The 72,089-nt window shown below is 40.0% G+C and overlaps 1 protein-coding gene across 1 annotated transcript; it reads right to left on the bottom strand.

Moving 5' to 3' along the window:
- Positions 1-24,956: 24,956 nt before the first annotated feature.
- On the bottom strand, positions 24,957-59,914 carry LOC133442429 (vasorin-like). Its single transcript, XM_061720424.1, has 2 exons — positions 59,680-59,914; positions 24,957-27,811 (listed from the first exon to the last, which is right to left on the bottom strand). Exon 2 carries the CDS (start codon positions 27,788-27,790, stop codon positions 25,673-25,675), a length of 2,118 nt encoding a protein of 705 aa, XP_061576408.1. The 5' UTR covers positions 27,791-27,811; positions 59,680-59,914; the 3' UTR covers positions 24,957-25,672.
- Positions 59,915-72,089: the final 12,175 nt, after the last annotated feature.

Raw genomic sequence — 72,089 nt, 5'->3', positions numbered from 1 at the left:
TGCACCTTAATTCATGTGACCAAAACTGGACAAACAACTAGATGTGGACAAAACCCTCTAATGACCCACAGGATTGATGAAAGGGTGATTTGCATCTGATTTTCACACTTCATAAACTTCTCATCAGTCAACTTGAACTGATAACACCGTCTGGATGGGAATTTAAACATCTTCAAGAACAAAGAAAAGGAAGCCCACTTGCTGTGATTCAGGTGCAGAACCTTCGGTACTCTGCAAAAGGCTTAAACTAAAAAGGGATTTAAGATTACGACACATCATAATCAACCAAAACAAGGCTTCAAAATAAAAGAATAGAAAAAAAGGAAAATCAAAGTCTTGGAAAGGGCTGGTCAGAGCCCAGATCTCAGTCCCATCGACAGCCTCTTGGATGACCTAAAAGGAGCCGAACACAGGAAATCCCCTCACAATTTGAAGGAACTGGGTCTTTTTTGTCATGAAGAGTGGGATAAAATTCCGACGTCTGCATGTGTAAAGTCAATGGAGACTAAGTCACAAAGACTCGGTGTTGTGATGAAGCGAAAGGTGCCTCCACATGGGAGGGGTGTTCAGATTTAGGTTAGATTTAGTAGGTTTTCTTTATTTAGAGTACTCCTAATAAATAAATAAATAAATAAATATCAATTTCTTTCTTCAGTTAATATTTAAGATATAAACCAGTAATAAATACTATATTAAAGTTGTTTTGACAACTCATTCCAGCAAACCAAAGCAGATTGCTACCTCTCCTGGCGGCTTCTTTTATTTATCTCCTCATTGCACCAAATATTTGCTCAAGACCAAATTATAAGGTTTTATTTGATAACCTTAGCCTATCATAACATTGTTACATAAGTGGGCAGTGTTGTGATCTGGTAAATAACATTTAATTAAACATTTAATTAAATTCAACTGAGTAATTACTTGCTCATTCCCTTTTATAGAATCATCACATCACATGACCTGTCAAACACAGATTCCAGTCGTCGGGCTACAAAAGTAGGTCAATTAATTTAAAAAAATGTCTCAGGACATGTCACAGACTCCACAGAACAGAAAAGCTGAAGTATATCCAGCAAGATCACACAAACACAGGTTTTTTTAAGTTGGGTTAGGGTTATGGCATACTGACCCTAAGTTACCCCTTAGCTAACTTGTATACAAAGTTGTGTACAAGTTAGTTCCCTTTTGAAAGGTGGTGGTGGTTCTGAAGTGAGTACCTCTCCCTGTAGGTCATGTCAGAACTGGGACAGAGGTGTTTTAGGGGAGGGTTGGACTTTGTGCCATATAGCCTGCCTGATTAAGGATGTCAGGGTCATGTGATGTCTTGACCTGGCTGTCTGCCTCCACACAGTTTACTGTGACTTGATTCTCTCTCTCAGATTGAAATTGACCCACGCTTCTGCAATCAGTGCCTTGCACACAAGCAATGACTGTCTTTGACACACACACACACACACACACACACACACACACACACACACACACACACACACACACACACACACACACACACACACAGAACGCACATGATTTTGCTCTTTTTTCTTTAGCTGGCCATGCACATTCCTCCTCACCCCTCTGAACTCTGACTGCCCCGAGGCCTCACAAATGCTTGGTGTTCTTTTCTTCTTTTTTTTTGTCTGAAAAATTAAAGATATTTGAGTTGTTCATCTTTACTTCTTAAACACATCTTTGTTAGAGTGGTGGTTTGATTCAAAGATGTGTTTAAAAAGTAAAGTTATAACAAATCAAAGTTGAGGAACTATTATTTACATAGTATATATATAGTATAGTATATTATTTATTTTGTAACTAGGTACTTGTTAAAGGAGCTTGAGGCAGGATTTATGAAAAAAATTCGTATACGTTTTAAGTTTTCTAGTAATAATGTCAGATGAAGCGTTCCAAACCAAAAAGAATGAGCCCTCTAGTGTATCTCTCTGTTGCCTTGAACAGGCTGTGTTCTGCAAAATGTGCTGCAATTCTGGGCCGGAATTTCCATGCGCTGTCCTGCGGATGTGACGTCACATGACGCTGCATGCGCATTCTCCCGTGCCGGCTTCGCTGTTGGCTGCAGTACCCCCGACGGTCGTCATGGCGCTAATGAGTCTCATTTCTTAAAGGATATAAAAGTATTGGAAAATTAACCACTAATTGTGGATACACAAACATTGCACACTTACTTTGTGTAGTCAGTGTATTCTGTGGTTGTCCGAGATGCAACATTTCCATAGCAGTTTTAGAAGCAGCATAAATCTGGAGGTGCGATTTTACAGATGGGATCTACAGTAAGTCAGTTGGTCCTATTGGGAGGAAGTTGAACCTGTTACAGCTCCAGCCTTCTAGGTTTTACCCTGGACCCCTATTGTTTAAATGCAGATTATAACACCAGGTATAGATGACAAACTTAGTTGTCCACTTGTGATCTGGCACGCCTTGAAGAAAGCTGTTCATCTTTATTAAAACGATAAAACTGCAGTCACACAAAATCATGCAAGGAAGCCTTTTTATTCTTGTTCTCAAAAGTCCTTTTATTAAAAGGATTTCCAGGAAATGCTGAAGTCTTGAATATTTTCTGAGGTTAACAGGGAAAAAATTATGGAAGAGTTCCAAGTAGGAAAAAATGCAAACCCAAGGAATGCCTCCTGGACTGATGTATATAAACCTGAAGGAGACAGAAATATGAGCTTTAATAAATGTGGTATAAACATGATCAGAATAGGCTTCAGGCCAAGGAAATGTTTCCTCTATTCCTAGTGAAACCTTTATCCAGATGAACAAATTATGACAAGCAGCCCAGATCAATGGGCATACCTTCAGTAAAAACATCACCTTTAAATTTATAGCAGAAACACGCAGAACATAAGCGGCTCCATCAATAACACTTTATTCTTCGGACGCCCCTGTTCTCCCCTTTTATGATGTCAAAAAAAAGATCTGCTTCCATACAAATTTGAACCCATAAAACTGACCTATACTTTACTAGAAATTAAAGAAAAGATATGAACATCCACTGTCTTGCCTCATAAGAAAATCCTTGTGTTTCTGATTCACATTTGAGAGCGGTAGTGGCATGTAGAAAAAAAGAAAAGTTTTCTGGGGCAAGTTCAGTTCTGGGTGTCCTCATTTCCTTGTACATATTTGAATTAATCCAACAGATTTTGGATCGCACTTTCAATATATTTGTGCCTTTCAGTTTCTAGACAGAGCTGTAGTCCAGTTTATCGCTGTTCTCAGACGAAAGGAAGGATATTTCTTTTTTTTTTTTTTTTCCCTTGTCTGCACACATATTAATGATTGATACCATGACGGTAGAAACCAAAAGCATATATAAGTGCATTATTACTATAATTAATATATATACATATATATACGCATACATATGCGTACACATACTGTACATAAATATGTAATATGTAAAGGAAGGATATTTCAAAGAAATGAAAAAATATGAAGTCAAGGTAATTTAAGTTAAACGTTCACTTATAGCATATAGCACATTGAAAGACAGCTCAGTTGACCACAGTGCTGCTATAAGCTAATGCAAATATGGATATACTAGAAAAACTAAATCAAAATCAGTAATAAATATGCAAACAACAAAAGCCAACAACAAGTAAGCTGAGGAATTAAAGCAGATCATCTGTTTATAAGATAAAAGTTAAGGTATTATGTTCAACTTTGGCTAAAAGCCAGTGAGGAGACCTGGGCTTCCAGCAGATGTTTAAAATCCTCAACGGTCTTGCCGGTTCTCAAGGGATGGACCAGAACCACAACTGAAAAAAGCTGTTTCAGCTGCACCATCGCACAAATCTTGACCTCACACGCAAATTAGTCTAATTATTTTCATCAAAGGAACTCAATATTTCTTGTAAATCCTTTGTGGTTTTAATACATACAAAAAGACTGGGTTCAAACTCATTTAATTTCCGTTTGTGATCAGGTTGCAGTAACTTCGTTTTTTTACTCGCTGTTTTTGCCTTTATCTGGAAGCTGCTACAGTGTTAAGACAATGCACAAAGGAAAAGATGGGATGGAAGCAATTGTGTTGCAGGTACATGTTATCCACCTTGACCACTCGACTACCAGACATTTTACAGGAATTTGTGACAGGCCAATCAAACTGATAATTCCTGCTCTAGTATTGATATTGTTGGTATGTGTCGAGGTGTGTGTTGCTGTTTTTATGTATGCAATCGCATTAATGCATTGTGGTGGTTGTTTTTTTCCATTCTTTTTATCTTAATTGTTTGTGCTTTTGTTTAAATTATTTAAAGCACTTTGTGTTGCACAAATGTTGTAGTGCTGTACACATAACGTTTGATTGATTGATAATTACAAAAATAGGAAAAAAAAACATTGTCAAGGACAAGCTGTGTTGACTTTATTTTAAAACAACTTGATATGAGGAGCAGCCTGACAAGAATGCACTGTGCATTTACCTAGTCCAGCTCTTACTCTTTCCAACTTCCAGTTTTTTTCCTTCTCGCAAAAAAAAACAAAACAAAAAAAACAAAACATTTTTGCTGCAGCATTCTCCCATGAAACCCCATCGTGCATTCATTAAGACTGCAACTACGTCTGACGCCCACAGAGTAAAGGATGATCATCTTAAGCAGAGTGGGAAAGCTGGCCTGATTTGACAAGCTCAGAAGGGAAAAGGGGAAGAAAAAAAATGTAATATAATTTTCAAAAGGGAGTTTATTTTAATCCTGCAAGTATTGGAAAGAACATAGAGAGACAGCCACTAAGGATAAGGCTCTCCTTTGTGCAAACTTTCCGCCTTATGAAATAAAAGACTGCTTCGAGTTCAGTTTCAGCGTAGGGGAGGAAACTGTGCTGTGGAAAAGTCCAGGGCAAGTGCTCGGCATGGTTTTGATTAAATGTTATGAGGTACTGCAAGGAGGGTTGCCAGATTTTTTGCACATTTGTAATTCTGGCTGTCATTCAGCACTCAGTCTGCTCATACCTCTGAGAGGCAAAGACAAAGACACTAAATGAGAAAAGCAGATCTGAGATGGAGAGAAGAAACATTACCCAGACAGTGAATTAATCTCTCTGGTAAATTTAAACAAGCAGCAAAAACTAAAAAAAGAACTAAAAGCTGATGAGGAGCACATGTAGAGCAACACTCCTGAGTTTGAATTTTCTGAGAAATTGTAGCTGTGAAAAGCTTAAAAGCATCCGGTTGGGAGGACTGGTATCTGCAGATCAGAAACGTGCAGCGCCTGAGCAAGAAATACCTGTAAAAGTAGTACAGAGGACACACACAAACGCACGCACTTGGAGCTATGACCTCCAAACAGGGAGAGTAGCTCCAGCAGATAGCAGATCCCAAAAGAGCACAGTCTTAAGGCCGGGACACACCAACCCGACGGCCAACCGTCGGCAGAAAAGCAGTCGGGCTGAAAGTTGGCTCTCGTTTCCCCGAGTTGGTCAAAAAAATACTCCCGAACACACCAACCCGACTCCAACTAAAGCGTACATCCTGCGCGGGTACAAGGCGTAATACGTCCCCATAACTGCAGGAGGCGCTAATCTGTGATGTCACACAGAAAGAAAAGGAAAAAATAACAACCAAAAATGACAGATTGCTCTAGTCTCGAGTTCTGAACTTTCACGTCTGAAAGAAGTCAAGAACTAATAATGAAAGTATAATACAATCAAACACAAGCCAAATTCAAACTGACGCGATGATAGAGTGTTTATCATCTGTAGCATCACTGTTTAGCTAGTAAGTTTACCATCGTCAATTCTGCTTAACTCTGATTCGCTAGTCAAGGGCTAGCACTCCACCAATCAGATTGGTCATAGAGGCCGACGGCTAGTGGCCGATTCTACGTGTCGAATTGGCCAAAAATGAGCACCGATGCTGACGGACGACAACGCGGGACACACCAAACCAATGGCCGATTAACAAGTTAGTGAATCCTGGCGTTTAGGAGCATCCCTGACATCTGGTAGAGGACCCGAGCTGGAAGAGGCAACGGCCCATAGAGAGGGGGCCTGAAACAAAGACTCATGAAAACAGGCACAACATTTTAATATATTAAATAGAGTTTAAAAAAAAAAAACTATATATATATATATATATATATATATATATATATATATATATATATATATATATATATATATATATATATATATATATATACATTTTTCCAGTTATTTGTTCTATCCATTTACACTTTAAAAAGTTATTTTAAAATGTGATGTCTGTTTTCAGTTGCTTTTTCAATTTGTGTTTGGTAGCATTGAAATATGAGAAAAACCACCTGGTGACATTTTAAGCAAACACTGAGGGTCGTGTTAAAACAGGCCTCGGTTAAAAAAGAATTTTCTTGGTTTATTGGATGGCAACTTCACACTGTCTACAAACACAGAAAAAGTGTTGTTGACTAAAACCAGATATTCCACTGAAATACATAACAGTCATGCTGAGTAGAGCAAAATCATAGACAGAAACTATTACTGTTCATCTGCAGCAACACAAAACTGTTTATGATTAATTCAAGTTTAGCACCGAGCATTGCAAAATGTTACCAGATCCATAAGACCGCACACTTTTTTGTTTTTGACTCCAATTCTCAAACTCTGTCTCCTCTTAAAGAGTCAAGCTGCTCTTGTTCCTCAACAAAAGGAATAACTCACACTGCTTCAACATTGTTTCTTTACAAGTTACATGTTCTATTGTTTTGAATAAAAAAAATTCCATAGCAAATAAAAAGAATCAAAATAAGAAATGTCTTACTCTAATGCTGTTGAGCTTAACAGCTTCTGAACATGAAGTGTCCCATAATTTAATAATTAATAACAGTTTTGAGCCATCCTCCTTTGACAAAAGCTATGTTCAGAATAGCAGCAAGAATACGTGATTGTCTGAGCAGCCACCTAAAATAAAACAAAACAAAAAACAGGCATGGAGTCATCAAGACAGCATCAGACAGTTTAACAAGACCAAAAGCAACACATGGTGTCAATAAGTTGTGTGTTCTGTATTTATCAATTTTCAGCTGAGCATTCTTGAGACTGCAGGTTTGATTAATTTACAACACATGTTCATCACCACATGCTCTAATCCACCCATTTATTATTCATTGAGAATTCTGAAAGGCACAAAATATCCTTATATGCTTGAGAAAAAAGACTGCTGTCGGAAAAAAGATTGCACAGCTCAATGTGGCACCCTATTTCAAACTTGAAGTGTGGTTGGCTCAATTGAAGGACATTTTTAGCTTTAAACATAAAAAGGCTTGATCTTGATCCAACCCTCTGTCCAACACTTGTTTATGCAATTTCATGTCATCGTTGCATTTTGACACAGACAGTAAAGGCAAAGCATCTCTAACGGATGACTGCAAGAGTAAGGGATGTGAACCTGAGCGGTGCATATGCCTTCATGCTCAGTGAACAGCTTGTGTTGAAGCTGTTTGGGAAAAGTGAAGGATTTCTGCAGGGCTCTGCCAGTTCCTGTTTTACCAAGTGTGTTGGAAGACGCAGGTTTTTCCTGTTAGACCAATTCAGTTTCTGTCACTGTCTGTTGGAGTTGGGTAAGGAGATTGAAAGGATCAGTGGAAGTTTTTCCTTTCAGATATTAAAATTGTGTTTATACAAGTCTGTAGCTTGAGCTACACGAGAGGAAATCTATATTTAAAAGTAAAGGGATGTTTTATTGGACAATTTCATATGCTTTTTTACTAAATTTATGTTACATGCATATACATTTAAAAAAAAACTATTTTGAAAAGAGAGAAACTATCTCCAGTAAAATCTCTGTCTGCATTCCCCAATGATCCTCTCTTATTCCCCCTTCTCAAACACACATAACCCATCGCTATGCGTCCTGTTTCGACAGTTTAAACATCTGTGGCTGGTTTCCTCCAGACAACCGGTCAAGCAGTTTAACACTCTCAAATCTCCTCTCAGTGTGCTCCACAAAACCTGCTACTGAGTTTTAATTTCCCATCTCCCACCCACCTGCAAGCTTTTCAGTTTTCACACAACTCTCTGGACCCATGATCTCAGTGTCTTCAGTCAAGTTTGAAGGCCATATTTTGGACTGTGATATTACAGGAAAAAGGAGGATCTTGAGCAATCTGCCTGTACACATGCAAGGCGTTTGGGATTAATAAGTTACATTAGGTAAAATTCTGTTGAATTCACTCTGCATCTTTTGAACCTACACTTTCTCCTGAAAATGTTAATTTAACTTCTTGTTTAGTGTGCTTGCTCGATTGTAGAGGTCGGAGTTGTTTGTCCTCCATCTATAAGGTCATTGTAGACCCCCAGCCCCATCACCTGCAGCGTAGGACACTGAACCCCATGCCAATATATGTCCAGTCTTCTCCAAGGACCAAAATGGACCGTGTCTCAAGGACCTATACTAGGATATGAACAATGGATAAACGATGATCTGCTGTGGTGACCCCTGAAGAAAATCACAGAGAACTTGCATAACTTTTAAAGTCTGTACGGTAAATTTTTGTTTCAATTTTAGTTTTCAGTTTTAGTTTTTGTGATCATTTTCATCTGACTGCGAGTTGTACTTTATCAATTTTATAGTGTTGCAACATTGCAGCTGCTAACCCATATTTTAGGAAAAGTTCTAGTGAACAGATATTTTGAAAGTTATGCTGTCCAATTGTTTTCGATCAGCTGAACCTCAGCGGTAAACAAGATTTTATACTCATGGATAAAATAGAATGCCTGCTACAACATGAAACCAGTAAATGGAAACAAATCTGCATTTTCAGTACATTTGCATGCATGTTGCCCGGCAGTTATGTGGGAACTTTCAGCGAGGGACAGAAGGAGCAATCGCAGCTTGAGCATGTTTGAGTTGCTTTGTGCTTATCCAACAATGAGGGCATAGCTGATCTTGTCTGGTTGGTCTCCAAGGTGAAATCATTGTAACCCCGCCAGACTGCACCTGCTGCCTAAGTATCTTCTGCACAGCATTGAACATAATTAAACATTTCATTAAAATTGTTCTTATACAGATGGCTGGAGTGTCTTTTGTTTAGGGTGGAAAAGCTCATATCCGAGAGTGGAGGCTACTCCTTTATTAAGAGGCCCTTGGAGACTCAGAGGAAATTAACTTGTATCTGTCAGTCAGCAAGCTTAAAAGTAGCCAAAGATGACTGAAATGCAGAAAAAATGTTAATGCAAATAATATACTAATAAATTGACTGGAATAACGTGGGTTTTTATGAAACATTAGAGACGTGAGACAGACTCCACCCAAAAGAAACCAGATGTTTCCTGCTTTAACTAAAAGTAAACTTAAAAACAATCTGTGCACAGTAAGGCATACTGAGTTATGATTCATACACATCTTCTGCTACACTGAATTGTGCAAAAATGTCACTCATCTAGTTTTCCACCTCACTTCCACCAGCTATCAGTCATGACAAGCATAAGAGGAGCTCAATCTCTGGTAGGAAATTGTGAATAAATGTACAGAGAGCTCAAGCCAAGAGTTTGGTTACAGAAACCGCACTGAAAAAGGATAATCTGAGTTAAATACAAGTAGCGATTATGGTTAGTGCCCACTGCAAAAGCTGCAGAAAAGTCCAGACTATTTAAAAAAACCCAACTAACCGATCATTAGTACTTCCTGCTCTCCTCTTGAGGCCATTTTATTTAAATGGAATGAGTGTGAAAATCAAAGCACTGCTCTATAAATTGAATATATAGTGCTGTAGTGCGAGCGTGTTTATGTAAATTGTTAAATGAAAAACATATTATAAAGCAATTTGTAGAACTTGGAGAAGGCTGAATGGTGCTGCCTAAGTGCAGACCACGTACCTGTCTCTTCCAGTTTGTACTGTTAAAGGATGTTTGAAGACATGCATAGTCAGACACAATGGGAAATATGCACCCCAAAATATATAAAAAAAATAGTAATAAATAATTAAAAACTGGCATTCAAGTGTGTGAGAAGTCTATAAACGTCCTCTATCTGTCAAACTCTGCAAAAGATTAAATAAGGTTGGGCGAGAACTACTGTATCAAACCACATTAAAAGCCAAATGCAATAACTGACATAATCATTTGACACAGTGCATTGTGTGGGCTAATAATTGTTGATGGGGCAGACTGCAAAACCTTCAAAGAAAATAAAATGGGAAAAGCCTTGTTTAAACTATTTAGGATCTCTGGTAGAGAGGGTGTTTTCATAGTGCATTTGCATAAAAAAAAATAAGGTAAGTACTGTACATATTGTGATATCATTCCTACACTATAATCTCCCCAACAATAGTGTATGCCTTGAAAAGAAAGAAAGAAAGAAAGAAAGAAAGAAAGAAAGAAAGAAAGAAAGAAAGAAAGAAAGAAAGAAAGAAAGAAAGAAAGAAAGAAAGAAAGAAAGAAAGAAAGAAAGAAAGAAAGAAAGAAAGAAAGAAAGAAAGAAAGAAAGAAAGAAATGGCATCAGAAAAGAAAATCAGAATGTCTTAATTTCTCCACATCATTTGTTCCTCCTCCCTATCCTCTCCTTCTCCTCCCTTGTCTTTCTTGCCAGGTCATGTTTAAACATACTTCCCATTTGGCCTGAAAAACAAAAATAAAACAGGTCTTGACATTACTTTGTTTCCCACTGGGAGGAAAAGATTCAATGAGAGAAGGAAAAAGATATTGAATAATGGGAATTTAAGAGAAACATGAAAATAAATGAACTCAGGTGTATTTGAGAGCCTGGAAAAGTAAAGAAAAAAAATTTGAGGAAGAAATATAATATAGTTAAAGCAGCACAACGTAACTTTCAGCTTTTCTGAGTTTGGCGGCATCTTTTGGACAAAAGCGGTAGTGCTTTACCAGAAAGAACACTACATTTCCCATGAGCACCAGCGCGTACTGCCGGAAAACTCCTGTCCCGTCGCGTGCATTTGTTTTGATAGTGAATGAAGACGGGACGGACTTTTCTGTTTCACCAAATGAACAGACGGAACGCAAAAAAAAGGATATTAAACTGCTGGAAAGGAACTGGAATTTACCGGGATACCTTAAACAAGGAAGCCAGGGAGCGGTATATGGAGAAAATAATGATTATTAACGGTCTGGATCCATATGAAATCCCCTATCAAAGAATGGAGCTCCTCGTCGGAGCTGCATTCTTTAGAAAGGATTTACTGCCGCGGTTCTGCAGAATCACCATCTCCGGCTACCTTGTTTAGGAGTGTTTGGCAGCTGCTTTGGTAAATGTTTGACTCGCCATGTGTTTCAATAAATTAGTATAATAGTACAACATACAGTACATGTTTTGTATCCCTCTTACTTCTCTTTTCTTTTTTTTTTGACTGCTATATTATGTTGAAGAGGCTCCGAGGCGTGAGCAATATTTTTGTTTTCCTCGTGAGATTATTTGTTTCCTCTGCAGCTACAAATAAGAGTTAATATTTTTTCCTCAACAAACTAGTTTTATCTGAAGATTGGGGTTAATTGCACTGCAGAGAGCTGGCCAGCAACTACGTTTAGCTGGTGAAGTGGGGAATAAAACCCGCGTTTTGATCCGACCCGGTCTGTGTGAGTGTTTGTGGTACTGTGTGGAAGGTGTTTGGTCGTTACAGCCGCGATCCAAGCGAGCCGACGACTCTTTCACTCTTTTACTCTGTTATATCAGATACTTGGCGTCCGTGGTTCTGCCTCCGAGCAGGAAACCAGTGAAAAGTTAAACCATTAGCGATCTTTTCCCCACGTCTGTTGTGTGGAGCTGCTGCAGTCACAACGCAGCAACGGGTTACCAGCTTCTGCGGAGCTGCGCTCCAAGCCCCGCCCATTTTCGTCTCGACTGCGAATCGGGAAGGAGGGGGAAGTGACGTATGCCGTAAACCAGTGCTTAATTTGTCCATGAAGAGGTCCTGGAACATCGAGGGAGCTAGAATAACAATAATAGGGTGTCTGCTGCCTTAACTTACCTTGGAAACATAGCTCCGGAGCTTCTCTACCCGGCTAAACTAATATTAATAACTAAATAATTAATAACTAATATTCTCCGCTCCTCTGTTTGTGTGTGAGCACAGAGCATGCACAGCCTTCACCGCTGATTGGCTGTTTCCCGTGCCTGTCTCTGTGTGTAACCAGTCAGATGGTGCTGTGGGACATTGCTGCACAGTGCAGTGACGGCAGGCAGAGACGCGACTGCAGGCAGAGATGCGGCTGCATCAACCCCAAAATAATGCCGTTTTAAATTGTACAAACACAATATTGGTATCGTTGGAAAGGGAAAAATGTCCTCTTAATTTTGGGGGGGCTGAGATCAAATTTGGGGGGGCTTCAGCCCGTTTTTTTATTTGTAGTGAGAACATAATCCACAGCAACCGACACAAATCCATTCATGTGTATGTGCTCCGCGGCGCGAGGACCACATTGATTGCAGCTGCCCTCATCGCCGCTTGTTGCTTTTCTGATTCGTTTTGAAGAATCATGCAACTCTTCCTTCTTTTTGAAAAAAGACAGTAAATTCAGCTGTCTTTTTTACATGTTTGCGTTGCTCGCTGCTGGCTCCCCAGATCCAGCAAATTTCCAAAGTTTTTTTGGTGGGTTTGCTGGCGCATCTTTTCATTGCATCAACAAATCTCCGACTCTTTCAAATGACGTTAAATCTTTATAAACAACATGAAATGCTTGGGATTTGTTCTGTAAATGAATTTATGCATATTATTATTTTTTATACATTAAAAAAAAACTTTTTTATATTATTATTGTTTTATATATATACGAGAGGTGCCGGATCTGCCCAAATAAGTCTCGGAACGCAGGGAGGCCAAAATCGAGAGGTGCCGGATCTTGTTCCGGCAGGATCCGGCACAAATTAACCCCTGCCGTAAACGTGACGTAAGCAGTCAAAGCCGTAAAGATTTGTAGTTTTTTAGTGTGGCAGGGTTCCTACCATGCTCCTCAAAGTTATATAGTGCCAGTGAAGGCGATACAGACCCCTCAGACCATGACAGAGGTGTCATTAAAGCTGTTGGAAGTTGATGTACCATCACAATGACTCTGGAAATATGATATTAAGGTGGAAAAGTTACGTAGTGTCGCTTTAAATGAGGAGTGGGAGAGCGAATGAAAAGCAGCAAAGGGAGAAACAGGAGAGTAAAAGGCCAAATAATTAAAGGTGACAAGGAGATGAGATGTGCCCCAAAAATAGCAAAATACTCCAAACACAGCATCTCTTCTATATAAGTGGACATATTGAACCTGACCTATCCCTGACAAGAGTCAAAGGTCAGCTGTTACATAGGTGAAAGGTCATCAAAGGTGGTATTTGTATCAACCAGGACAAAACTCTCCAGTGTTTCCTCAGGTAAAAGCAACACTTCAGGTCTGTTAAAAATCAACATTTGGTTGGGATAAAAGGCTGGATCTAATAGCATTGATCTTACTTCTGAAGTGGTCTACAAAGTCCTCCCATGCAGCATCAGATGCTGGTATGGAGAATATGTTAAAATCTGTGTTTATAAAAAAAATTGATTGTTTGAAAAAAGGAATTTAGGGTTATTTTTGTTTTGTGCAGAGGTGGAAAAAGTACAAAAATATTGTACTTAAGTAAAAGTACAAATTTTCTGCTTGAAAATTACTTAAGTAAAAGTAAAAAGTACCCATTAAGAAAATTACTTAAGTAAAAGTATAAAAGTACCTCAACTTAAATATAATAAAGTACAAAAAGTACATGGGTTAAAATGTACTTAAGTACAAAAGTAAAAAGTAAAAAGTACAAAGTACAAAGTACAAAATTCAAAGTACAAAATTATTTTCAAAAGGATTGCAAAGAAATGAAGAATCCAAGAATTTGCTTACAACTCTAAATAATGGTGATATTATTCTGACCCCTTTAGTGTTTGTTTCCATTACCCCATTTTAATTTCTCCCTTTGCTCATCACTGCTGCTGTACCCCAGTGGCCCCGCTGACAGGTTCACCCCCAGCCTGTAGTATGCAGTGACAACATTAAGCAACCCCAGCTGATAAAGGATGAGACTTTTGAACTTTTAAATGCCAAAACCACCTTAGAAGGAGTGGAATCAAAGAATGGTGCGCATGGACACGCGTCGGCTGCCGCTCAAGGCTGATTTATGGTTCCGCGTTACACCAACGTACCCTACGGCGAGGCTCTGCGTCGATTTAACGCGGAACCATAATTCAGGCTTCAGTCCTCCTCGGTACTCGACGCGACGGCGGTTCTTCCGGCCTTCCGTTCCGCCTCTGCGGCGCAACTCTCCCGGGAGCTGCGGCTCCTTCTCGGTATATTCACGCGCCCCCCTTCCTTCCCGTCCGCCTCATGGTTCCGCGTTAAATCGACGCACACCTTACGCCGTAGGCTACGGCGTACAGTGTGCGTCGCCGCGTAGCTACGCTGTAGCTCTGCGCCGGTGTAACGCGGAACCATAAATCAGCCCCCGCTGTGCTGTTCTTTAATTTGTAGCGAGTAACGTCGTGTTCAATTTTAAATGTAGCGGATTAAAAGTACGATTATTTCCTTGAAAATGTAACGAAGTAAAAGTAAAAGTACAGAAAAATGAAAGTATCAATAAAAGTACAAATTCTCAAAAATCTTACTTAAGTAAAATAACGAAGTACTTGTAGTTCGTTACTTTACACCACTGGTTTTGTGTGATAAGGTTTGAAAAATGTAGGGTTCCTGCCTGTTTTACTGCACTGTTGTAAATGTTTAGTTGTTCCTTAAAAATATCCAAGTGAATGGTTAATTTAGTTTTTCTCCATTTTCTTTCTCAATTGTTTGATCGTCTCATTTCTCCATGGGGGTATAGTTCTAGCTTTTAATGTTTTAGTTTTAAATGGAGCTGCAGCATCAATGGCTTACTTCAGCTTGTTGTTAAAATGATCAACAATAAAATCACACGTTGCAGGTGAAAACTGCGCAGGGTTGATATAAAATGTCAATAAATTTGGGGCCCCTTCAGAAATTATATACCGTTCCCTCATAGTTCTCACTGGGGCTTCCTATTCCCAGCTCAACAACGGAGGACACACCAGTCGACCGGTCATACTGTAGGTTATGATCAAATCTAAGGTGTCCTCTGTTGTGAGGCTGTGTGACGTGTTGTTTAAAATTCATACTGTTAAAAAACTAGTGTTGTGCTACTGTCATGTGATCATGTGAACTCTGAACTCTTATTAATGTTTATGAACACTTGTGAATTCGACTTTAAAGCTGGCTCAATCTTCAGTCTGGGATCAGATTCGAATGCCTCTTAAAATGGCCGCCTTGAAAGAACTTCAAAGCCCAGCACGCTCTGGAGGTGTGAAATAAGGTGGTGCCTGAAGCGGCGCGCGTCCAATCACTGGCCAGGCGCTGATGACGTCACCGCATCCCGGTGAACCAAAAGCGCCCGCCTTCCTTCAGCTCTCTCTCTTCATCTCTTCGCCGCTTCGCCCATCGGGATCACGTCTCCTCCCCTACCCGGTCGAGGGGGGAAAGATCCGAGACGCGCCCGTATCAGGATCCTACTTGGGGATCCGTACGACCAGCTGCAGCGCTCCCGGCTCTCTCTTACTAACTTTTTCTCTGTTTTGAGTCCCTTTCGCCAGGAGGACCCGATCTTCCGGCAGCGTGCCCATACCAGTCTGAGAAGCTAGATCCTCCTGCGTCCGTGAGCCCGCGCCTCGGTGATGAAATGGGAGCGGCACTTGATAGTGGACCGACCCGCGCGCCTGGAGGCCGCGTGAGAGGCTCCGTAGATCCGGAGAGATCGCCCCGGCTGTTGCACGCTGCAGAACTGTCTTTATATTTCAGAGTGAGAAGTAGAAGAGGGGTGTTTGGGGGGGAAGCCTCAGTGATAATAACTGGTGCATCAACATCAAGCCAGGTTTCAGTTCAATATAGTTGTCCAAAATCAGATCATTTAAGTCTTAAATTTTAAAGGGGACCTATTATGGCATCTAATACCTATTTTAAACAGGCCTTGAATGTCTAAAAAACAAGCTTTTGATTGTTTTTTCTAAATAAATTAGAAATTCAGCCTCTGAGCCATGTCTTCATCTTCTCAGTTTCTAACCTCCTTCTCTATGCGGGATTCTGAGTGGGCGGGCGGCTATGATAATGAGGCACTGTGCTGATTGGCTGCCTGACGCAATGACGCGATACACTGCTACGGAAAAATGGTGGAAGCTCCGGCCGGCGGAGTTAGTTGTGGGCGTGGTTTCATGCATCACTCCTGTCGTGACATCATAACAGGAGCAGAATCTGAACGGCTCGTAGGAGCCACATGATACTGTACAGAATTTGTTTGCTTTCCTCCTTCTCTGAGTTGGCAGGCTGAGGGGAGACCACTTTATATATGTTAAAGCAAGAGAAAACATGTTTTTCATAATAGGTCACCTTTAAGATAAAATATTCAACAAAGATTGAACATTTAAAAGGGCCATGTTAAAAGTTGGAGAAAAGTTCTGTTGTGGGATCATGTTCCTCAGAGGTACTTGATGTATGGGGCGGAGACATCTAGACAGCGACTGGAAGTATTTCTAATGTCTAATGGTGATGTGGACTGGTATAAAGTATACTGCAGATGAGGGTATGATCGGAGAGGATGTATTGTGGGTGCTGTAGTGTCAATCTGCAAATTGTTTATTGGAGTGAAGAGTCAGATTAATGTTCATAGATAAAAGTTTGGATCCTGTATGATTTGGATGTATGCCATCATGTTTGAAGATGTATGGTCTGTAAAAGGTGAAGTTATCAACATATGGAATGTTGTTGAAATTGCAGTGTCCTTTTAGCCAAACGTGAAGCTGTTGTAGGCGGCCCCCAAACCAAGGGCAGGGAAGTAGACTGGAGATGATGCATTGTGTCTTTAACTGTTTAATACTGTGGAGGAGGGTGATAAAGTCTTGCTTGAGGGTCTCTGATTGTTGCAATTTCAGGTCGTTTGTGCCTGCTTGGACTAATATTGTGGTGACAGAGGGGTTCTCTTTTGAAAGCTCATGGTTGGAGTCATTGATGTCAATGATGAGCGCACCTGGGTAAGAGAAGGTGTGGCACCTGGTTATACGGACATGTCTGACCATGGATGTTCCCACGATGAATGTGTCTGGGCCACGTCCGGGAGAGCCAGACCCGGCCGGTGGAGCCTGTCGGGTCCTCGGCCCAGGGTTGACAGGAGGCAAGGCGTAGGTTCTGGCAAAAGTGGCGACAGGAGGCAAAGCGGTAGTCCTCGCAACCGAGACACCAGCAGCAGTGACTGTAGGCATAAACTCGTGGCCCGAGCCCTCGTGGGACCACACTCCCGAACGACGACGAGTCCAGGTGTGTCCACTCACTGCATCCACTCACTGCGTCTGAGGAGCTGCAGACGCTTTGCTGAGGATGATGGGGAGCGCCTAGCCTTTCTCTTGGCACGAGCGCCAAGCCTTCAGTCCCGGCAGCTACAGGTCCACAGCTGGTCCTCGGAGGGGCCGGGATCCTGACCGATGTGAGCGACTGCAACAGCTCGAAGCGGTTGGACAGGATGAGGTCATCACCGTTCGAGGCTTTCTTTCTATGGCAGACCACTTCAGTCCAAAGTTCGTGCCTTGGTGTTGAGCTTGAGGAAGGCCTGGGTGAAGTGTTGGGATCCCAGTGAACCGTGTTCTGAAGAGCTGCCTTCAGTGAGGCGATATGCATGGACTGCTGATGGGCCACGTCCAAAAGTGAATTAAGCAGTTCACTCTTGGATATTAGTTCATTGGACAGTATCCAGATGTCTAACTTGAGGCTAAGAATGTCCTAATTAGTGTCATACCGGAACATAACGGGTTATCATCTGGCAGTGCTGGGGCAGCCAAGAACTGCTCAGAATCACTGTCGGCAGCCATCTTGAGTCAGCGACAGTGATACCGGAAGAGCAAAAGCAGTTCTGTGTCTTCGGACAACATAATACATTGCAAAAACCTCACTGTGGAAATTGCACAGCGATATCCTGCAGTGGCATTGTCACAGATTAATGAGCGATCAGAGACTATGAGATGCCGGCGAAGTCCGTCATCTAAGCAGCACTATTTACACTCAGCCTCTGAAACTTCTAGGTCTTCCTCTGTGTGTTCTGGCTCAAAAAGATAAGGCCCTGAGGCCTTATTTATAAAAGAGTGCGTAGGATCCATACTAAAAGTGCACGTGCGCCCAAAAGCCGAAAATGGCGTGCGCAAAAAAAAAATCTGGATTTATAAAACCGTGTGCACGCACACTTGCACGCAATGTTCGCTTTATAAATCACATTCCAGCTGGAAGGTTGCACAGGTGAATTCGCCTCATGTCCTGCCCTCTACACGCCCACTTAAGAAAGAAACTGAGATAAAAGAAACGGGGATCGTACGGTAGTATATTCTGCCGAGGTAGGACAACTCAGCAGAACACCGGCTTGGGTGTACATGGATCTATAAGTCTGATATGTGATGACATGAATCTGGCTCATTTCACCACCTCACCGCCTGCGTCAATTGTTTATGTTCAATAAATATTTTCTACCTTGTAATTTTGTAAAAGATTTTTTTCTTTGAAAAGCATGCCTAAATCAAATTTATTTGATTTATGCATCCTCCTCATGACAGTAAAATAGGCCATTCTAAGCCAATTTACTGCAACAATTCTTTTCCAAATCATTAGAAAATATGGTTAACACCCAGTTGTGCACCGTGATATACCATGAAACCGATATAATTTTGAAAAATACCGTGATATAAATTTTTGGTCATACCGCCCAGCACTATCGCCAGTTACCCATATCTTCAAAATGTTCGTGCACAAGGGTCAGGGTTGGCGTAGAGATACGCACATTTTTCGGTTATTTTTTTTTTTTTAAATCCCAACCTTTGCGTAGAAGGTGGCGTGCGCATCTTTCAAGCCCTGTTTTGTGCGCAAGCAAGCTTTATAAATGAGACCCCAGGATTGTTTTTCCCAAAGTAATCATTATAAGCTGATGACTGCACACTCGCAAAAGGTGGTTAACAATCTCCTTAGCTGCTGGTCACTGGCTTGTCACACTGCCGATGGACGTTACAACAAGATTTTGGGGGTGCTGCTGCTGCACATAATCCCTACACCCAGTTACTGGAACTAGGCCAAAATGAGGAGGAATATAGTTTATTTTATGCGTCTGCTAAGAAAAAAAATGCTGCATCTCATTTTGCATGGTAGAGTACAGAAACATGACAAGTTACCAAACATACAGACTGGCATGAAAAAAGACCAGACAATATAAACTCACAGAAGCTGACGAGACACAATCATGAAAGGTGATGTCAGGGAAAATCAGCTGAACACAAAAGGAAAGACACTTTCAAACTTAAAAGGGGAAATTCAAAAAAGGAGGAATACAAGACAACAGGAGAAAAGGCAAAAGTTATAAGCATAAGAATAGATAACCAAAACCATGACAGGTTTTCCATTTTAATGTTACAAGGCCAAATAGTGGCCTTGTCACCTATAGGGAGGAGACTACTTTAGTTAACATAGACGACTAGATTATTAACAATATCTTTGTATTGATTTGTAGCAGATGTTTCCCCGTATGGCATATGTGAGCCCAAAGTGTCCCTGGAAAATGTTCCCTAAACAGTACAGTCTCTGGATTTGCTCACGGTCAAGGGTTAAGGTTTGCACATCAATCTGTCACCCAATTGATTCACAGTATTATTTGAATATGTCTAAAATTAATTTAAAGATAGCCAGCAAACATACATTATCTTGTCACAACACAATACCAGGGGTGTTTAAGCTGTGGTCTTGACTCACAGTATTTAACAATATTCAGTTACGCATGTCGTTGTGTGGCATAACTTGTGACTGTTATCTTGTATCTCAAAAACAACTTTGTAGAGCCTATGGATTTAACTTTATGAATTTAGTTTTAATTTTTAAAAGGGCCATGTTTTGCTCTGAATACCATGACGTTCTCTCGAATTCAAAATCAGTTTTATCCTGGCTTAATTGGTTTTACAATATTCATGTGCTGTGTGAGCAAGAAACAAAGATTGACCATGTTGTGTAAAAAAATCAACTGTGAAAGCGCCCCCTGCACCTGTGTCTCAGACATGTGTGCATGCATGAATGAACATTTTCTATTCTAACGCAAGATTTGTGCCCCGTTGGACATTGTATGAATGTTTGCAAGCATGTGGTTCATAAGCACGTATGCCTCATTGTGGTGTTGTAACAGCGCTGTCTGTTATGATTTGCACTAAAGGCCCAAAAAAGTTCAAGCCCCTAGTAATCCCTCCTCTGTGCAGTCATGTCATTTCCTATCACAATATGACCCTGCCCGGCTCTGAGGGCTATTGTTGTGCTGAAAAAAATGCCAGAGCCCAGATCTGCTCCAGGGACTTGATGGACACAACTCTGATTCTTGTTACCCTCAAGTAACTACCATGCACACCTGCAAGCACTCTGCTTTCTTTTGGATCTCACTGTGTCTAGCATCATATTTACTATAAAATTAAACTTTTTTAGACCTTATGGAAAATTAAAGCAGAGTTGTTTTAAATAATTAGAAAGTCGAAATTAAATGTGAAAGCAAATCCCAAGTAAGTCTAATCTCTATGTCTTTGTAAAATACTTTGAGTTGCCATTGTGTTTGAAATGTGCTATACAAAATCCGTCTTGCTTTGCCTGAGCGAAAGGGTGGGGAAATACTGCTAAGGTCTGAGTGATAAACATTCTGATGTGCCAGTATGGTATGCCTCTGAGGTGTAAATCAGATGGGTTTGTTAGGCTGGAGGCCCCCATAGACTGTATAAAACAATGGATGAAGCATTAGGTGTGATCCATTGGTTTCTTTTCTTAAAGCAGTTTGAAACCAAGTTTTTCTTCGTGCGGGGTGCAGCCACGTTGCTTTGGAAGCTGACGGAAACATGCACACCATGTGTCAATCAAAGTTAGTCGTATTTACAGTACCTGAGGCTGGGTTAATACAAATGGTTTGCTTAGTGCGGTACCATGATGATTATGGAGCAGGGAGTGATAACGGCTAGCTATTGGCTGAGTCGATTGTAAATCAACCATATTAGATATGAATTAAATGCTTTTATATAAACTCCCTTCGTGTGGTACACAAAAACTCATCCCCCTCAGTCTGGAAGTTAGATAGTTGGCGCCTGGAGGCACCTGGCTGATTGAATTGGTGTAAACAGCTGAAGGTATAAAAGGCATGTAATTTCCTTTTTAACCCCCAACCTATTTGGCATGTCCATGTCTTGACTGTTCCATCTTCTCCGTGTCCATGTGCAGGTAAGCGTCTGGTAGCGTTGTTGGATCTTATCGGGGAAACTTTGGTCCTGAATGATTAATTCATTAATGCTATAGGGGACTGGCGGTGTTATTTAATGTGATGGCTCGCTCTCCTGACTCTTTGCTGCAGTTGAGTACAGCATACCGGCCATGGCATCTCTTTGCCGGCCAGTTGCTCTTATTGTGGCTTCAAATCCAGTTCCCTTTGCTCCTCTCTTTCCAAAAACGGAAGAACTTGATAGCCTGAAATTATAATTTAGATAATTCTGGATTAATTTCTCATACTTCTATTCTGTAACATTTAAATAAACGTGGGCCACCAATTTTACTCCATTGGCGTTTACACACTGGCCCAAGCAAGACAGAAAGATCCTGCAAACGTGTGTCCTTATATACACGTGACTCAATGTCATGTCTGTGTCACGTTCATTGCATTCATGGTAAATACATAATTTTTTTTAAATCATACCGGAGGAGATGACGTGACGCCGTCAACTTTCTTCATACTATGAGAGTCTTATGTTTTTTCTACGGGCTGAGCGTGTGTAAGTGTGCATGTACGTGAGAGGCTCGCGCGGATGCGGCGCGCTGATGTGTGGAGAAGTTTAACGAGAAGGTTTGAATAGTGTAACTAGACATATTCTCCTGCATGTACTGTACATCATCAGTACAGTATATTAAAGCGACCCGGCTCCTCCAGCTTAAAATTTCTGGGTCTACTTCACCAGCTGCTATTTCATTTGTGAGTGGATTTTAATTATTGGCACTGCTCGTCCCTGGAGCGAAGTGCGACTCCTCACTCAGTCACAGAATGGGGGATGGGAGGATAGCCCTTACATACACAAGTAAAGCAAAACAACAAATATATGTATGCAAGGGCCAAGTGAAGCTAAGTACTAGGACACGCTTCATTTTTGCTTCGTCTAACCTCGCCTATGCTGCTTTGCCCTGCTTCATTCTGCTACACTTCTTTTTTTTTTCTTTTGATTTAATGGGAAATTTATATGGGGTGCTTTTATTGTGATTTTTGGAGTTGCGTATGTTGTTCCAGTGCAGGGGGCTGCAATTGGTGGTGTGGGTGTCCTGGGTGGTGGCATTTGATTGTATGTTGTGTGAGGGGCATGTTTGAGTGTGATGTTCTTTAAGTTTTGTTTCATACTTTCTTACCCCCAACAGATTTTCTTTCAGCACTCTGCAGAAGCCAATGCGGAGGAGGCTCTCTAAACATGAAGCAGATGGGGTCAATGAGGGGGATGGTCAAGTTGCTTTTATTTAGGGCCTTGTAGTCATCCTAGAGTTGAATGTACAGTACTGAACATGAGTCTTGAGCACCCCCGAAGAGGCAACATTCGGGTCACGGTGGCACAGCTGGTAGTGCAGCTGCCTCACAGCTAATAAAGGTCCTGGGTTCAATTCTCGCCGGGGACACTGTGGGTCCTGAGCGCGTGTTAAGCGCGTGTTCCCCCATGACTTCAGTGCCCACACCCTGGGTGGGGTTGGCGATAGGGCCTTTCTGTGTTGAGTTTGCATGTTCTCCCCGTGTTCCCTTGGTAGCTAATGTGAGCTACCCCCACAAAAACATGCACACAGTCCTGGGCCATACATGCCCCCTCTGGCCAGCAGGGGCGCCAGATGGGGTGGGGAGACTTGAGCCCTCCTTTGAGCAATGCCCAGGAGTGAGCACTGGGTGATAAAAATGGGGGTTGGGGGAGGGGGGGGGGGGGGGTGCTTTTTATCATTAGCGGCTGGCTTCAAAAAAAGGCAGTACCTTCACCACAACCCAGTTTAATGACCACCGAGGCCACAGTCAGTCAGCCGGGCATCAGCTTGTCGAGGGATCCAGTGGAATATCCTATACATCGATATTTAATTTTAATTTTCATCTAAACATTCTACCTCGGCGTGTATGCTCTTTCACATTCAAATGTTTGACTAGGAACACCTGTCATTTTATAGGCTTGCTATGATTTTTTTTACCCTTGCAAGGCGCTAATTAAGGTGGTACTTTGCCTCAGTTTGAACATTTATTTTTTTCTGTGTTCTAATGTGAGTATAATATGGGTTTAAGGTATTTTAAATAAATTAAATAATTCCATTCTGTTTTAATGTACATTTTAAACAGCATCACAACATTTTCAGAATTAGAAACTCAATTACACTCGTTGGCACAAATTCCTCTTATCCAGGATGAGCATGAAGTCTTAACCAATGCGCAATTTGACATGTATTCTACTATTTGAAAAATATGGAAGACAAAGCCACACCCATATTAACATTAAGACATTTTAATACTGTTCTTTTCCCAGCATTGCTTTTCTTGCAAAAAATGTACACTGAAATGCTATTAACTGACAGACTAACTGACAGACAGACAACATTTAGAAAAATGACAGGTTTCCCTAAATAAGAAGGGAGAGTAGTGTAACAAGCATGTTAAAAACATATCAAACATTTCCTGACGTTCTCACTGGCCAAAGAAATAGACTTTTCCAGTTACAGATATGTTGGAGGGAAAGCAGATATGGTTTATGAGCATTGGTGACTGTTTACAGGTGATTATTGGCAGAATGTAAACGGTAAATTGATTTATAGACACTTCTTGAGTTAAAACAAAAAGGCATACATACAGTATATACATATACATACAAATGACACAGGCAGATCAATATTTGAGCTTTCAGCTGAACAAATGTAGTGTAAACCTCACTAAATTAACTGTAATACATGTTACCATTTTTTTTTTAGATATTTTAATAGCATATGATTACATCATGAGGGAGACAGAATAAAGTGATGATTGAAAGTTAATCACAGTTTCCAGCCTTACACAAGAAAATTATGTCAGACTGTTGCATTTAGTCTTTGTCTCTATTCTTGTCAATGAAGAAGCCAGACAGCCTCTAAATACACAATCCAATAATCTATGATGGCCAAAAACACAATGGATGGTTAAAGTCAGAAAATGAGAATCATCTCCTACAAGTCTAGAACAGCTGTGACACATCTGGCAGCAACAACAGAACACAAGTGTCTAAAACATACTACACTTACAGTTTTTTTTGTTTGTTTTGTTTTTCTTGGCAAGATGTATTGCTCTAGACGAGTGAGCTCTGCAGCAGAGGGGCTTTGAATACAGCTTTGGCAGCTTTAATACTTTAGTCTGTGTACAAACAGTCATGGCCGTGACTTTATGGCACGCTGGTAGACCTGGTAAAGAGAATAAAGTGTCTGACCGTTACATTCACTTGGTGATATTTTCATATACGTTTTCTTCCATATTTAAGTATGACACATTCTTCCTTTAACATGTATATGTTTTAGTAGATATTTGATTGCTACAGATTGATTTTAGACTTGATCTTGTAAGTAATTAAGCTGGTATTTACATCTGCACCGAACAAGTACGTACATAACGTAGGAAGATTTTAGCAGTGTAACGTAAAATGCAAAGACAAAACAGGTTTTATGGTGTTATGTTCAGTTTAAAAAAAAGAAAAGTTCACTTATTGTTTCAACTCACAGCAATAGCAACACAGATTTAAACAATTACTGACAAAAAATAAAATAGAAAAACACATGACAAAAGACTCCAACTAAGTATAACAGCCTGTCCATCATGTATGGAACAATGCAGACAATTTCTGCTCCCAGTTAACTTTCACAGCAATTTAATATTTGATAGAACTGTTGAGAGAAAGAAAGCAAAATCTGTTCTTCTAAGAAACTTGGAATTATTTCTCATATTACATCACAAAACAGAATTTGTACAGCTCTTAATGGTCACCAACATCTTTTTTCATTTTTTTATTTCCATATTAACCTTGTGTTGTGGCAGTCTGTGTTCATGATATTGGAAAGGCATTTCTCTTCTCAGTGCAAGTTCTTTTTATATATTTTTTTACTCCCATGGTGCCTTTGGTGTTGGTTGAAAGTCCATACGATATCTGGATGTGCGATTCAAAAGAAAACGTCTTAATTTGCATCATCTGAATTATTTTCATTTCTCCAGGTCTGTGTCCCAAAAGACGGCAAGGCATTTGCTCCTTTTCATATCTTCCAAATCCAGCAACAGGATTAGAGCTCAGTATTTATATAAACAGATACATTTAAAAGAAAAAACAAAGTCATTTAAAGTTGGGTCAGTGCAGAAGGCACTTCATCTTCTGTCCACTACCAAGACCCTCCTAGATGATTGCACTTAATTTAATCACTTGATTATGTTTTACCACTTTCAAACCACTCAAAAATTGAAATCTATAATCCAGTATCTTTAAAATAGATCATCTATTATTTTCTGTTATCTTGTGGACAACAGAGGATATTAAGTGCCCTGTCAGACAATGTGGACATCTCATATTAGAATAAAAATCTGAATTGAGTGAGCCACTTCATTCAGTGAGCCATAGTTGGATCCAGAAGTCCAGATGGAAACTCTCTTCAAAGTCTGCTTCAGCTTTAGAAATAAGATGGTTTTAAGGATGCTAAATTATTATTTGATTGGCAGTGTCCTTGCATCAAGGGTGCATCATAGTCCATGCTACCATTTTGTTGCAACAATTGCGGCGTCTGACAACAATCAATATCAGGCTGTTTGAGGGGTAGTGGACCATTTATCCCATTTTCTAGACAAGCTTTTATACCCTCTAACTCCATGGGATCAGGATCAGCCGGGCCCAGCTCAAGTTCCATCCCTGCATTTGCCTGGCTCCTCTTCCGTAGACAGATGATTGCCCCAGCCACGACTGCCAACCCTACCACCATTGCCAGAGCACCTAAAGCTGAAAAGAGAGTGTATGTCATAGAGGTCTTTTTCTCTATCCAGGGCTCTGAGGATGGCACGAAAAGACCCTTAGTGCGAGCTTCTGTACATGACCCCATTTCTGCAGAGCTGTTACTTCTGGAGTTTATTTTCTCTCCAAGGGGACTGGCGCAGACAGAATAGGTACAGTTGGGTCTTAAACCCCGCAAAGTGTATTCTGGGTAAGAAGTTGGTAAACTCAGAATTATGGGGCGGCGGTCAGGCCCTGAGAGGTTACGGTAAGTCAACCTGATACCACGGATATGTGGCCTTGTCTCAATAAAGCGGTGCAGGTCAAGAAGGATTGATGTGGATGTCACCTGCCGTGAACTGATGGCATCAACTTTATCAGGTATGACAGTGGCAGCTACAGGCACATATGTTGCTGAAGGTTGTGGTGACTCAGGAACCTCATCCATGTTCTGGCAGTAGAGGCCAGATGTTCCTGAGGGACAAAAACAGCTGAGTTGGCCCAGTGAGTCAAAAATGCAAGTACCCCCATTGAGGCAGATGTTTGGTGGGCAGAAATGTTGATAATTCTCCTCACTGTTGGAGCTAGGAGACACTGGAGGTTCTGGTAGAAAAAGGTAGTTATCTGTTTTTAAGGAGATGATTTCTTCACTCGGTGGTGGAGGGGGAGGAATTGCATTAGTATGGGGTGTTTCTGGAGATGTGGTTGGCATCAGGGGAACAAGTGTGTTAGCGATGGGGGAGCCAATCGATTCAGTTGTTGTTGGTGGACATCCAAAATCTTTGTGCTCCAGTGCCGAAAGCATTTTCCCAGCATTAACCAGAGGAAAGTGACATCTGGTTTCTTCAGGCCTCTTCAGAGTTACTCCTTTCTCTTTTAGCCAAATAGGAAACCAAGATAATGGACATAGACAGTTAAATGGGTTCTCAGCCGCTGTCAGGTGCGTCAACTTTGGGAAGGTTTCAAGAAAACCCTCAGGAAATCCTTGGAGATTGAGTCCACTGAGATCCAGTTTTTGAAGTCCAACTAATTTCAGGAAGTCCATCACTGTTAGCTCAAGAAGTGGGTTGACAGCCAGGCTTAAACTGATAAGCCCCTTAAGGGAATCCTGCTTTAGGGCCTTTGGCACTTCATGTAACTTGTTCATTGATAAATCAAGTTCATGAAGGTTCCTCAGGGATGCTATAAGATCCTCATCCACAGAGGTAAACCCTAATGAGGCCAATTTGAGGGTTTCTAGGTGGGGAGTTTGGAGGTCTGAGGGGCCCAGGTTTGGGATGTTATTGTAGCTTAGGTCTAAAAGGAGTAGCCTGGGAAAATTAAGGGATGGCAGGGAAGTGAGCTGGTTCCTCTGCAGTTTCAGCTCCAGTAGCATCTCTAAGCCTTCAAAAGCTTCCAAATGAATGCTCTGAATTTGGTTTGCATCAAGATATAGCCTTTCTAACTGGACCAACCCAGAAAAACTGTCTTTTGATATGTGAGTAATCTGGTTAAAGGACAGGTCTAAGTTCTTCAGTTTTGACATAATTTCGAATACCTTGTCTGGAATTTCTGCCAGCTCATTTTGGCTCATATCTAGTGTGTCCAGCTCCGCTAGGCCTTTGAAGTCATCTTTGGACAAGGTGGTAACACTGTTCTGGAAGATGAAGAGATTTCGGGTAGTGATGGGCACGCGAGGCACAGCAGTGAACTGTCGATTAACGCAGAATATTGAATCCTGGTCTTGGCAGGAGCAGTGAATTGGGCACTCCAAGGATAGCACCACGCCAGAGGAGAGGAAGTAGACCATGAAGGAAAGCCACATTATGATGACAGGCTTGCAATTCTGAAAAACATTAGGAAAAGAAATGTTGTTAAAATTTGCATGCTAAGCTCATTCCATTTAAATTTTAAATTGGAAACATAAACTGGATCAATGATGTAAAATGTTTTCGGGTAAACTATTTAATTTAATACAAATTTACATTTTTCCATCCATTTTTTTCATTAAAACTGTCTATTTGATACAAGCAAGCAAGTAAAACATCACTGTACAATAATGTTAATACATACATTTTTTAAATCAGCAAACCCTTGCTCAATCACAGTTTTGTCTTAACAGTCTGCTTGATATTTTTAAAAAGAGCACACATCCTTGGGATTGCAGCCCACAGTGCAACCAAGAGGACAATACAGCCCTTCCAGGGTGAACCCTCCTGGGGAAGTAAGATGCCCATTCAGCCACTGCCCTGTGTTTATAGTACAGTCTTTTGCTCGTTAAACTCAATCTGAAGTACAGGTGCAGGATACCCACAACCACAAGTCACTCAGAAACATAAGCAAGGCAGAAATGGTGTGAAGGCATGGACACCTAGAAAAATGCCACATGCAGATTTACAAGAAATTTGGGGAGTTCCTTAATCACATTTGTGCCAATTGGAGGATACATGTTTCGAACAGTGAAGGTGAACAAAGTAAACCAAGGATTACATTTATAAACTTAGCACAAAAAGTTAGCAAATTTGTGTTTGGAAGATTATTTCTCTGTTGTATGCTGTTGGAAAGCCTTTTGACATCTCTTTTAAATGGTACCATTGTAAGGATTGTAAGGAATTGTAAGGAACATGCATTTGTGGGAAAAAAACCCAACACATTACCATTTAACAATTTATCCATTTAACAAACAGGATCCTCACTAGCATGTGGAAAAACCATACATAGCCACAACAACCTGGCACTACCTCCTCATACTGGTCACCAGCCTGGTCACACACCGCTGTTAGATGGCATCCCATTCTTCAACCAACATTTGTTGCAAATCAGCCAACATGGTTGTGGTGGTCACTGTGGCACAAACAGCATGCCCAAGCTGATCCCACAAGTGTTCAAGGGGGTTGTCACGACCGCTGGTTGGCCATGGGATGCCATCTTACAGCAATGTGTGACCAGACTGTTGACCAGCATGAGGAGGAGGTGTCAGGCTGTTGTGGCTGTTTATGGTTCTTCCACATGCTATTGAGGCTCCTGTTTGTTAAATCCACCAAACCAGAGTCAAAGTTGTCTGGCATTTAGAAAATTTTTCATGGACGCAAATATGGCACCACTTTTGTGTATGTTTGCAGGCCGGAGCTTCGGGAGCTGCATGCTGACCTGCAGTCCCCCCCTCTGATCATCCCACTGCTTGCTTCCACCTGTCTGTGTGGATGTCTGGTAGCTGCCTGCTGACATCCTGGCCTTGCTGGCTGAAGAATGGGATGCTATCTAACAGCAGTGTGTGACCAGGCTGGTGAGCAGCATGAGGAGGTGCCAGGGTGTGGCTGTGTATGGTTCTCAGTCAAAGCATTGGGCAAATCTTTCATGGGCGCAACCAACATACTCAGCTCTGCTGCTCATCCCAAAATGCATGTTACTTACAAATTTGGCACCATTTAAAAGGGAAGTCAACAGGCTTTCCAACGGTATACGATTTATTGCCAAGAAGCATTGTTACAGCATAGAAATAATCTACCAAACACAAATTTACTTACTTTTTGTGCTAAATTTATACATTTATGGTCACATGGGGGTGATGAAACATTAATAAAATCTTAAAATCCCCTCCTGACCTTCTGACCCACCTCTCACCACCACATTACAACAAAGGATTTTATTAATCAAATTGTCTAGACATAGCTCTTTGAAATGATTGGTATGTATGAAAGTGTGTCTCAAATCTTCTTGTCCTTTTTTAAATTAGAAGATAAGTTGAGTGAAAACAGTTTCCGCTTAAAGGTAAGGTTTACTGCCTGAAGCTGCATCAGAAGAGGAGCTACTTAAATGGAATAAACAATGATTTGTCATCCCTCCATGCAATGACATTTCCTCACAAAGACTAACTGTTCACAGAAAATAATACTATAGAAATGGTTCATATTTGATATATTGAAAAAGACCACAGATCAAACTGCTATTCATGTGGGGAAGTTAAGTTTTATTATTTAGCAAAGCTGCCATGAATTGCCTTTTTATAAAGTTAAGGATGTTCTACTGCTTCAATTATTTAGCTTTAATTTAAACAGGATGTTAGTTCATGTCAATCCTTGCAACACTGCCGTGTAATCTGTACAGATAATTGGGTGTTGTGCCTTGATTGAGTATAGACACTGTAAGCCATAACCTCATTCTGATTGTATGTTTCACATCATCAGTCTAGTTTGGAAGAGCTTTGTGTGGTGTGACGTGGTGTAAAGCTGTATTATACACTCACTGCATCCCTGAAACATGTTAGTCATTATCCAGAGGGGTTGAATGTCAAAACACGAGTGTCACGGTATCAGACGGCCTTGACTTTGTACAGATTTTATACAGCTAGCTGTTTTCAAATCTGGTTAATGCTAAAAAGAACACTTTCTTAATTTTTTTACACAGACAGAAGTTGAACAAATGAGTGCACAGCATCAGATGCTGGCATTATAAAAATTATAAAAATTCTGACAAGCGCTATCAGCCAGAAATCTGTACCAAGAAGACTTTGATAGTTATCTATTATTGCTGGTACAAAGTTAGCTACAGTTAGCTGAAAATGGAAGAAGGTTTTCATGATTTTCTCTTCTATTCAACTCTTAAATTGAAGCATAGTTAAGAGCCCAACAATAAAGTGCATTACACACAGCTAGTCACCGCACCAAAGGATGAGCTGTTATCATCATGTGCTATTCATTGACAAAAAGCTGCAGCGAGAAACTATATAAATGAACACAATGCAAAATGTGCGGGGGATGGTCCACTGACAGCAACAGAGTATTTCGGAAATGTGACAGCATTTGTTGCACGTAGGTGCCTTGGTTTTAAGACAACAGTTTGCTCCGGTTTCCAGATCCGTCTTTGTGTGCAGCCACTAACAGAAGGGCATGTGAGTTATTGTGTTATAAAAACACAAGTTTGGATTTTTATATGCTATGTCACACTAGATCAGTGGTTCCCAAAGTGGGAGGCTACCTCTTGGTTTCGCTGCGTCTTACGTAAACAAACGTCATGAGACCGGGTCTATCAAAATGAAAAGAAGCTATCCATCTGGCAATGAGAAAAGAAACGGAAAAAAACAGGAGGAATAAAAAAAGCATTAAGAAAGTGGTAAGTAGTAGAAATAATACATAAGCTAATTTAGCTCAGTCCAGCTCAGCCTGTCCTGCAATCAACGTGTTTACTAGCAGGCTCAAAATATAAGAGTTATTCATTAGCATGAAATGTATAAAATGTGCTCCTGAGTGAGTTGTCTGCCAGTGGTGTTTATATTTTATTTTGAAACAATACAAATGTGCACTATTTAACAAAATATTTTTCTTTCACATTTTCCATTAGTGTCAATGTATTTACTGTATAAGCTTGATTAATTAGCAGGAGGGGCCCCCTTTGAAGAGAGTACAATTGCCTCTGAGCAAAAATGACCTTGTTTTACGGAGTTGTTCATTTCTTTAATCGCATTTTGCACAGAGAGGCATTTTTTGAAAAACTTATCTATCAATGTTGAATATTTTTACATAGTAAAAAACTAAAATGAAGAAACCTGTTACACTAAACACAATTACACTGACAGCAAAGAATACTGATACACAATAAGTAAAAACAGTTATACTTTAAATAATTTATTTGTAAATGGTTGCAGTTTATTTTATTGCGACCTGTAATTTATTGCAGTATACTGTTATTTGTTTAATAGTTGTTTTGTTTTTTTAAATCTGGTGACATGTGGAATAAGCTGCAATGTAGTTTGAAAACAAAATGTGTATGCGTTGTGGAGGGGGGCCCACCAAAAAAGGTTTGGGAACCAAAGACCAAGGCCTGACCCTAACCTTTTCCCTTAGTATCTAGACCTTTAAATGTGCACTCTGTGGAAAAAGTGTTTAAAGTTGTTCACCATCAAACCTTGAAATTAACACTATCACACAAAACAAAGTTTTCTCATTCAGAAATTCAATTCCTGAGTAAACTGTGTATGCAATGATGAAGTTTTTTGTTGCAAAAATATCATTATCCAGGCAAGAAATCCCCTTGATAGGATTGGATATTTACAAAACCTCTATACTGTATGTTTTACACATTGAAACAGACTGGGGGATGTGAAACAGTCAAGTTTTGCTTAGATTTACTCATCACTGGCTCAGGCAGAGGTCAGGGCAGTAATCATAACATGCACCAATCTAGCTTTCTCTGTATATGAAAATACACAGAGAACATGTGCATACATGATACATGATAAATACACCTTTAACATACTGAATAAAATGGTCTGAGAAAGAATTAGATATGATATATGTGAGGTAGTTTTATACAAGATGCAGTACAGCAGGACAGCAACTATTGATTAACTTAATTATCAAATACGCCATAATTTGATTCCATCAATTAATCCAGTAAATGGATAATAAACGCTCATGCTCATCTACTGTAAGTACATATTCAAAAGAGAAAATACAAGTCCCTTAAAGCAATCAAGAATTTATACATAATTACAGTTTTTCTTGATTGCCTAAGCATGATTTTCAAAACAGGGCCCGTGGTTTCAAAACACTACACACAATTAGCACAACAACACACCAAATTAGCAAAACACTACAGATCCTTCGCAAAATTAAACACGCTTGTAAAAACTATACACTTCTTTTTAAAAACCACACTTTGTTACCATATGAAACAAACACGTTTCACATTACTATACTCTGTTTGCACGAGTTACACTCTGCTGTGATAAACCTAAAACACTTTTAGCACTTCTACGTCCCTATGATTAGAGTAGGCTACTATCAACAAAGAACAAATATATAGTTTTTCTTGATCGTTTTAGCCCATTTTTCCATTCACAGTTTACTTTTTCAAAACAGCTCACACAAAGCCCTTAACAGAAGCTGAAATAACCAAAACACTTTATGATGTTTGCAGAATGACACCACTTTCTCAAAACTTGTCACACATCCATCAAAACCAAACTTTTCCATCAAAACCTAGAATTGTTTCTCAATTGAACATGTGTGTTTTCTTATTTATTTACTGTAACGATGGATAACAAAATTGAAACCACAGCTATCAATATCAACTTTTGTTCAACACCCTCATAGTATTGACTATTTTACAACTGACAACATACTACAATTTGGGTTTTGTATTGAGCACTCTAACTTAGTTATACTGTATAACTTAGAAATATACTGTCACAGAGTAAAATATTGTAGATCTGTTTTTGTATCGCTGAAGTTCCTGTCAACACCATTGATTTACATTTGTTCTACTGTGTACAAAATGTCAAGATTCTGACAGAAAAATATTTATTGTAGTACTTGTCATATGCACATACTGTAAGCAATCAAAATGACAGGGTTCAATATGCAGTACAACAAAGGTCAATTCTCAAAGAAAGTACTGTAAATGAAACACAATCAAATGAAACCCTGTAAATATGAAAATATAAAAATACAGGAAAATTACGCATTGTCCACACGGGCCTGACGATCAGGCCACATGTTCTCATCCACGTCCTCCTCCATCCATGCTTGGTGTCAACTTCAAGCTATTGACCTCTTTGATAGGTTGAGGACTACTTGCTTTGTTTTGCAAAGAGAGTTCACACAGGTGCTGATAATCTTTAGAATTGAGAGAGCAGTTCCAATTGGCTGCTACAAAGTGTCTGCAATGTGTTGCCATAGTAAATCAGTTATGTTTTGTGTCTCTTTGTGAGAAGTGTGTTAACTGTTTTGAAAAGTGTATTACAGTAAAAGTCAAAGAAAATTGTGTGAAAGCAATGAGAAATAGTTAACCGATTCGCCAGAGAGGACTCTTGCTGTGCAAAGAAGGTGTGAGCATTAGATAAAGTTGACCCATGATGTGCAAAATGTGTCAAAGCAATCGAGAAAAACTGTAGTCTTTCTCTGACTCTTGTGCTTGGAGACCAATGAGCTCACCTGCTGCTTTCTATAGTGTAGATACACCTGATTGGTGTGTCTACATTTAAGCAAACAAGTGTTTGCACACCTGATGACTGTGTTGAACCAACTGGTTGGACAGGGTGCTAATTTGACAGTCAGTGCTTTGGTATTGCAAAGAAGTGACTTTATGATAGATTTTTGTGTCTAATGTACGTTTAGTGTGTTTAGTGTTTAGAAAATCACTGTGTGTAGAGTTTTGCAACAAGTGTGAGGTTGACAATGTGCTTATAGTTGTGCAAATATGGGCTGATGTTTTGCTTCTTGAGTGGAAGGTTTTGCTAATAGTGTACTACTTTTAATTTTAGTGTGTAAGCAATCGAAAAAAACTGTAAAAAGCCTTCATCACTAGTGGCAACCATGATTAAAACTATTCATGGGCTCCAAAATGATTTTGTCTAAATGTTGTGACTTGTACATTTAATTTTTGAAGAAATAACTACAGGAAAATGGACACAACAGTCACATAAACAGATATGGGGTTATGGGGACTGTTTGCATCACAAGATAGATGACACAGCAAGTAAATGTCACAATTGTGTTGATTAACAAAGATATAGACCACACATTCATCATAAACATTCACATACAACGCTCACACCCAGATTCCAAGGATGTCAGCCTTCCAACAGTTTTGATCAAACAGAACTATAATCAGCATTTCCTTGTTAAGTGTCCAACGCTTCAAAGATGTGAAATGTGATGGTTTGCACACATGTCACAGACTCCAACCTAATACCGAACATGTTGGACATTTTGGAGGGGAGGAATCAGCAAGAGGAGCTGGTTAATGAGGAGTCAAGGGACTGATCAAAATGAAAGAGAAATGCTGATGACAAAGAACAAAGGAAATCCGAGAAAACAACAGATCTAGTGTAAATCAGGACACTGTGGTCAGCAGAAAAAAGAGCTGTCTACTCGTAGTCCCTGAGCAAAATGTCATTAAACTTGATGTTTCAATGAAGCATGTTGTGTCATAACAGACTTTTAGACAGACACATCATTTAAGAGAAACTGGTAAGTCTCCTCAACAGCCAAGTGAGAAAAACAGGCTGATTCATCTGAAACTCCTTGTGTCACAGACAAGAGGATTTGTCAGCTTATTGTTTATGGCAGCTGACCTCACTTCAACTTCAGAGCTCACAATCTCAAGGCAAACATGTTGTGTATGGACAGTTCGATGTCTGAGCTTTTTGTGAGGTGTAACATGTCAAATAAAACACCAAAACTGAGGAAAAAGCAAAGCCATTAATGAGCTTGATCTCAGCCAGATTCAGACACGCCTCCTCTACTACTTGCTTCAGCCTTTCTAAGGAAATTCACAATAATAGTTTGAAATAAGAGCAGCTTATACAGCTAAATCTCTGCATCACTAATCAAAATGCTCTGTCTATCTATATTTATTTTCTTTGTCATCATAGGCCTTTTGTTTTTTTTTGTTTTTTTAATAATGATCAGTTGCCCAATTCCTCTGCTAAGAACCTGACATGTACGTTATTCACCACCATCATCAAAACTCACACCTTGCATGCCGTCAGTCCCACACTATTCTGCAACCGCATATCTAGGGAAAACGAGTTCTGTTTGGCCTTTCACAGATTCGTAGTTGGCTGTGACTTTTCTACTGCTGTTGTAAGAAGTCACAACACAGTGCTGTCAGCTGTGGATACTTTATAAGATTTGGTCGCAGGATGAAGGCAAGATGTCGCCGTCAAAATGACAAAAAACAGGTCAAAAAACACCAACACCAACAACTTGCACAGCACACACACACACACACACACACCCAGCTGTGTGCTCATGCACATATTTCTGCACGTGTTCACGCCAGCAGACGCACACAAAAACACTGTCTATAGCACAGCTGGATTCTGTTACCCACAATACACTGCAGCAATCCCTCACTGTGAGACAGGGTGAGAGCCCCACACAAACCTTTGTCCTTCCCCGTGATAAGAGAAAGGTAGCAGGAGACAAAAGTGTGACGTTAATAGAACAGAACATGCAAAGTAAGGTGAGAGGGAAAAGTCCAAAAGAGTAAGAGACAAAGGAGAAAAGAAGTGTTTAAACAGCTTTTAGCCGACAACTATGCCATACAGTACACAATCTGCTTTAAACAAAAACTGATTCTCCTAATCCTAAAGTGCATGACAAAACCCAGATGTGACCGTGCTGCATCTTATCTCAAAGTGTAAAAAAAATGTTTTTAATAGTATGAGGGTACTGCATAAGGAATACATATATTCTGTTGTTTTGCTTATCTACTGTATAGGGTGGTATTTTGTGCCTGTAAAAAGGGTGCAAACTTATGAAGTTCACGGACAGTTTTACTCTTCCACCTATGATGCAGATCCTAAACTAGGTGAAAACTTCATCGCAGTCCTGACAGTTCCTCCGTTTTTTAATTACACCATCATGTAAAATGTTTAAATGATGCCTCCTTCATTCCTTGTCTATGAAATCTTAAACGGTGCGAAGTACCAGTGTTGCCCAAAGCCAATGTTTAATGAAGTTATTTACTTTAATGAGGTGATACAAGAACCCAAACCATCACATCCCCTCCTCTATGCTTGACTGTAAAGACAGAAATTGTTTGCAGGTTTGTATGTTTGTTTTTTCCAACAACAAATTGAAAGCGATGTCCCTGCGTCCAAAAAGCCCAATTTTTTTAATAAAAGGCATTATTGGTCTCTGAAGTGTCTTCCCTGATGATAATGGTGTCAGAATAGCCCAGATTCAACTTTTCTTTGACCACTTTAGTCATATGTTGGACATTACAGTACAGTTACAGTATACACCAAAATAGCATAATTAGTAAATCAAATGGGCTACAATTATACTATGCATTATGCAACATCATTGATGAAAATCTAACACGGTCACCATGTCCCCCTTTTAAGACGGTCTTGCACTCCGATGAGAAGGTCCGTTCTAGTCATGTCATCTCAACCAATCACAAATGGCCCACGTCTACACAGGTGGACATCGGGTCACCATGAAATATAATTCTGATCTTCAGAGAAATTTCCACTGCTCAACCAAAAAAAGCATAGATTAAACGGAAGTTAAAAGGAAAACCAGGGTTTTTTTTTAAAATAGTTTGGGATTTAATAATCTGTTACAATCCAGATGAGACAAATAGAGGCAACACCCCAAACCATGACCACATTTAAAGAAGCACCACAGGGACATGTACAACGAATGTCAGGAGTCATGTGGAACTAGTGATGATGTTTGTGTTAAATATGTGAAACAATAGGATTTATGAGTCACTTGTGATTGTAACACTACATGAGACGAGATCCATTGAGGCGCTGGGAGACCTTTAGCATCCACTGGGTAAAAACGTACGATCAACCTCATCAGAGCTCTTGATATAAGCGGTGCCGTTCCCTCTTACATGTATTCTAATCAAGTTTTTCCAGCATTTTATACAGAATGCATGAAAAAAAGTATTATGAATTTAAAAATGCAGAGCTATATGCAGTAAGTGATTCCTGATATACTAGGATGACTGAGCCATAGCCGTCTAATGCATTTTCTCTCAGCCACTGCCTGTAAAAGCTGTTTACCACACAGGCCAACATGTTAATGCTCCAGCAGATGTTAGAACAGTAATACGGAGGGAATATTGAATGTGGGCCCAATAATCAGGGAGCAAATTGCAAACACAACATTTGTCAGGAAAATTGTAGTTAGAGCATTTCCCCATATCATTCGCGCCCCTTATTCACCACATTGATGGAAGTCAGCAATTAACTTATTAGTACAGTGCCAACATACTGACAAAAGTAATTTAAAAAAACAAAACAAAAGCAAATCTGTAATAAACCACAGCTGACTGTGTAATGTGTAAACTTAGAAAAACAGTGGTTATCACAAAATAAAGTGCTTAAGAGCAGGAAATATGAGGCAGGCACAGTCAGACCATGAAAACACCATTATATCCGCATACATCCAACAGTTGATTGCAGTTTAAGGTTTAATTTTAGGAGATAAAAACTCTTTAAAGCTGTTTTGTTACTAAAGTTTGCCTTACTGTAATCATTTATATTTTCCGCATGAAACGCTGTCTAATCTTTGAATTTCTTGGATCGTGATTTTATGTTATAACTGCACAGCAACATTAGACCTTTTTTTTTCCTGAGGCTCCTCTGACTGCTCCTCGAACTGACTCGATCTCTCAGCCTATTTTAAATCTCTTTTCTTTTTTTAACCTGGTAAGAGGACAACATCTTTTGTCATTGGAATGCACTGGATTGTATCCCCTTTTCCATCTTTACTTCTGTATAGGATGAGTACTGAGACATCAAAGGAAAGCAACGCACTTAATAAGTGAAATCTTGCCGAGAGCAGAGTTTTGGCTTTCTTCATTTATTGCCAGCTGGGAGAATTAGCAATATTAGAAAATGTTATTACAGGGAAGTACTGTAGATATGCTGATGACAAAATCAACAAGACTGGGTGCTTTAAAACAGAAACAAAAGCAGATAATTTGAAGCTGTTTTCCAGTTCTTTTGTTTGTTTTTTGAGTGACAACTGTATTGCAGTCAATGGTATTAAACATGTTAAAAGGCTAGCTGTCAACGCTTTAGCTACAGTGCATTTCAAAAGAATCCGAGCTGTGAAGTGAGAATTCAGAGAGCAGAATCACTCCTCTTGTAAAGATAATATAGCCATGCTGTAAACGGTACTGACTGCTGTGACTGGCCCGGGGTTAGCCTCGAAGGGTCTTAAGACATGGACATCAATGGGCTAGGCACTTTGGATGGGAGGGTAAGAGGGTAACTGTCAAACACTTTGGCAACTTAGCACTTTTGCTGAACTTGATTGAAGAGCTGTGAATAAAGACCTACCAGAGTATTATCATTTTAAAGCTAATATAGTTTGCTCTCACTTGTGCTTTCAGACTGCTGTAACAGGCTCTAGGTTGGCCTGGAAGGGGTTATGGTAGGGTTGCCACCTTTCAGAAATAGAAATAAGGGACGCCCCGATTTCAGCAGCGCAGGAGCCAAAAAAAAGCTCCAAAACTTCTAAACTGAATAAAAATGTGTTTATTTTATATGAAAAAACAAAATGCTTTGATTTAAAGTTTAAAGTGCTTTAATAGCATTGAACTTGCATGACTGTACAGACGACCATACTAGTAACTGAAATAGCCTCCTATGCTCTGTATGTCCACATCAGCCAAGATGTAATATAGCCTACAGGTGAAGAATATGGTGTAAAAGTTAATTTATTTCAATAATTCAACTAGAATATGGTGTAAAAGTTAATTTATTTCAATAATTCAACTAGAATATGGTGTAAAAGTTAATTTATTTCAATAATTCAACTAGAATATGGTGTAAAAGTTAATTTATTTCAATAATTCAACTAGAATATGGTGTAAAAGTTAATTTATTTCAATAATTCAACTAGAATATGGTGTAAAAGTTAATTTATTTCAATAATTCAACTAGAAAAAGGTGTAAAGGTTAATTTATTTCAATAATTCAACTAGAATATGGTGTAAAAGTTAATTTATTTCAATAATTCAACTAGAATATGTAGTAAAAGTTAATTTATTTCAATAATTCAACTAGAATATGGTTTAAAAGTTAATGAAAATACGGTACAAATCGTGTCCCGTATTAGTCCAATACGGAACGCAACATTTTTTTCTCAAATAAAGGAAAATTCCGTATTTTACGGGACGGGTGGCAACCCTAGGTTATGGGCGAAACTTTGCTAAGCAGTTGGATGCTGCTTAGATAATAAACCTAGAATCAACGTATCCCAACAGTAGCCTATAGTTTGTCGGCTGGTACCTCTAGCAGCAGACAGGAGAGCTGCCCCCCCATCCCCCTTGAGCGTTCGAACATCTAGCCATCGAGCCTTCGTCACGCCGGAACATTTCAGGATGCCTCCAGTTCAGTAACTGGGCCCACAGGTAGCACACTGCGTCCCATCAGGACCCACGGCAGTACTGACCAGGACGGTTAGGTGATCAAACAACCGCAGATCCCCATACGGAGATCGGTCGGTGCTCCTCTGGCAGAACTCATTATAGATGTCATTTCAGCCGCAACATCCAAATTAGAAAGAATGAACAGATTTAGTATATAGCTAGTATAGCTAGCTAGGGTCAAGTAAGATAATGTGGGTCTGTTCCAATCAGCTGACAGACATACACCCTCCTCTCATTTGTTCATTTTTGCATTACTGGGGTGAGGTGGAGCCGGCACCTGCTAACACAGCGTGGTCCAGAGGCTCAAAAAACAGCCGTCTTCAGGCAATCTTTGAGTGACATCAGAGAAGATTCGTCCCGTAGATTTCCCTTTCTTTCATTCTGCATGTAAAGTTTGTTCGCTACAATTTGTTGTCCAGTAGGATGTGTGACTTCCTTTCCTAGTTTTATATGCAAAAATGAATCTTGAGCACGGATACGCAGCAAAGGCCTCTGAGAACCACTCATTGCAAAGGTGATTTTTTGCAAAAGTAATTAAAAAAATGTGTGTTGAGTGAAACAACCAAAGCCATATGCTATGACTCACTACTGAAGAAAAATCAGCCATTAAAGGTTTTTCCGCATTTCAACTTGAGAGAGTGACAGAAAGTAGGGAGGTGAACGTAAAGGTCAGAAATGAAGGTTCATAGAAACAGGGATCATAAATCATTTTACAGTTTATATTCTGGTAATTTGCTGTTTTTGTCCTAACAATAAAAGGGGACGTAAGGTAGTGGTACCAACTTGAACTATCCACTTACCTCATGCCTGAAGAGCTTATCAGAAAAAATCTGTTTAACAACTTCACTCCGTTTAAAACTCCCAGTCCCCCTAAACTCTTTGTAAGCAGATAAAGTACCCCTTACACGTGAACTGTTGCACCAGAACATGTAAACACAAGCACGAACAAGAATGTGTAAAGCATTTTTTTTTTAAAGCAGATTAAAAAAGAAAAGTCCTGAACAAATTTAGAAATAAAAGGAAATATTCATCTGATAGCAGCTTCAGCAAAGAGCAAATATATCAAGGGGAAGGTCTCATAATTCATTCTCTGGAGAGTGAAAATGTTCCAACAAATGTAATGGCAGTTTATCCATTATCGTATTATTTCTACACAAACAAAAGTATCAAACTCATGACGTCATGAAGTAAAAGTCGGGGATCACCAGACCATTTGGAAAAACAAATGTTCATATGAAGGCTAATCCTCAACCATGGTGTTGATGACAATGTCTCCAGTTAAAACCTGAAAATGTGAATAAAAAATTGTAGTAATCCATTTAACAGCAACTAACATGTTTAATTCTGGACAAAAGAGTGTCGAGCCAGCTGTTCGAGTTGAAAATAGACCATGGGAACAATAATTTCCCTTTCCAGCTTCGCTGCTGCCTGGAATTATACCATGCATGATACAAAGTAATCGATGAATTATGTGTTTGCACTCATGTGATTGGCTTCTGGTCACATTTGAATTGAAGAGTTGGCATTATTAATACACAAGACTGGCTTTGTCTGAAATGATTGGTTGATGGTCAGATAATGTACTTCATTTCAAACATTGCATATTTATAAATGGATAAGCATAATTTGGTTTAGTCATTCAAAGGTGTGATCCCTGCATTGCTGTTTAATACTTTCAGTATCCATTAAATAGTTTGCTTCCTTTTGCTCTCTAATCGCAGAGAACAAAGAGAAATCTCGACAATATATCCTACAAAGCTTCAATAGCATTTTTTTTTATGAAACTTTAACAAGGTCCAATATAAAGGTGTTAAATACATACAGTACAAACACTGAAGAGGAGGTGCACAGGGCGGTGTTACAAGTTCATATGCACTCTGAAAGTGCATATGCTGTATGTAGAAAAGCAGACAAAGCCAAATCGCTTCCTGAGTCACAAAGGCCATGAATAAGTCGCAGTAAATACAATGAACCCTATGAATTCACTAAACTCATTCAAAGTGTTTGGTGTTTGAGTTATGTACATGACTTCCTCTTCGTGCTCTGTGCAACAAATATAGGAAATGGACAGATACTATCTGTGTGTCTGTGATTCTGTCCAATGACGTTGACTGCTTGACCTCAAGTCTTCTCTGTGCCTTTTTATCATTCTTAACATTCATTTTGTCCAATGTTCTGTGCGCATTTGCACACATGAGCACAGAGTATGCTGCACCACCTGTGGAACAAATTAATAACATGCTGTGTGACAGTCTAGCTCTTCCTTATTAAAGCTTTTATCAATGGCTAGATTTTTCCCTCCTTTCAGCCATCCTTCCCATGCTTGTCCTCAAACGCCCTCATAACTCACATATGTATTACAACTGGTCAGTTGTGCGTTGGTGTTGGCATGTTAGTTCATATTGATAACAGAAAGAAATTGATGACCTTTGTAACAGCTCCAGTAACAAGTACCCCAGAAAGCATTTCGTGTCAGCAATGGTAAAGGAATCAGCTCACGGCTGTACGCAACTTCAAAATACTATTGTTTGCAAAGTAACAACAGACACGGAACAGCAGAAGAAACCACAAAAGAACACTTAGCAGTACATTAAGAACTGAATAAGGGTTAGAAGGGTATTATTCCTTGTTTTATTATATATATATATATATATATATATATATATATATATATATATATATATATATATATATATACATGCAGTGTGTTTGTTACGGTAATAAAATTGGCAGTTGTTTACTATGACTATATTCTTTCTTGTTCCTAAGAACATACGTCTTAGTAGCACCAAGTGCTAAACACCTGATTAATATATCCTTAGAAATAAACTCTAAACCAACCAAATGTGAAATCAATGGGTAAGACGTTGATCAAACTTTCAGTGCTTCTAAGTTTTAGGGATGAAGAAACTGGGGGATGTTTTAGTGTTAAGCACTAGAGATACTGAAGATACTGAGAAGCTGAAATATTAGTGGGCCTTTCTGATGGCACACAAGGTGGCTTTTTTGACACCAACCTATTTACTATCACTTACAACTGTTGCATGCTGATGTTAATGTGCTCACTGAGCCACCAGCTGTGTTGGGATTACGCTGAAGAGCTCATATTCAGCCAGCTGGGGAAAATAAGAGCCAGTTTAAAATATTTAGTTTTTCAATACTTCATGCATGTGCATGAATAAGTAATCCCCGGGATAAGATTAAATATCCATGAAATCCATGCCTAAAGATTTGTAAACTGTGTGGACTTAAGACAACACTCCCCAGAACACATGGAAGCGTGCCGGTGTGTAGGACATCAGTAGTGCTGCAGAGATGTTGCAGCAACACTCACAGGTGACAATTCTGTCTGACCAATGAGTTATCTGCTGTGTTTTGACAGTTCTGGCAATGTGCCCCAAAAGACCTCAGAGGTGCTTCCACAAGCTTCTAGCAAATAGGTGCCTTGTCCGATTCATATTGCTGCAACACAAAGCCATACTAGGACCTGACTAAGGCCACGTTTACACATAGCCGGGTATTTACAAAAACGGATATTTCCCCCTCTACGTTTTGAAAAATACCATCATTTACATGAACCCGCATGAATACGCTGTTAAGGGGCTATGAGCAGCCAAACCTACAGGCGGCAGTGTACCGAGAAGCATAAAGACATGCTAGCCAATCGGAATCCTGGAAAAAACCATCAACAAATGACACGTGGCCAAACAAATTGTAAACACAGGCCGCACACATGATGCTGGTGATATTTCTGTCGCATAATGTGACGTTCTGAAGCCTAAATCTCCGTTTCCCTCTGTTTACATGCAAACGTGAAGTCGGAGTTTTTTGCAAATCTCCACTTTGGCCAGAGTTTTCAGGAATGATCGTTTTTGGTGACTTTGGTGAGCTTCATTTTGGTGTAAACAAACGGCCAAAATGCATGAGAGCACCACCGTTTTTGCTACGTGTAAAGGGGGCCTCATGGTCACAAACTCCATTGAATGACTTGAGTATAATTCAGACAAGCTCTTTCAAACCGACAGACATTTGTCTCCACAAAGGCATGTTTTTTTAAGGATTACGCATCAAGATTACAACATTTATCTGAGTTTCTGATGAAACCTTAGATTGAATTGGGTGAATGTTTATCAGACACATACTGCATGCTTGCACAGTGAGTCAGCAGATACCAGAGGATGGACAAACTCAGACCCATGAGAGGAGGAGTCAACCGACCTGGAAGTGTTTATTACAAATCCTTCGACTGTGATGGTAGACGTATAACACCGGAGCTGACGCATGACAAGTGCATTTGATCATCCAGCAGTAACAACTACAGCAGCAAAGCAGTAATGAAAGCCAAGGCCTGGAGTGTCTTTTCAATGCGTGTCTGGACGGGCTTGGAGCCAATGAAGTGTACAGTCTGTCAGCAGCTGGAAATAAGCACGTCACCTGCAGCCAGCCTCAGACAGGTGTGCCAGCAGGTAATGTGCAGCAGACATGACCCTGTCAAAATCCTCTCCTTGCTTCTTGTGCGGATGTGTAACATCCTACAAGAGTTACAAATCATCCAGCTGCAGAGTACAGCACCATTATTCTCTTGAAATTAGCTGTTTTAGTGCAGACAAAAACTAGAGCAAATACGCTGTTGTAACTTTTCATCTCCATTCATCTCCAAAGTATGTAATAAAGAACTCTTATGTGTCAGATTGAGTTGTTTTTTTTTCTTTCTTTTGCCTGGACTGAACTGCTGAAGCTACAATTAAGTGACTCTTCAGCCTGAAACGTTTGTTATTATTTCCTTTTCAACATCCTCAAATCTGTCAGTTGCCGGTCTGCCAGCACTTCTTACTTATCTTAATGAGCTTTTCACAGTCAGTAAAGGCATTTCCTCTGAAGCAAGGATACAAACTAAATACAGCACAGAAAAACTTCAGATGCCTATTGGCATGGAGGTTAACTTGCTTTAAGTTGTCTTTACTCTTGTTTAATAGGTTTTTGCTGATAGTGCGGACGGGAGACCACTGCAGCGAGACGACACTTCCCAAAGGTAAGCAAATGTTCCCACAAATATAACTGAAACTGGTATTTTAACCTGACAAACGTCCCTTGTGCTGCTTTAATCCACAGGAGCAATGAAGCCAAAGTTCACAGTTTTGTATTTGGATTGGTTTTAAGGCGACAACCTTCCCTATGACATATTGGTTATCCCACTGCACTTTACAGCTTTTGTCAAATACACATCAATTGTCACTACCAATAATTGATTTTTTCCAGCTGGGTCTATTTAGCAATTCCTTCACCTGCGGGACTCTTACCCAACAGGGGCCTCTTCATGCTTGCTAAGACCAGCCACTCAGTTTTCCAAAAATTTGGTGTCTCGTAGACTTTGGGGGATGACTGGTGGTGGTAGATGCATTTCCAATAGATTTGTACAAGTCCAGACGGATGCTGCACCACTACAGCTTGAGTATACTTCAGGAACAGTCCAAATCCTGGGTCTGAATGATGTCTTTTTAACCTTTTGTCCACCACTGCAGTAAGTCTTTGCAGGAACACAAAACTCAAATCTGAATGTTTTTTTGTTTTTTTTTGTTTTTCCTGGTCCACAAGAGTCACATGTAAGCAGACAGCATCAATTAAGCAGTGCAGAAACGTCCACGTCCGACAGGAGGACAGGAGGCATGCATGTGCTCTTGGAAAACAGGTCTCAGCGGTAATCAGAGACTCTGTTATATACACAGCACTGACTTGAGTTACTCTACTCTAAAGCCGTCAATGCACATAGCAGGTCAGTGACCAGACTTCTTATTTACCCCGAGGATTATCTTAGAAGTTGTAGCTGCTGTAGCTACATTTCTGTGCCGTGTGGCTCATCTGATGATGGATTTTTGAAGAAACATTTTGACATGTGCTCATTAACTCGATTGTATCCAAATTTCTTGACAGGTACTGCAAAGATATATATTTGTTGTTCTTGTAAAGGATATAGTTAGGTATCTTAAGTGACTACTAAACACAAAAACTTAGTGAACCCAAAAGTGCCCCTTTGTTTGAGGTTGAACCAGCCTAAATATGCCGTTCTGTGAGTGGTTCACAGGCCCAGATCAGAAGAGAATTATCCAGCAGCCCAACACTGATCTCCACCCATTCATTCCACATTTGCTGTACTTCGTGAACGGTAAGCACACAGCTGTAACACTGCCTTTAAATGTGGCACAGTTAAAGACAAGGGTGAGAGAAGCGAGCAGTAACCTTTGGAGTACTGTACCCCTGCGGATCAGGGATGGACCGGAATATTCATATACCTGGATATTCGTTCATTAAGTGGATATCTAGTTTTAGCAGGTAGGGAGAAGACATCCTGTCGGAAACCTCAGCTGTGTGTCCCACCTTAAACTTAGGGATGACTTGTTGACATGTAAACTCTTTCCCTATCATCTTTATTCCTAAAGCGTTGCTCAGTCTCAAGCATGTATGCAACACTTTTCAGCATGTTCACCTCGCCCTCACTCAGTCACACGTATGTGCACCTCATTCATCTGGCCTCACATTCGTGCAACAAATGAGGCATTCTATTGTGTGACATTGATAAAGTTTGTTGTGATGTTCACACTTTGTTAAAGTCCCATGAACTTTTTGACAATAGTCTCTGCTTTAAAAAACGTGCAGTAAGTAATTTTTTATGTGGTCAGTATAAAAAGATCTCTCTTTGCATTTGTGTACTTTCTTTTTAGATTTCCAGGCATGAATTTCACTTGTTTATATTTTTTCCTTCACTGTTTATCCTTCAGTGCTAATATTAATGGCTTGGTGGATGATTTTGGCGTGCGGCATTATGTCCAAGGTTTGCAAGTGACAAACAAGTGAACTGGTAAGTGGTCGTTTTTCACACCACCCTCATGCTGACTAAATCTGCGGAAGAAATGAGTGCGATGAATTCCCTCTGAACTATCGACACGTCTGCTGCTGACTGAGGCCTGAGTTCATGGGACCTCTGTCTTCACTAAAACATACTAAGTAATTTGTGCTGGAAATTTTCACACACAGCATACTTGCACCGGAAAATCATCAACAATCAGTGTCGTTATTCAGAATCACACATCTTCAGATTCGATTTGTCCCGTTGCAAACACGACTGTACACCATAATGAATGCTACAAATGCTACACTCAAATAATTCCTTGCAACAACGCACACACATACACACACATAAACTAAAGCAGGCCTAAAAAGCTCTACAGCCGTCCCCTGCAGCTGGATCGCCTCATTAACCCTATGTTCGGATGGATTTAATGCTGCAAAACCTCATAGGAGCTGCCAAAAAGTACACACACTGCACACACACACACATAATGATTGGATTATAATTTGAAAATGAGTTCACCTCGTAAAAACTGTGAAAACGACTCATGTTTGAGTGTAGGATTACGTCCCCGTGGAAGAGTGTTGTTTTGGCATGTGTGTGGGACGAGTGTTTACTTTCTCACTATCTATTTACTTTGACTCCTGACAGATGCTTTAAGTAAACATACGCTCACACACACACACACACACACACACACTCATTCTTACCTCTGCTGGAAGAGGAATCAATTAGTGCAAACTGGACTGCGTTTGTGTTTCTTTGGCTCAGTTAAAGCCACTGACCTTGACTGGTTCAAGACCTAGAAACAAAGGCTGTATTATTCACAGGAACAGAAAATCTGATTTTTAACTCTTTGTGGTGCACCACGCAGTCTGCTCTGTCAAGATTACAAGACGAGGCCTGTTCCCTGACGTTATTTTCAGAGCGTGAAAGCAACTACAGACACGTAAAATGTGTCTTGGGAGGACGACTGCTGAGAGCCCTTTGTGTCTGCAAGAAGAGGAAAATATGGAACTGTTTTAAGTTTGAACAAAGTTTGTCCTCCTTGAGTAAATAAACATGTCACAGCCAGAAATTAAAAAATATATATTTTTTGGATAACAGAGCCTTTACTAATAATAAATCTAAAAGCTAAGGTTTCCAGCTAAGACTACAGCTCTAACAGATTTATCATAAAGCAGCTTCAATTCAAAACCACAGATGACATCTGTAGCAGGGTGGATGCTACGGGCCCGACCGAAGGATGGAGAGACACGGAGTTTCGTGCAGAACCCTGTTTATTCCCAAAAACGTCACCCACAGTGCAGAAGCACCTCACGCCAGCAGCTCCTCCATTCTGAGGCTCTTGCTGCTGGGCAGCCAAGCCTTATGAAGGCTGGCAGAGTGGAGAGGCTGATTGGGCCCACCTGTGCCCTAATCAGCCTGAGTGGCTGCAGCTCCTCCACCCTGCCACAACATCATACGTAAACACACACAAATAAGAAAGCGTATCTCTCCTACAGACTGCTAATGCCTCTCTTGAAGAATGAATAGCTACTTCCTAGTTCAGCTAAACTCAGAAGGATTATAATTTACATTGTTTCTTTGAAAGCATCATATTCTCACATAGCAAAAAAGAAGAAAAAAAAGCTCAGCTTGTACCACAAATGATTTAGCCGTCAAAGGTTAAAGGTCTTGTTAACACCAGAATGCTGTCATGAATCCCATCAAAATAAGGGTGCTGTAAATTGGATGTTCAGCTGGAAGCTGTGCAAAGAGAAGAGAGGCTGTATATTATGTACAGTAAGAAGGTCTAACAAAATGGAAAAAAAAATGTTTTTTTGTTTTTTTTTTCAAGGGAGTCAAAAACAAGGAACAACTACAGACATTGTGATACAGAATCTAGTGTGTCACCTGTAATTTTTACATTGACTGACGCGTGGTGGCGTGTTGAGCTAGCCCCGCGAATAACTCGCATACGAGGGTAGAGTACACTTAATTGCAGGTCAGGTCTAATTTAAACAGAAGTGGCCGAGATGGTGAGTTGTGGGTGAGATTTGTTGATGACAAGATGAGGATGTCCACAAGTTCCTCATCCTCAGAGCCGTGTACATCATAAATCAGCATATTACAGAACCGTAATCTGCAAATGGTTACTAAAATGACAGGCTGCGGCTTTGCAAAAAAACAAAACTCAGGTCATTAACAAACTGAAGGGCCTGAGAAAGAAGTTATTTGTGTTTGATAAACACAACGGCAGGAGCGGCGGAGGGAGACTGCTGGTCATATTTGTGCAACACGATTTGGGAGAAGTCGCCACACTGATCCCGCTGTTATTCAGCATGAATCCTCCACCCGCTCCTTCTCCTGCATCCAACCAGCTCTTCTGATGTTGGTGAAGCCAGTGAGGCCGACCAAGCCGGCGGAGGGGACCGTCATGTTACGTAGTACCACTCGATAACGCCTCTGGAGGCATATCCCCTCCCCTCAACTTGGCTTCAGCCACGGGGGAGGCAATAACACGCCTCGTGTTTACATCGCCCAGCGCATGTTACACATGCATGCAGATATAATAGCAGGGTCGAATCTAAAAATGCCTCCTTTTAAATCTTTGACCCAACAATTTGAAATGATTGTTTTTAATATAAGCAGCTACCCTGACCGGTATTTCTGGCAGAGACATGACTCAGTAACTGTTACTATGACATCTACGATATGTACAGGTTTAAACAAGTCAACCAGCCTTCATGGAAAACCAGCAGGATCACTTCTAAAGACGGGCTCATCAATATGAAAATAATAATGTTTAAAAAAGCACTATAAAGTCATTAGACTGAGCTAAAAATGTAAACACTGCAGCCAATCACATGACACGACTGAGAAATATACCAGAAAATAGTGACACAGCTGGAGAAAGGTGAATGAGATTTATTTGGCACTTGAGAAACTTTGCAAAAGGCTGCCCTGGCGGTGACATCCCACGCTTTCTTTGATCACAAACATGCCAATCCATATGCACGCAGTTAAATCACAAGCATCGCTGCACACTGTGTGGTGAAACTGGACACCGAGGTAGAGACACGTGAAGGAATGGCAACGGCACGCTCCGCTGCAGACCAGGCGCTGACACACGACTCTGAAACAAGCCTTGGGGGCTTGCACGGATGTTTGGAAAGGGAATGAAGGAAAGATGGGGCTCTGTTTATGTCGATGGTCAGAGTAGATACACACAAATACTAACTCAGTCACACAAACTCCCCCAGATGTAACAACGGACCTCTCTGATAGCAGAAATGATGCTTTTTTGTAACACTTTCCACCTTAAAACAGACTGACTCAGAAGGTCTATAATTGTATTCTGAGTTATTTACGATTCAAAATATGAAAGGAGCTAGGGTTAGACCAAAAACAATGTTAAAGGAGACAAATTGGGAAAAATAATCAGTAATTCTCTGCTTAAAACCATATATTTGTCTATACCAAATAAGACTGGAACCAAACGCAACTCGGACACATAAGTCGGACAGTAAAATGTGTCTCCTTTGGAAAGTCAAATGATATAAAAATAATCTCAACATAATCATTTCATTTAATCAACATATCATATAATTTGCAATAATATGAATCTTTGAAGTATGGTGGCCGAGACGTCTCAAACAAGGACAAGAGCCACAACACAACGGAAGTAAACAAAATGTTGGCGTGACTTTCAAACGTCTCAGGGCGTTATCTAGGATTACACCACACAATACACACATGTGCTGTAACTACTTGGACAATACACAACATGAACCATTTCTGACACTCATAATAATCACAGATCACGTCATCTAGTACAAATATCACGTACCGTTCAAGAAGGCAGGACGCGCCACAGAAGTTTGAAAGTGACGCCAACTTTTTGTTTGCTTCCGTTGTGTTGTGGCTTTTTTTCGTGGTGGTGTGGCTTTTGTTATTGTTTGAGACGTTTCGGCCACCGTATTGAAGCCTTTTTAAACTGAAGGCAAATCTCTATCTAACAACATAACTACCATAAATATGTCACTGTGCATGCGTGGTTAGGCCAGTTTCATCACAGTGGCTTTGGTCAAAATATCTGAGAGACAGCATGCAGCCACGCATGTTGAAAAGTCTAAACTTATGCATAAGTGAAGCACAGTTGTCATCACAAACATGATTTCTTTCAGATTAGTCACCATATTCTGAAAGCAGTCTGCAAAAATCTGCAAGCGCACAACCCCAGACCTTTGTTATTAGTTTATAATACGTTAAGCTATTTGGCCTTAGACGTATTTCAGGAACTTCAGCCTACTCAGTCACGTCAAATTTTTTTTTTTTTCTTACATTTCTTAAGATCTCTGCTGATCATGTCCAGTCGAAGCCACATTTTTTAAAGAGCTAGTTTGGTAAGAACACACTAAAAACACACTGTATATGAGCTTAACTGGAGCAATCAAACTCATTAGCCTCTTTTAATGCATGCCTTTGCTCTAGCTACAAATTAAGTTTAGAAACCATAGAGTAAACTTTTTGTTCTGTGTGAAAGATTTATTGCAGATGAACATTTCTGTAACAGGGCCAGCTGGTTACACAATAAGTTGCATACTGTGATGCACAAATCTCAACAGTTACAGTTTTAATTCAAATTGCAAGGCCTCTGTGGGAATTGCCGTTGTTTGGATTTGTACAGGCAATGTGAAGTATAAAATATGTTTTTCTTATCCATTTTCTCTTAATAAAAGTCAGTTATTTTTCAAGTAAATCTGTATCGCTTTCCATCCATTTGAAAATAGCAGCAGACAGATTTTAATAGGCAGGGTGGTCTGACCTAACCATCAACTCAACCCAGACTCGTCGGAGATATATTAAGTTCATTTTCTCCTATGATTTAAGTCCATGAATTAGCTCCATCATCCCCTGTTACCTCAATTTGTCTAATATGTTCCATCTGTTGCAGTGGGAGCAGTCTGGTGTGTCTTGGCCTTATCAGAGGTACAGACAAAAGTTTCTTTAGCTGACTGGCGGGTTGGATGCTTATTTTGGACTTGCCGCGGCCGTCTATGTTTATGGAGAGTTTTGTGTAAGCCTGCGGTAATTGCTAATGAACTGATAGGTTATACATCGCAGACAGAAATGAATAAACAGTGTATCAGCTTTCAAACTTTAAATCAGAGGCTAGCAGGTATCTGAGCCATAAAGATAAAAATAAAAAAGTTCTGGCACTCATGGTTTTTGTATTTGGCAATACTGCTGAAAATGTGTGTCATATTTTCATAAATTGATTTGTTCAATGGCAAACTTTCAGGACAATTTCAGTTATCTCTGTGGAAGAATAAATATGTCGCACTAGTCGTCTTTCTTAACACTTAACTGGCTCCATCAAACTAGTTATCTATGCACAAGTCTGTTTAAGTGTGTTCACACCAGTAAGTGTTTTACTCCCACAAAGTAACAGCTTTTTTTTTAACTAATTCCCAATAAAACTCACACACATGCAACTTGAAGTTCATGCAGCACTTTACATTTTCATTACTAGTAGTGTTTATGCACTGTAAGTTAAAAACTGCACACATCCTCTTACTTACTCTTAGCATTTACAAAAGGACCTAATAATAGTCACTGCAAAAAACACAAATTCATTAAAAAAATGTGAGCCAACCTGTGAGCTGAAGAGTGATGGTTGCCAGTATCAATCAAAATGATCTGGGAAGACACATGAAGAACCCGAATATAACTTAATACATCACAAGCTGTGTTTCCATCAAACTATCGCGTAATTTGAAGCAAACCTTTAAAAAGCCACTTCTTTCGTGACTTTTTTCCCTGCTGTGTTGCATGTAGCTATAATTAGCTGGTAGTGGATGCAAACACGAAGCAAAAAGGAATTAAACAAATAACAGCTGTCTCTTGGGCTGTATATACAACGGAAGAATATACAGGTTTACTGGAATTTGTTTTAGTCCGGTTCCTCTTGATTGTTCTTTTATTATTTATTTCATGTCCCAGAAAAACTAAATATCTCGTCTGGAGTAATAGCTATGGATAAAATCTGGATAACTAATGTCTGTATTGCTCAGGCCTGTGTATGTAGTCAGCCTAAAAAGGAACACTACTTACACTCAAAGCTCATTATTGAGATTAAGTATTAAAACAAAATCAGAGAAGCAGGTGCTCCTCATGTAAAAACTCCATAGCTGGTTTGACCTGGTAATCTTTTTTGGCATAACGGTGCACTGGGCTCTGAGCCAAACAGAAACATCATAAATCAAATTACGCTCCACTGTGCATTAGTCTAACAGTAGTGTCAGCTTCCTCTTCTCAACTTGACACTGATTTAAAACTCTGTCTGTACGAGTCTGTTTTTTTCTGCTTCATCAGGTTCTGGTCCCGATCTGCGGGTTGACTGGTTCACCCTTTGACTTCTGACCTTTTAATTCCCAGCTAGATGCAGTGAGGCCTCGAGGGAGGAGTATGGGATTGTGCCTGCGTGCATGCGTGCATGCGTGCATGCGTGCATGCGTGTATGCGTGTGCCCGTGAGACACAGGAACAAGACCATAATGCAAGACTATATACATATGTATTTGTACTATATGTACAATTAAAAACAGTTTCTGCCCTCTTTGCAAATATCACTGTGGTGTTTTTTTCTTGTTCTTAACACATCACAAATTAGTGTGAGTGCATGGATGACATTAATCCTCCCAGCAGGAGTGTGATATCAGACTGAATGACAGACCGTATCAGAAAAATAATGAGCTGCATCGTGTTATAATTTAACAGGTTATGGCAAGATTGAGCATAGAGCAAACACATTCCTAAACTTGGAACAAATACACTTAATCTTAAACATCTCAAATTTCTTGTAGAACAAACAGAGTGCCACACCTGCTGTGATTAAAAGCTTATATGCAAATGCAATTATAAGAACTGTTGTTGATATGCTGGCATCAGACTACATTGCATAATAAAGGTGATGCAATATTCCCTGAATGAAAAAGTGAAGCTATTCCAGACCAAGAGTCTGCATTTTATGAGTTTAGATTAGATTGGGTCACCTAGAGGCAAACAGTTGTGTACACTCACACCTCTGGCTAAACATAATCACCAAATTAACACAACATGCATGTTTTTGGACAACACTGCAAAAGCTATTATTCCTAAATCTATTAAAATTATCTTAAATTAAACAAACAAACCCTGCCAATGGTGTAAGAAAACTGTACTTGACTAAAATTCTTAAAACAAGCAAAATAGTGTAAGCCACAAGACAAAAAGTAGGACTAATTTTCTCAAAATAAGGTTGTTTTTTTTTTCTTTCTTAGAAATTACTTTTTGCAGTGCAGTCACCCCAGTCACTCCTATAACTTGCTCTGTGTGAGAAAATCCCTGTTTGTTATGCAAATATTAGACAAATAATTACTGTAGGTTCAGACTATCCACCTATAGCAATATAGCTTCTTCGGGAAAAAAGATAGTAATGCGATGGTAAGATTGTAACAGTAAGATGACATACTTCAACTCAGTTATCAAACTTAGTTTTATCAAAAAACTCTTCATCATCAACTCAGTTGTGTGGGCATTAATCCTGAGATGAAACAGTGTTTGTTTAGTCAGGATTGTGATGGGAAGGGTGGTAACAAGGTGAGGTTTATGTCGGTTAGCAGCTGGATGTGTAACTTGTTCTACTTCTTTCAGCTCATGGTTGTGGCAGAAGGTTGTGGCCACCACATTCATCAAAATCACATTAATCACATCCATGTTTTCTTTTTGAAAACACTGCAGAACCGGCAATGCAACAAAACACTTGCCAAAAGATGTACTGGCTGTATTTCCTCTACTATTGCTGGTTCCTCTATTTGATTACTGTGTGAAAGCTAATTACTAATGCCAACTTGAATGCCAATTCAAGTTGGCATTAGCAATTGGCATTTGCCGATTGTCAACATTGAAATCATCAGACTAATTAAAGAAGCAAACAGGTGAAGACAGACGTGTAGTCCTTGCACAACCTCTCCTTAAACCAAACCTCCACTTTCTTTCATAGTGCATTAAACTGAAGCCTCAGAGTCAGCAGAGGAACCATGTACATGAAAACCATGAGGCAACAATGTCTACTTGATACATCACACTTCCCTGGCAAACACAAGGTCTTCCCTCTCAGCGTTGCCTTCAGCTGTTAGCAATGCTTAGCTTACCTTCTGTTTATTACTGCGCTTCTTGCCTTACCTGCAGTCCCTTCCAGTTGTTCAGAACATCACAGTTTCAGACCCCTGTCCTTTGAAGGGCCCTGCAGCCCTCGAGCCACTGTCTACTGGCAACTAGGGTGAATGTTTGTTGGTGTGTGTTGCTAGTGCAGGGGGCGAAAGGGTGTTTGTGTGTACAGCCTGACTATATATGCCCTCAGGGCAAAGAGATAGAGTGGAACTCAGGAAAAGTGGTCGGGAACACAGTCCATGCGTCCTCAGTAGTAGCTGCTGTTTGTAGCGTGGCTGCTGAGAGTCTAGCGTGGCTTCTGCCTTTTTGGAGTGTGGTGTGTTATCTTAAGAAATCAGCACGATTAGGGGCTGTAAGTGAAAAATGAAAGCTTTCTTTATATACGGTAGAAACTCAGCTTCTCTTAAGTCAGACACAGCACGGAAAATGTACTTGATAATTGGAAACTTTCACAATCTGGGAAAGTGATTTAATCAAAAGGCTGAAATTGTGCTGATATCTCGATTTTCTTCCTAACGCATAATTAAGGAAATAAAATTGATGGAAACAGCGCTGATTTCGGCTTGTCAAGGGGTTAATTACTGTAGTGATCTCAGCCTGGCATTTCTGCGTTGGGTAACCTGACGACAGACCTGCCGTCAGAGGCCCCTCTCTGTCCTGGGGTCTCCTGGTACCACAGAGGAATGTTACAAGAAGCATGTGTGTGCCACACTCTTTATCTTCTTACTGAACCACAGTGTTTATTCCACACACTGGGAAGATGACGGGGGAAGGTACTTAAGGACATGCTTCATGGGTTTGTAAAAGAGTAACAACCCCTAAAACCATGCTTGGGGGTAGAAGGTTGGATGCTCTAATGGTGAGCATGTTGAGTCTCAACCTGCTGTGTGATGTTCAAGTCTAGAATTGCTCCAGTGTCAAATAGGCTTGTAAAGATGTAAAATGAGTTGTTTTATGACGCTGAAAACAGAAACCAAATTTAGCTATATCCCAGTTCATATATACTTACTGACTTAACAGTGCAGAATGATTTATCTGCACTTGGATGCTTTACTGTGGACATTTGCTCCATCTGCAAGCTCTCCAACTTCCTTAAACATTCCCAAATGAGCAAACATCTACCCCCTATTTAGATATGCATCTGCACAATGTAAAGAAGTACACATCATGATTTCTCCCAACTTTATATGTACAGTTTGAGCTGAAAATCATTTGGAGAATCCAGAAATAGTTGTGTGTTTACATGTAGGTGAAGATGAATAGTGACTCACTGATAAAAAAGTGAATAACTTGTATGTGATTATTATTGAGGATTTATGTTTGTGGGAAACTACTTGCTTTTACTTGCTTCTTCTTGTGTTTTCCAACTGTGTAGTAACAGCACTGAAATGTTAACTGTTAAGACTTTTTTCTATCTTAGAAGTAATTTAAATTTAAATGTAACATGTAATGGACAGCAATGGGATTTGCCTTCTTCTTTTTTTAATGTGAAGAGTATTATTAAAATTCATGAACATCTTTCATTTCACATTTACACATGCATACATACACTTTACAGCTATTGATTTTTGGCCAATGAAATATGCCATTCTTGCTTCTTTATTGGATTTATTTCTTGAGGTTAATAAACTAATATGGAAGTGAAGGACAGAAAGACAAAGTTCCTAACAGATTTGTCTGAAGCATTTACTCTACACAACAAATATCCACATCCAGAGGCAAATCAGCAGCAAACGCAGCTATGTTAAAAGCACCTCAACCAGTGATGTCTGGACATCGTCTGGTAAAATCAGACAGAGACATTCCCTGGAATTATTCCTCACGCTTGTATCACACATCACGTCAGATGCCCTCTCCCAGCTGGACATACTATGGTTTTAGCAGGGGGTGGCACACGGGTAGCAGAGTGCAGGAGGCAGCGCATAAATCAAAAAAGTGTTTTTGCAGTGTTGTCGCCAATTTGTGATTGATTGCGACCAATTTCTTTAGCATTCTGCTCCGCATGTACAAGGGGTCCAAAGAAAATATTAGGCAAGCCCAACTGGAAGTGAGCCTCTCTGCAGTGGTAAGAATGTTGGCGCATGAAACTCCAAACACAGTGAGTTGCAAAGAGCAGGAAAACAAATGACAGAGTGGCAAAAACGTTCAATATAACCAAAGTGAAAAAGCCAAGAAAAACTTCTGCATTTGATGCATCAATGCCTTAGTAATGGAAACATGAACCGCAAAAGGTTTAAGGAAGGCGGACAGACGCAAAAAAGGGATCAACAAGTCATTCACGTTACAACCATATAAATATATATATGTGTGTGTGTGTGTGTGTGTGTGTGTGTGTGTGTGTGTGTGTGTGTGTGTGTGTGTGTGTGTGTGTGTGTGTGTGTGTGTGTGTGTGTGTGTGTGTGTGTGTGTGTGTGTGTGTGTGTGTGTGTAAAAGGAACCAACATAATGAGTCATACAGTGACCAAGTAGGCTGCTGACCAGAAGGGAGAGAGTTTGGTGTGTAACAACAGAGCCCCACAGGGGACACTTAAACCCCTCGGAGGGGTGAGGCTTTCAGTTGCTGTGGCTGAAAGAAAATGAAAACTAACACACACACTAACACACATGCACACACTTCACAATCCAGGACTCCACCCTTCTCACCTTATACCTCTTAATTTCCCTCATGGGGTTATTAACTCCCTGATTGGTGAGCTTTCCTTTAGGTTCGGTCCTGTTTAGTTGTCATGGTGGCATGACCCGAACACTTACTAGCTGACCCTTGGGATTAGTCCAACTTTGAAAATAAGGAGGGGGACGTTTTGGGTTAAGCCCTCACCTCGAGGTGCGCGCTGCAGCATCTCACAGAAACCTTAATTAAATTGCTGAGACACCGAGGCAGGAATGTTTGCTTTGCTCTCCCTCTCTGCCGTAGGTGCTCCGGACCATCCCTCTGTCTCCACCCAGCTTTGCTTTTCTCATACTCATGCCCCACGCTGGGTTTGTTTTAGTGCCTGAAACTCCCCATGGAGTTGCACTATAAGGTAAAGGCAGCAGGTCGCAAGTGGAATATTGCTATAAAGGTTTATTAAATGACCGACTCAGTCATGCATCACACAAACAAATGACCCTGAAGTGCACATTTATAAATCTAGGCATGACAAAAGCTGAATAAAATCTGCTATTTTCATGTTTTCATAAGAAAGATAGACAGATGACCCTCTGTTCTTCCAATGCTGTAACTAATCATTTCACCAATATCTTCAAAAACTGACTCTAATTGTAAATATGTGAGGGCAATAGCACAACTAAAACTAATTGTAATTTTTGATCATCCTCTTAGACATTGTTCTGTATTAAGTATTTCATATTTTCAAATGACCAAAACTGTGAAATATTCACATGTATGATCAAATCTTGAAATTCTCTGTTTTGTGTTATCAAAAGCCAAAATTTAAAAAAGTTGAATTAATGGTCATATGGAAAAAGTCAAGAATCATCCATTAAAACTGAAACACTGTCTGCATGACCTTAGGGTGCAGATGTAGATGAGTACTAAGCATAGTTACCTACATGATACTGTTTGGGGCTTTTACTTTCTCTTTTTGTGTTTTCCTTAAAATATTCAGATATGGTGAGAAAAGCCAATCATATTTACAATTATTAATGGACCTCAAATGTAGCATGTTTAATGTAGAATGATGAAAAAGGAAGAAAAAGTTAAGGATGAATTCCTTCCAACAACTTGGATTCATGTTTTCAGCAATTAACCAACAAATAAATAAAGAGCGTATATATATATATATATATATATATATATATATATATATATATATATATATATATATATATATATATATATATATATATATATGTGTGTGTGTGTGTGTGTGTGTGTGTGTGTGTGTGTGTGTGTGTGTGTGTGAGTTCACAATAAAAGATGAAGATGAAGATGAAGATTAACTGAGCTTGTCTTGCATTGACCTTTCTTGGTGTGCTGCTTTCACCACTTTGTGGGATCTTCAAATAAAGAGCGTATTTCAGCATTGACAGCCAGATTCATTGCACTATTCAAATTAAATCATGCGCGTCATAAGACAACTTGATGAGCTACAAAGTAAACACTTGAGCGACAGAGAGACTACCTTTCTCGGCCCTCGGGGATCACACACTAATCATGCAAATAAAGGATTCCCCTATGGGGCCATAAAAAACAACCAGGGGTCAGAGAGAAGCCGTCAGGGGTGGCAGATAAGGATTTTTAATCCTGAATAAGAGCTTGGAAACAGCTCCTCGCAGTCGCTCACCCTGTCCGTGCGTCCCACTGAGCGCGTTTACCCGGAAGATCCTGAACGCTGATTTATGGGCCCGCGTTACACCGACGCAGAGCCTACGCTGCAGGGTACGGCGTCGATTTAACGCGGAACCATAATTCAGGCTTGAGCCGAGATACCCAGAGACGCACCGGGAGAGGAATACAAAGATCCGCTTGAGGAAAAGCTTTGACATGTGTAGAAGGCTGGGTAGAGGTAAGCGGATCCGAGGCTGGGTCGGCTTTCAGACCCTCTCAGGGTCCACCTTTACCCAGGAAAAGACTACTTCTAACCGGCTTCTAATCTGAGACTCCTGTGGCTGCAGAAGCTGGATCTCTCTGCAGCTGTACAGCAGGAAAAGCTTGTAAACTACATGCATATCAACTGATTAACAGCAGACGTTAATATGCCGTTCAGGGTGCACAAAGCGCGCTCTCAAAGGTCCACAACAAAAGCGCACCGAAAGGCTTACCTGGGAAAAGTAATCCAGACAAGTTCGCGGGAGCGACTTGGAGCGGCTTCGGTCCAAAATTGTGTCCCTTTATTCAGAGTGTTTCTCGATGCAAAGCCAAAAACCTATCTGAAGACTTTCTCTGCAACTCAGTAGAGTTAGAGTCCACGCAAAGTTTAAAACCAAGAAGTGTGGTTATCACTGCAGCGCACTCGCTCCGCGCGAAGACCTGGACGTCCAGCCTGAAGAGCGCACAGGCTTTTCAACAAAAGCGCTCAGTGAAGCGGAGGAGGAGAGTTTAAAGGAGCTCAGCAGTGGGAGGCGCAGCAGTACCCGACACCCACTGCACCTGCAAGGATCACAATGTTGGAGTCTTCTTCGAGCACTGACAGTGCGAGGGTACGACGGAGTATTAGGGTCAAACTAAGACAAAAAAAAAAAAAGAAGGAAATTACGAGAATAAAGTCATAATATGAGAATAAAGTCATAATTTTGCGAGAATAAAGTCGTAATAGAATAAAGTCGTAATATTACGAGAATAAAGTCGTAACATTACGAGAATAAAGTCGTAAAATAACGAGAATAAAGTCGTAATTTATGAGAATAAAATCGTAATATTATGAGAATAAAGTTGTAATATTATGAGAATAAAGTTGTAATATTATGAGAATATAATTTATGAGAACTCTAACAGGAAGAGCATCTTCCCCCTGTGTTAAAATGAGGAATATTGAGCATCTTGTGAAGTTCTATTTATATATTTATAATATATTTAATATTACGACTTTATTCTCGTAATATTACGACTTTATTCTCGTAATGTAACGACTTTATTCTCGTAATGTAACGACTTTATTCTCAAAATATTACGACTTTATTCTCAAAATATTACGACTTTATTCTGGAAATATTATGTCTTTATTTTCGTAATTTTACGACTTTATTCTCATATTATTATGACTTTATTCTCGTAATTTCCATTTTTTATTTTGGTCTTAGTTTGGCCCTAATACTCCGTCGTACGAAGGCCCTATTGTATCTGTAGGAAAAAAAAAATTCTCGTTTTTCTTCCAACGAAATGAGGGCCTTTTTGCCCCCCTAAACGTGCCCCAAAAGTCACCAAATTTTGCACGCAAGCCAGGCCTGGCGAAAAATGTGATATTTAATGGTTTGCATTAATGGGCGTGGGAAGATGGCTCAACAGCGCCTCCTAGAAAACTTTGTGCCTCAAGCCCCACGATACAGTTTGACGTACATGCACGAAAAATCGGTACACACCTGTATCATGTCGCAACTTAAAGAAAAGTCTCTTGGCGCCATGTCCGAAACCGAACAGGAAGTCGGTGTGTGTTATACATCAAAATGTGCGTCCCGATCCTGTGACGATGGGCATTACTTTTCTCAGTCAAAAGGCGTTACCGTGGCGACGATAGACGCCAAAAAGCGCATCCCCTCCTTCATCTGATTGGTCCATACAGATAAAACTTTGTGCCTCAAGCCCCACAATACGGTTTGACGTACATGCACGAAAATCGGTACACACCAGGGTCGGCGTCATGGGGGGTCATCCGCGGGCCATGCCCCCCCAAATGAGTTATTGTGCCCCCCTCCACTCGCCCACAAGCAGGCCAAGCCTTTGTGCCAAACTTTGTATTTTATTGATTACTTATCTTATTGAACGTGAAATCATCCTTCGTAAATTACATTTAAAAAATACATTTACAAAAAAAAACAATTTTTTTAGTTATATTTGCGTCACATGTGGCATCCTCTGTTTCTGCATTAAAGAGCTCCGCTAAATCAGCTGTGCCAGTCCGAATTTCCTCGCACGTACGGTGCGCTTCGCCGCGTACGTTACGGCGTAGGCTCTGCGTCGATTTAACGCAGAACCATAAATCAGGCTTCACTTTGAACGGCCGGCGTGAAGCCGGCTGGAAAAGTCTCTTTAGGCAGTCTTTCTTTTAAAAATCACCATCGTTTCTGTCCATCAGCGTGGCAACCAAGCACAGCAGTGAACGATGACTTCTACTCTGGTGCAGTTATCGTGTTCAAGTTATTGATACAAAATAAACGGGACTTATGCATTTACAGTCAGAGCGATGCAGTGCGGTTTTTAATTATATTTTACTCTGGGGTGTCGTGAGATTTTATTCACTTTTTAAAGGTGTCATGACTGAAAAAAGGTTGAGAAAGGCTGTTTTAGACAGATTTTTAATAGGAAAGCAGTGAGAATGCCCTTTTTTCCTATATCATTTTGCAACTTAAAGAAAAGTCTCTTGGCGCCATGGCCGAAACCGAACAGGAAGTCGGCCATTTTGAACTAATCGTGTAATTTTGGCGCAATTTATGCCATTTCTTTGGCAGTTAAAGCGGCCCGAACCGTAAAGTACACCGAGGTGTGTTATACATCAAAATGTGCATCTTGATCCTGCGACGATGGGCATTACTTTTCTCAGTCAAAAGCGTTACCGTGGCGATGATAGATGCCAAAAAGCACACCCCCCCCCTTCATCTGATTCTGATAGTTCCTACTGTCTGCCATAACTTTTGAATGGTTTTATATAGAGTCGTGGGTGGTGTCATCGGACTCGGTTTTGAGTCCTTGAACATAATTGGTGCAAATTAGCCCCGCCCCTTCTTCTGATTGGTCGATATTTGATAGTCCCTATTCTCTGCCATAACCTTTGAATGGTTTGACATAAAGAGTCGTGGGTGGTGTCATCGGACTCGGTATTGAGTACTTGACCTTCATTGGCCTGAATTATCCCCGCCCCTTCTTCTGATTGGTCAATATTTGATAATCCCTATTTTTCTGCTATAACTTTTGAATGGTTTGATATAGAGAGTCGTGGCTGGTGTCATCCGCTAAATGTCCAGGCCTAAAGACATCTACATGCAAGTCATACAAGCGCTTCCACTGCAGCACGCCTGAACGTGCACAAGGGTGCGAGGGCCCGTTCATCGCTGCTTGCAGCTTTAATTATTATTATTGCAGACATGACAGAGGTTAGACATATACATGCATCCAGCTCGCCGCATTTACTCAAAGATGTGATTTTAGGTTTTGTTTTTACACCCTTCTCTGGACAAAGTGTTAAATAACATTATATTATTTGTGCAGAAACACAACTTTCCTTTCCAGAGGAATTACCTAATTTTCCAAATAGATGATTGAGGGTGATTAGTTACAGCAAATCCAGCTGTTTATTTAGCAGCCTGACTTGAATAATTACACATGAAAAGTTTTAAAGTTGTGCCTCTCTCTCGCTTTCTCTCCTCCCCCATTTTTCTGTTTTTCTATTGGTCAGCATTCCAGTCATTCCACAAAGTCCACCCACAAAAAGTGGCTGGAGTGGTCCCAGGACACAGAGGTTTGTCATGTCCAACATCATTATGTCTTCTCAGTCAACCCAAAACCACATGGCCATCTGAAAGATACCAGCAACAGACTGAATAAAATATCCTTTCTCCCTGTTTTGAGCACACATGAGTTCAACAGTTAAAGTCAAGTAAAGCCGAATTATCAAATTTGGCCTGAAAGGAAGCTAATTTAATAGCTCATAATGGCATTACCTTTTGTATGGTGAGGAACCTTGTAGTCATGGATTTGTCATTTAAGTCACATATCGAACTGATCCCCAGAGTAGGTTTATTGCAACTGTGTTATATTTCAAAAGTTCAAAACATACTTTCTTAATTTAATTTTTCACTGAAAACTGACCCATACATCTGTCACATTGAAGCTAGATTACCGCAATGGCATTTTAGAAGGATATCTAACTAGCTTTCTAAAAATGTTTCAGTGGATCCAAAATTCTGCGGCCAAGAAAAATCCCATCTGTCCCGTTTTAGCCCCTCTTCATTGACTACTTGCTCTGTTAACATAAAATTACAGAATTAAGCTGTGTATGGCTCCATGTTATAAGAACTACACTCTCAGTCCCCAGGCTCGCTGACATTCTCCAGGAAAAGACCTGGCTGAAGAAGAGCTTTTAGCTTTCAAGCTCCTTTCCTGTGGAAGCAGATGCAAAGGAGGATATTTCATAAAATGATGAAGATCATGGACAACTGTGAACATCCTCTGCACAACACAGTGATTCAGCAACATCGTCACTCAGACGTTCCTTCAAATCCACTGCAACACAGACCACTCCAGAAGATCCTCCCTGCCCACATTAATAAATGTCTACAAGGAATCTTTGAAGAGACTTAAATCACGACAACTACAGTACAGCGACAGGGATTAATAAAGTATTATAGATTGTATTGATTTGAATCTAATTGAATATAAATAAAGTTTAAGGTGAAATTGAAGCATTTAGAGCCTTACAAATAGCAACAGGCCATGACAATTTTTGGATAACCTGTTACAAGTGAATACATGTGGCATACTACAAACTAACAGGGCACCTAGACATTTACAGCGAACATCTTAGTTTTAAGTTTAGAATTTACTCTTTAAATTTAAATGGACTGCTGTCCTAATTTTGTCATGTTTATGTGACTTCAGTCAATAACATTGAGACAGTTTTACATGCTTATGTCATTGTGTATCTGTGAGAATCTTTTTTTTTTTTAAACAAAAAGCTCCATCTCCAGTTCTTCAAGTTGACCTTTAATGATATGCTGCATGGTCCTTATATTTTACAGCTTGAATATCTTTTATACTTTGGATGAATATAGTTTACTGCTATTTATGAAGCTGTGATCTCACAAGCATCGCACACTGAACCTGCAGAATCGCTGTTATCAACTCTACAACAACTCAGATCCTGTACTTTATACGCCAGATTAAACGTGAAAAGCAGATTCGCAGCCTGATTCGCCTTTCACCAGATTTTCCTTTCGAAATACTTCTGTGACATCTGTGTCATGAAAGTTCTCCCACCTGTCACATTTGGTCTTCTTTGCAGTACAGTCTGCAAGTTTGCATTTCCATTTTAAGCATGCGTATTTATACACAGTCTTGGAAAAGTTTACGCAGGTGCATCACTAACCAAATACTTCCTCCCGTCAAAGCTGTAAATGCCCCATTGGAGGAATTCAAGTGTGGAAGTGCACTGCATATGCAGGAACACACTGAAACATGAAACTCATCAACTTCCACAGCCTAGCAAGATTAATTCAACACCATCACGGACAGTGAAGCATAGACTACCCATACACACATACAGCTGGAAACACATTTAGTGATCCACCAAACCATCATCCACATATGATGATGTGAAAAAGAAATACGTTCTCTTTCAATTTCGAAAGTTTCGGACATAGGACAATAAAAAAAAAAAAAAACTCATCCGCTCACTGCCAGGTCTTATGAATAGGTAAATTAAATCTCCTATGAACATGACATATTACAATGACGTATTAAATATTGAACTAAATTTGAGCCAAAATGTAGAAGCTGTTAGGTGCTGCCTGTCAAACTCACTTGATCAACTGATCATCAGAAGATTGTTGATTTTGGCAATTCGTCAGTCTGGAAACTCCAGGTGCATGACAACTCAGTGCCCTCAGTGTCTCAGGAAAGACATCAGCAATAATTCTAGGGAAGCCCTATTATCACCTTTGTTTTTGTTAAATTCAGTAACGATTAATAAAAAATGACCCTATGTAATGTGCAATGTGTTATTGTTCAATGGAGATTGTATTTAGCTGATTTTACAAATTTGTAAAGACCAGGTGAAAGAAGGTTTTATAAGTGGAAGAGGATTTATTTTCTCTCTTTTTTTCTTTTTATATGACTGTACATTTTGTTGTATGTAAATACACGTTATTTATATGTGTGACTGCATCATCCGGCTCACAGCTGCCGACACACACATAAACACTCTGCAGGAAATCTGAGGGGTCTAAAATGAGACGGTCAGTCAGCCAGGCCAGGACATGCATGGGCCCTGTCCTGATGAAATCACATATCAGTTACAATCAGAAAAAGAAAAAAAAAAAAAAAACAAGACAAAGCATTGCACTCACAGGTAGCCAAAACCTTTATTTCACAGAATAACTTTCACTTATCTGTACATGTTTCTTTGTTTCCTTCCACAACTTGAACATATTGTATAAATTCTATATAGTGGCATCAAGGTTTTAAATTATTACAAAAAATAAAGTCAGTTGAACGGTACAGACCAAAAGTTTAGACAGACTTTCTGTACGGTAGCTAAATCACAGCAACACTACATTTAAATTACATTTTGATTCATTGTGTTCATTCCATCCCAGTGTGGACTAAACTGTTGCACAATTACTTAACAAGTCCAAGATAAGCGATAAGATCGATACAGCATGATTTCCAAACATGTCTCAACTCACAATCAGAGCTCATTATGAAGGAGATGCTTCTGTGGTGTTGTGGTGTTAATGCAGAACAGCAGTTTTGCAGTGGCTAAAAATAAACTAATAATAATGAACAAAATCAAGAAAAAGATCTTTAAACGAGTGAGGAATGATAATGCCACTCCTGATCTTCGGTCTGTAGGAGAAATCATTGATCTTACGTCTGTCACCGAGGTCAGCTGGGCTGTGGGATCAGAGCCTCTTTCTGCTACATGCATTTGTGTTCCTGCATGTGTGTGTCTGTGTGTTTGCGTGAGAAAGAGGAACAAATTCTGACAGGAGTGCGAGAAAACAAACACAGCGACCCAGATTCTTCACAGCTATGTTTGATCTGCTGTTTTACAATGAAACACTAAAGTGGGATTTTCTCATGGGAAGAAATCAATACAGCACAATGAACAGCCTTTTTTCTACCAAGATATAAAGCCAAAAAAAAGAAAAAAATGCCACCAGGGTTTGTGACAAAAACAGAAAGAGAAAACAATTGTGATGAAGCTTTCTTCAGCGACATAATCAGGCTGTTAAGAGTATTTTTGATATTGTGACTTATCAAAGTCAAAATGTAGATCTCTGTCAGGGTTCAACTGTGAACAATGGAAACAACAACAAATCTGGTGTAGAGCAAAGTGGTGTGTAATCGACTAAGTGCGGCCCCTGCTGTGACAGGGCTGTACAAAGTGGGAGTGTTTCAGTTAGTGTTTATGTGATTCACACAGTCGAGGCTGCAGAAGGCTTGACCCTGCGCAGACCTCCCCAACACAGCGGAAATGGCGTCTTTCTATGTAAAGCCTTCTCCTTTCTCCTCCAGCCCCTCAATATCTTTGAAGGTGGTTAAAATGAAAAGAGAGACAAAGTGAAAGAAGGGACTGTGTATGTTTACCCGTGTTCACCCTGCAGAGAGTTGGCATCTTACTAACGTGTGTTTTTGTGTCTGTGTGTGTGGAAGCGAGTCTGCATGTGCTTATGTTCTATTACATTGCTTCCTAATCAGTGTGTTTACAACGTTGTCAGCGGAGGTAAAGTTCCTTTAATGAGGGTGGGTGTACAGACTGTGTTTCGGGGGGCTGGGGGGGTTTCAGCAGAAAGGAAAACACGAAATAGCACAAAGGAATTCGAGCCTGGAGTAACTCTACCCCACGGGAGGCAGCCAGAGTCAGAGTTTGGGGCTGAGCCAAAACCTCTGAAGGAAGACAACATCCATGCATGTCTTCTTGTCCACTTTCACTGTTTCTGAACCTCTTTAAACACGCGTGCCTCCATCTGATTTTGTGGGATTTTATTTTTGTTTTTTATTATTTTTTATCATGAAACAATTTTTTTTCTTTACCAGTTTTGACATATAACGTATTCTACGTGTGTCTGTCTGCTTGTCTGTTTCCCTCCTGGTATTATTAGACATTTTCTCCAGAGATCATTAAGTTGCCACCTGTACCCTGTCACATTACACAACCACAGTTGCAGTAGCGTGTGTGTGTGTGTGTGTGTGTGTGTGTGTGTGTGTGTGTGTGTGTGTGTGTGTGTGTGTGTGTGTGTGTGTGTGTGTGTGTGTGTGTGTGTGTGTGTGCGGGAGGGGCAGCTCTCTTAACTCTTAAGTGATACTTCAAGATATTTCAAAGCAGTAAATGTATTTCCTACTTTATATTTTGAGGGCAGTTATATTAATTCAATCCCACAGGACCATTTAGTTTTGTTTTATCTTTAATTTTGCATACTCTTATTATATTCATCACAAATGCACTGTATAAATTAATAAGGATTACTGGATTATTTAGGATAATGAGAAAACACAAAATTTTTGCCAAGAAACAGTAGTTGCATGTGCCAAAACAACCTCCCTGAGTCCATATTCCTGCGGCGCTGATATTCTGTACATGTTAAAAAGCATCAATATCAAAAAAAGGGAAAGAAAATAGCATAGGTCAGTGATGGCAGAATATGTGTCCTATTTTACATAAATCCCAAATGAGAGCACTTCATTATTAATATTTCAAAATATGTTTACAAAAATAAAATGTGTTCTCCTAATCTATAAGTTCTACATACAAATATTTTTGCCTACATTTCTAGTGTTATGCAACAGCCGGGAGTAATTGCACCCTTGGCAACAGAAAACTTGTCCAATGAGAACCCAGACATTTCTTTTTTTTAAAAGCGCCAAAACTGAAATTCTCTGCAAAATTCTCTATAACACGAGGGACTATAATGATGATACCTAAAGTTACGTAGGTGCAAACGTCTTACATCATTTTGTAAGCCTCCTACACACTTGTCAAAGTATATTCCAGAAGGGTTGAAATTCCTTGTTTTCTGTTTGAAACATATTCCTGAAATATATCCAGGAATCACAGTTAACCAAGTATCCTCTTCCTTTTTTCATCACCCGGGTGCTGTAATAACCGTGTTCTGTTAAGGAGGGGTGAGCATATAGACGAGGACAAGGAGGATTATGAAAGAAAAGAGAAGAGAGGCAGGGGGGAAGTGAGAAAAAGAGTGAGGCTAAACTCCTCTAAGAAGTGATGGGGAGAAAAAGACAAAGAAGGAAAAGAAGAAGATAGGGTGATATTCAATGATGGACAGTGAGAAGGAAGTAGGGAGGAAAGAAAGCAACATGGGAAAAGGAGGGTGCCGTTGGAAGGAGGGAGGGGAATAACACAGTCATGGGAACCATGGTTGGTCCCTGCTCCAGACTCTGCAGTTGTTCGCCTAGTCAGGGCTGTTTTGTTTTCACATAGCCTTTAACCTCGCTGTGTGGACCACAAACAGATGTTAATGACGTTTCTCAGTGCAGTTTCTACTACGAGTCATCAGTTCTACTACATGTAATGAGCTGTGGTGAGACATTGTGTGAGGATGGACGCCATCGCAGAACAAGCAATGCACCGAGCCCATGAAGATGCAAAAACGTGCAGATTAAAAATATTCCAGACGAAGATGAAGGGAACATGCTGGTCACATTTTCATTTCACAGACGAACATTTCCCCAGCGAATGGTCTGCATAGATCAATACTGCAGACCGCACACCATCTAGTTCCCACACACTCATGTAAAAGTCACAGCTGATAGACTGTGTGGAAACAGGTGGGGGTAAAAAAACACTCAGCCTGCCGATGGTAACAGTTATCTCACAAAACACATAATTAACAGTCTGGAAATAGTCCAGCTTTGGATAAATATAGATAGGTGAGAAAGGGAGAAGAGTTTTAGTGAGGTGTTGGATTATTACAATAAGCCACTCCAACTTTAGAGCTTCAAGCTCTGTTTTATTTTCTCCTGGTGTTATTTACCATGAACATGGCTTTTGTGCTTTAGAGATAGATCTAGACATGGACTAACATGAGATTGCAGAAAACCATTAATTGTTTGCTGTAATCTATCATAATCTATAATTTTGTTAAATAAAAAAATACTAACATCACATATGGTGGACTCCTCACTCAGCTCACCTGAGAAATGCAGCATCTGAGATCTGATGACTGAAGTTCATGAATAAGTACATTTGTTATCTAAACCTAAAAATGAATCTTTAATCTAAAGTAAGTGACCTTTAAACAGACATGGTGCCTCTTTTATACAGTGGAAACACACCACAAGTTTCAGAAAACTTTATTTGAATCAGTAAGGACACATAAGCTGGCCTCACAACTCAAGAGTGGCAGTTTAAGGCTCTCAAAATCAAATCATACATTGACTATGTTCTCCTGATTCACTTCCCTCTGTATATATGAAGAAGCGGCTTATGCATGGCTACAAACTATGTAACTATCACATGTGCTGTTACTTTCTGCTTTATTCGTTTAAGAGCTCATCTCACTGATTCTGTTCATGACTTTAATGAACAAATTTTCTCGGTGCCTCCACGGGTTGGAGGGTTTATATTTTAGGCACCTTAATGTTCTGGCAGGAAGGGCCCTCAGTGTAAAACCTATGCCAAATCAATATGCGATGCATCATGATACTCTGTGGCAACAAAGGGGAAAACAGAAAAAGATCCTGTTGAGGTCTTTGAGTGAAGACTCCCGTAGTCTCTGGGGTGGTTCGCTGCCAAGTGCAAAGCAGCTGGTATTAATACGGGTCCCTCCAAGTCTGAGGACATACTCTTCAGTGGCCAGAGGGTGGACTGGGAATGATTTACTGCCTTTGAACGCCTCTAGTGGGTGGTAAGGAGAGAGTGACCGACAAACAGAGAGATTAATCTACAGATATCTGTGTGTGAGACAAAACTAACTATTGACATAAACTTAAGAGAAAGAGAGCAAGAGTTAATACACAACTGTTGACTATCAATACTGAAGCTGCTACGATAATCACCACAAATATCCAGATTATGTAATAATTCACGATTCAAAAAACATCAGACACAGTTCTAATAATAAATAAATAAACAAATAAATAGTGACCACTGGAAGAATCACAATGAATCAGTGTTTCTTAGCATCGGCGGAGAAGCAGCCGGAGCACGTTTCCTCTAAAAGATGGAGACAGGGACGAGGAAGCCATGAGCGCAACTATTTACACTTGTTAGTGTATATAAAGTACATCGTATGGAGACTAGTGACATGTTTGAGTGTGTTTTTGTTTTTGTCTCTGTGCATGCACTGAGGAAGCGGACCACAGCGTGGGGCCTCCAGCAGCCGGGGCTGCCGCCGGTTCTCACAGCCCACGGAGTGACTCTTTGACAGGGATCGTGAGAACCTGAAGGGCAGGGGTCCTCACCGGGAAGAGGCATTGGACGAAATGTAAAGAGGAGAAAAACAGCTGTGATCATTGATATCAAAAGAATAACTGATTGCAACGAAAGTGGCTTAGGCAGATACAGACTCATATTTTGATCTTACCCTTCATGTCCGTGGAGCAGCAAAAAAGATTAATAAAAGCAAAGTGACTATCATAATATTCTTAGCTTTAAATCCTTATTGATTTTTCCTTCCTAATTCAAACACGAAAACAAAGAAATCTGTTTCAGAGAATGTAAGTAGCAAAGGTGTAGTTAGGACACTTTATTAAACCAAAAGCAATGTCACAGCAGGATATCCAATGACATTAAATAGTAAAGCTAACCAGAGGCATATACAAGGAAGTGAGTCCAACGTAGCCAGGCTCTGTTTTGGAGATCTAGCTGTGGAATCACAAAAGCTTCAATCGGAGATCACTGAGGTGACAGTAATGATCAACCAAGTTACTGAGGCCCAGCTCTCTGCTTCAGGTGTGATCCAGATAGCAGATGGTTTTGGGCCTGACCTGGGCCTTGTGGGACTTATAGCTCAGTTACAGTATTGGCAAGTGCTATATGGGTCAGTGTGATGATAATTATGATGATTAATTGATGATGTGACCGTAGAGAGAAGTAGAGACATGGATTTTGAGGTGCATACTGTAGAGCTGTGCACAGATGGATACGTTTAAGAAGACAAATACATTGAATATTCTTTAATGACGAAATCCACTGCCTGATTTTAACCCACTAGAGATGATTGCAGATAAACAAATCATCACCAGCTTGTCATCTAGGTCTGCACAAGTTGTGAATGATCCGTTCATTTGAATCAGGTGTGTTGAAGGCAAACATCTCTAAAACATGCAGGACAGCGACCCCCTGCCGAGCAGAATTGGACACCCCTGCACAAGAGTGTATCCAATCCAATTGTATTTGTTAAGCACTTTTAAAAACAGCCACAGCTGACCAAAGCGCTCTACAGAAGAATAATGTAAAACAGCTCAAAAAGAATTAAAATATTAAATAACATAATTTAAAAAAACATAAAACATGGGTAAAAGTAACATTCATACAATCAAAGCAATAAAATGGGATAAAAGATAAAATAATAAAAGAAAGCATAAAAGGATCAAATAAAGTAGAGTCCACTGTCTTTTGATGAGGGATTTAGAAACAGACAGAGAGGAGGCCTGTCTGATGTGCTGAGGCAGGTCATTTCAGAATATTGGAAACTGCAACCCCAAAGGTGCTGTCTCCTTGCGATATACTTTTCAAATCAAATCAAATCAAATCAAACTTTATTTATAAAGCACCTTTCATACATAAAATGCAACAAAAAGTGCTTTACATAAAACAAATAAACATAAAACATATTAA

This window comes from Cololabis saira, chromosome 1, assembly GCF_033807715.1.
Source record: "Cololabis saira isolate AMF1-May2022 chromosome 1, fColSai1.1, whole genome shotgun sequence".
Classification (NCBI taxonomy): Eukaryota; Metazoa; Chordata; class Actinopteri; order Beloniformes; family Belonidae; genus Cololabis; species Cololabis saira.
The sequence above is the reverse complement of the archived record's forward strand: the minus strand, read 5'-3'. Positions and strand labels throughout refer to the sequence as shown.

What these genes read in the sequence shown, in the direction of transcription:
- LOC133442429 (XM_061720424.1), bottom strand. Translation starts at nt 27,790, where the DNA reads ATGTGGCTTTCCTTCATGGTCTACTTCCTCTCCTCTGGCGTGGTGCTA.